The 59,408-nt window shown below is 41.0% G+C and overlaps 1 protein-coding gene across 2 annotated transcripts; it reads left to right on the top strand.

Moving 5' to 3' along the window:
- Positions 1 to 333: 333 nt before the first annotated feature.
- LOC124867496 (tryptophan 5-hydroxylase 1-like) lies at positions 334 to 36,431 on the top strand. Of its 2 annotated transcripts, XM_047363969.1 has the most exons (11): positions 334 to 4,634; positions 18,053 to 18,199; positions 18,337 to 18,520; positions 18,608 to 18,708; positions 18,826 to 18,893; positions 19,117 to 19,313; positions 22,949 to 23,084; positions 23,181 to 23,307; positions 24,892 to 24,987; positions 26,210 to 26,343; positions 34,807 to 36,431. In XM_047363969.1, exons 1-11 carry the CDS (start codon positions 4,533 to 4,535, stop codon positions 34,979 to 34,981), a joined length of 1,467 nt encoding a protein of 488 aa, XP_047219925.1. In that variant the 5' UTR covers positions 334 to 4,532; the 3' UTR covers positions 34,982 to 36,431. The 2 variants fall into 2 exon arrangements, with proteins under 2 accessions (XP_047219925.1, XP_047219926.1); XM_047363970.1 differs by lacking the exon at positions 26,210 to 26,343 and having other exon boundaries at positions 34,807 to 34,960.
- The last annotated feature ends 22,977 nt before the right edge of the window (positions 36,432 to 59,408 follow it).

Below are 59,408 nucleotides of genomic sequence, written 5' to 3'. Positions count from 1 at the left end.
TTAGGGAAACCTTTTGGTTTATTCCATGGTCCACATTACTTACCCAATTTCCCTCTGTTCCCTTGAAATATTGTTGCAAACAATCAAATCACCTCTGCAAGAACTGTACTTTAATTCTCATTGGCTTTTATGATCGCTTCTCAGAAGGGTCTACAAGTCTGGCACACCGTTAACATCTGTGTTCGCCCTCTGCTCCAGATCTGCTTGTGCCGCGCCGCAGATCATGCCCACCAATGGCGCCCAGAATAAGTGCTCCTCAAATCATCCTCACCCTCCCCAGAGCCAAAACCCTTCCACACACCTGCAAGAAAACAAAGATCTCACCCTGATTTATATTTGCCTCTTGCACAGTGAAACACACATGAGGATTAACACACATTTGTCTTACTTGAACAGCATGTTTTCTGGGCTTTATCGTTGAGTATTTAACCCCGAGCCCCTGAAATGTCCCCTCTTTTCCCAATAGTGCACTACTGATCAGGCTCGCTGAAATTGGGGGGACAAACGGGTTTGTTGATCCGAGCCCAGGATAGAGGAGAGGGCCCAGGATTGGGGAGGGGCCTCCGTCTGTGGGAGCGGCTGTGAGAGACACATTCAGGCTTGCAGAATAATTTAACTGAGTTACAAACTCTGGCATGGCTCCCCCCGGCTTCAGATGGCTGTCCCGGGCCCCAGCAAACCTGTTGACGGGCCTGCTACTGCTGACCAGCATTTCTTTTTCTTACTTGTTGAAATGTAATGAAATGCAGCAACAACAGAAAAAGATGAACTAAGCCTGCATATTTAACCTATTTTGTCAACTCTAAGTAATAAATATGCTCCAAGTTATATCAACATGCAAGGTAGTGAGTAAAGAATAGATAGAAAAAAAGAGGGAATAAGTAGATGTTTCAAAATCAGTGTAAGAGAAATTGCCCCAAGGATAGCAGAAATCATCGAATTCCACATTAACTCTGGTCCACCATGTGGCCACCTAAAGAGGGTTTCCTTTTCACCCAATACCCCAAAGCAGTGCATATTTTTGTAAAAACTGTTTTGCCTAAGAGAACTCTAAAACTCAGATACCAACTTCAGCATCTTTTACCTCCAGCGTGTACAACCATATTTTGTTACAGTGCTTATACTTTAACAGAATAGGCTATGACCCACACCAGAGAGACAAGATGTGCAAGTAACCAACAGAAACGTTGTTCAGGACTCAAAAGATATAAATTTGCCCCCCGTTTTTATGTGCTCATGCCAACCTGTAATGGAATGGTGCTTTGGGTAATGACCCATATCACTCATACCCAGAGCATTTACTGAGCCCAACTAAAAAAAGTAAAGAATAGATTAAAAAAAACTTTGTTGTTCGGGGTGTAAACAATTGTAGTTCCAGTGGTTTTGTGGAAAACACTTATTTCATAATGTGGGTCTTTCCTACTGCATCAATATACACAAGTTGGACATCGTTTCCCAGTCAATGATCTCGGAGCACTCTGTATTACTTGTTTTAGATCTGCCCCTGTATCAACCTATATATCACAGGAGAATTATTTTATTTAAGAACTTCTGATCAACTTCTATAAATGTTCGGAAATGATCCATCAATTTAAATAGGGTCTGTTGAAGCAACCAAAATATACAGGCCAGTGAATTCCAAGAAACACTGTTGGGAATCTCTGAATTGTGCCTCTTAACCCTTTGATCATTTGATAGAATGTTGTTTTAGGGGAAGAACAGTAAAGGAATACCTGATTTTGGTTTTTGGACCAATTTGAGGCATTTATTAAGTTAACATACTTTTTCACTACTTTCATCCGCTGAGTCAGTACCCATGTAGTCTGTGATGTAGGTCTAAAGTATAAAGCTAAATTTTGTGGCTTTATGTTCAGATGAAAGTTAGTAATAAATGTGAATTTGTGCCACATCACCATCATCCTTATAAATTAGATTGATAATAGGTTTTATAAGTTTTTCAAATATATGTCATGTGAAGTCTGTTATTGAAGTGCATTTTGGGCTGAAAATCTAATGAGTTATATACAGCCTATGAGTTCTCTAAATTGATAGTTATCATCTTATTAAATGTTGAAATATGTCCGACTCCCTTGATGCCAGGGTAACTCAGAATTCAGCCAAGCTGAGTGAAACTTCAACAGTGCAGATAGAGCACTTGTATAGTGTGGTATTGTGTCTTGTAAATCACAAATGGTCATCGTGCTGCGCTATATGGTAAATGGCACAGTGACAGAAAGGTTTTGAGAATTTATTGAGGCGAAAGACCAAACGGCTGCTGGTTTATCAAATGCCATATTTTCATCTCCTGAGCCTCTGAACGTGACTGACAAGCTCATAGGTGTGCGCCGAGTACAGACTCTTATGAAGGTGCGATATCCAAATGCCCGTTTTGTACACTGTTATGCACTTCAACAAATCTGCTCAGCAAGGATTTCTGAATTAAAAGTGTTTTTTGCTGGATCTGTCAGCTTTCGCCACCTTTTTCTCTTGTTCACCCAAGAGAACAGCTGCTCTTGCCAAAACATCAGATAGGTGCATCCCCAGACCACCAGAAAGCACAACTGTTAATGCTGTGTGGGAATGCCACGAAGAGATTAAGAAGTGTTTGGACCACATTCGCACAACAGAGGGATGGGACAGGTGACCATCAGCGAGGCCTATGGTCTGTCTATGCACCTGCAGGAACCAAAGTTCCTTCACTTCTTGCAGTTCTTTTCCGAGCTCATGCCAGAAGTGGACATATTATTTTACAGTGTACTGCAAAAACGGGACATTGATGCAGCTGGCATCAACCACGCGATGAAATCCTTCAACAAAAATGTAGGACGTCTTACGGAATGAGCTGATGTGACACAGGCCTGCGACACTGTGATGAGTCAAGTGGAGGAGAGGTTCACTAAGAGTGACCATTTGATGGCAGCAAAACTCATTGATTGCACTCTTTTCTCCAAGTTTGTGCGGTCATTTCCAGAGGCTGAACTGGAATGTGCCATTAAACTATGGCCAATAACAAATAAGGCAAAGCTGAAAACCAAGTTGATGTCCCTACACCAGCACAGTGAACTCAGCACAGGCAACACCGCACTTTCTTTATTGAAGTCCATTCATGAAAACAACCTCCAAGAAGCCTTATCTGAAACCGTGACACTTCTCCAAATCATCATCACAACACCAATGACAAGTACTGAATCTGAGAGAAACTTCTCCACTCTAAAAAGGATAAAGACATTTACACGGAATACAATGGGACAGCAAAGACTGAATGCCCTGGCAATGCTGTCCATTGAAAATGACCTTATCCACGGACTGTTTGACTTTAACAGCAAGGTCATAGAGAAGTTTGCACACATGAAGGACCGCCGAGCTTCCTTCCTCTTCAAGAAGTGAACCTCACTGGTGAGTCTTATATATTGTTATGCTTAATCATCAACTGTTGACTGCTGCAGGGGTTAAAGCGATTTTTCAGGATATATGATGTTTTTTCTATTAGGTTCCTAATGTATCTTTAAAATATATATTACTTTGTTGCTGCAGGGTTTATTGTTTAATTCAATTAATCAAATCTTCCAAATGATGCAGGTGATTCGTTCAGTTTCCGTCAGCACCATGGACAGCAGTATTGTTTGTTGTGTGTGCCGTCAGCGTTCATACAACTACTTCATATGATTCTGATTGAACAATCTGCTTGCAGTTGTTAGTTAGTAAAAAAGGTTGATTCTTAAACACTTTGGTACTGTTAATAGAATAAATGATGTCACGTCTTCATTATTGTGTGATTAAGCACTTGTGCACAGCAAGTTGTATTTGTATTGAGGGTAAGGTTCAGTGTTATATGTTTATGTTTGGATTATATTATCAAATTTTCTGGTATGAGTAGTCTGTGGCCCCATCAGAGTTTCCATACCAAAATCTCCACTGCACAGCCTTCAAGCAAACTTTTATGTAAATAACCAAAGAAAGCAAATTTAAATTAAAAAATAGCATTCACCCAAACCACTATCATATTTTTTAGATTAAACTTGTTTTAAAATAGCAAAAATCTAAATCTAAATCTTGTCGTTTTGCCCAATTCAAACTAACAAGGAGATTTATGTTTAAAGATAAACTTATCTGTATGTATACAAACTGTAAGAATGCTACACACTGCAGGTAGGATACTAACAGCTTATAACCTTAAAAAAAATGTAACTTCAGAAAAATCCCATCTGAAGAAACGTTACTGAAGCAGGTGCTGTAGTATTGAGCTGTGATGTTTGGGCCATGCCCATCCTGACTTGTTCTAATTTCCCTCTTGTTCAAAGTGAAACTCTCTCTCTCTCTCTCTGTGTGTGTGTGTTCTAAACCCTCCCCACCCTGCAGCTTCATAAATACAACCCGCATTTTGTTCTTTCTGGGAAGCTGCTAGCTCAGAGTATAGATGATCTAAAGGGGCTGCATGCACAGACAGTTCCCCGAATCAACGTCGAGTCATTGGTGTTGGCTGTCTGGCTTAGCTAAAAGAACTTTACTGAGCTTTCCTAATACACATTAATATGTCTGCTGATCTAAATGTGGCAATAAAAGACAAGAAGTCAACAGAACTGGGGCCAAATAGAGGAAGTTCAAATGACCCTGAGAAGAAGGCTGACAAAAGGGTGAGTATCCCCAAATTATGAATATACAGTGCATCTGTTTTTGCTTCTTGAAAAGAGCTCACCCTAGATAAGAAAGTAGAGGTTTATTGTAACTTGTTTTGAAATGGTTTTTCCTTCTTACCACTTTAGCAGATTTCTTTTTGTGTAAGCTTTAAACACATCAGAATCAGTTTGACTACGTTTTGTGTACAGAATGCAGGAACCTTAAAGTTTAAGAAACGTTTTCCTCAAAGGTTCATGTTTTTTTTAGTTTGGACCTCAAATAGACCTAAAATGTTGGACCTAAAATGATCTGTTTTGCCAATATTTCCTATTTTAAAGGCTCAAATGTAAAAGTCAGGCATCTATAGTGCAAAATTTTATTTAGTTAAGACATGAGGCATTTAACATGGATTTCTGATGGATTGATTCATGGAAATTGAGTATATTTTTTACCAAAGAAAAAAACAAGGTGCAAGAAAGTGAGCCATTAAAAATTAGTTCAAGTATTTCTTTGATGACAACAGACATGTTTAAGATATTGCTTGTTTATTTCTTTGATGGGGTCAGAATAAAGAAAGAACTGAAGTCATCTCAACATGGACAAAAGTACTTCCTGGAATAATAAAAAAAGGTCTAAAGTCTATTCCAGAGTACGGATGGCTATGCTAGGAAGCAAACATGAACCCCTCTAATTATTAGTGTCACAAAGAAGGTTCTTTTTAGCAACTTGTTGTCAGTTTTGTTTCAATTTAATTCAATTCAAATTCAAAAATACTTTATTAATCCCAAAGGGAAATTAAATGTTGTTATAGCTCATATTATTATGAAGGTTGCCCTGACATTTTGGACTTATATATAACATTCTAATTATTTTCTGGATGTCATCCCAGATAAAACATGAAATAAAAAACTCCATCACATTTTTAAGTCAGGTAAAATAGCAAGCAGTGATCAAATGTTGGAATTTCTTTGCCTAGTTTAACTGCGGAATAATGTTTTTCTATTGATATCTTTTCAGCATGAAATTTATAAAAGGTTCGGTGTATGATTTAGTTTTACCATGTTTTCGTTTAGGTAATCCTTCAATAATTGAATGACATTGGTCATTACAGGCAAAATATAAAATCAAAAACTGCAGGTCAGGATACTAGTGTTGTATTCCTTCAGGCCAGTATGTTGGTTACCGTGGTGACGCTTCCACACTGGAATTCAAAATAAAAACCATAGCTAGATAACAGGTGTTAAATATTACCACATATGCATACTGAAAAATCATATTTATTTATTTTTACTAACACATGTTTGTCGACTTAGTTTGTTTTGTAATAATAATGTTATTAACATAGAGCATCCAGACAAACAAATCATTATCTGCTTGTTTTTGAATGATTACATTTTGACACTGATATTCTGTTTGCAAATTCTGATCATAGTGACAGAATTCCAGTGATGTCACACCATCAAAGGATTGTACTGCTATGACATCATAAAGTGCTACCCACTATGACATCTTTTGTATCTGTGTCTAAGCTTTCTCTCCAACAGAGTTTTTAACTAGAGTCAACGGCTTGTGTCAAGAAGGAGTTGTTATTTTCTGGGTTGTATTTAAGATGGCTTCCACCATTCCTTGTATACCAAAGAGCTTGGTGGAGTGCGTTTCACGGGCAGCAATGCTTGCACAACCAACCAATGTTAAAGAGTTTGTAAGTGAGTATTTTTTACAGTTAGCTGAATTTAGGAAAACTATGCCTGGCCTTGACCAAGCAGAACTTGCGTTCCACTTTGAAGAGCAGTGGGAGATCAATTTTTTGACATGTACTTGCAATAAAAAGGTTCCTTCAGCTGCTCCTCCTCTGTCTTCCACTACCCATGAGCCAAAGCCACCTACAAACAACGCTGGGAAGAAAACCTATCGACATGTCAGAATTGCTGAGGGAACATCTGACTTTAGAACATGCCAAGTTGGGGCTGTGAAAACAAACAATAGATCCCAAAAATCAGGGAAGCAAATACCTGAAAAAGAGGTTACATCAAGACAAGTTTTGAACCCAAAGGCAAAGCAGACAAGAGAACTGTTGAACTCTGCAAAGGCTCAATTAAACCATGCTCCAAGGCAAGAAAACCTAAGAAAACCACACCAACAGGAGGCTCAAACTTCCTTAAAGGCTCAAATAAAAGCTAAAGCATCTATCAGAGTAAGACCAAAGACTCTTCAGAAAAAAGATGGAGCAAAGGATTCTGAATCAAAGAAAAAAACCCAGCATAACCAGAAGACTGAGGAGATCAAGCAAGCAGCAGAAAGCAGAGTCCAGTGGATGCAGTGCAAGACAGTAAGACCAATTATGAGGAATAGAGATATGTACCCTCTTCCTCTTGAAGTGTATGTCCGTGATCCAGACCAGCCGACCTATCTCATACACTATAGGCGGCAATGGACTACAACCCAATATATAGGCTCTTGTTATTATTAGGAATTGGGGTAAAAGAGACATTTATATAAAGATCTACGAAGATCAGATCCAGTGTCCCGATTTCCATAATAATGGACAAGGATATTTATCTATCCTTGTCACCTATCCCAGCACAATAACAACACTTTTTAATGCTAGACTAGATGTATTTCAATTGAATTAACTTTGCCTAAATGTGCAAATTCACAAAGTTAAATGAAACACACCATTAAAATAAGTTGCACTATGTTTTGTATTTTTCAAAAGAATTGCTTAATAATTTTTTTAATTCAGGATTCTCTCCGGGCGCTCCGGGTTCCTGCCAAAGTCAATCAACATGTATTGTAGTAGCTTGCCTTGTGTTGAAGGGACACTTTTTAGAGGTTGAAATACATAATCACAGAAAAACAAAACAAAAAATTAAATGACAAAAATTAAAGCAAATAAAATGCTAATTAATACATAATATAAATTATAAATATATATCTGTGGCTTTCATGGATAAGACGCAGGAAACAACCCTAATTTAAAAAAGCCAGCAGATTTAGCACTATCCCATCTCTGGTGTACACAGCCTCTTCACCACTGATACATGGATTACCTTATGAACATTATTATTATAATTATTATTACATAATTTTCAATTATTACTCCATTATGTGTATTATTAATATTACAGCCACTGTCATTAATATTATCAACATCATTACATAAAAACTATTAGTAGAAAAGTGTTAGCTGTAGACCTATTATTGATATTATTATTACGAACAGTAATAGAATGACCAGAGGCCCCATAAATCAGGGCTGTACAATACCAAACTGCAGGACGACCCTTGCAAAGACAGCTTTTACTGTTAAGAGTTGTATACTCTGGAACTCACTATTATCTGACATTAAGACCTCATCTGACGTTAAAATGTTCACTTCCAGGCTTAAGATTTGGCCAAAGACAAACCAGAAATGTGCTTTTGAAGACATTTATATCACTTTCTGGATTTTTATTACATTCACTGTTAAGTTTCGCTTTCCATTTAATTGAATTGTTAAAGACCCTTCTAGGAACGTGTGTTCATTACCTTCAACCAATCCATCAGAGTGGTTGAAGGTAATCTAAGTAGCTCTGGAACAAAGTTTTAGCGTAGCCTAGACGGGTGATTTTATTTTATTTATTTTTCTTTGTTCATCAACAATCACCAGGATAACCAGGATCATCAGGATCACCGTGAAAGCTAAAAACACACATATGAACACATCACTTACATAAACAAACAAGGGTTTTATACAACAAATGGAAAGGAAAAAAAAAACAATAACTCACTGCTTTCACCAGAGGGATGCGATTTCATGAAAACCTGATGTCATAAGACAGACGTCACAGATCATAAAATAAAGCCGGGAGTAGTTCATTTCAACTAGGCCCACCCCTTTTGGCTATGACATCACGAGGCACAAAAACCACAGCCACAAATTAAATCAAGGCACACAGATAAATAATCTGCACAATCTAAATGCATTCCGACTGATTCAACGAACCTCAAATTTAAAATTATTATTATTATTATTATTATTTCAAATTTTATTAGATTAATTTTATTTTCCCATTGTTTGTATTATCAATATTAAAATTGTCAATTTTATCACCATTATTAGTATAGATAAAGCAATAACTGCATAAGTGTTAATTGTAGATTTATTATTATTATTATTATACAATGATTGCTGGCAGGTGATTAGTGAAATGGAAACCATGTAAGACTAATCAACACTATGCAGTTGAGTAGGGATCTAAACAGAGGAGCTTGGAGAAAATAGCAATTATTCGACAAACTAAATGCAATTTTTCCTTAACACAACCAAATTCATGCAAAAGTAAATGGACTGAAATAATATAGTATTTTCTAGTCATACTGACCACTAAGTGCTTTACACTTGAGCCACATTCATCCAGTCATATTTACAAACATTCAACAACGGTACAGGACATGACTGAAGAACCGATTTCTTGACTCACGGTAAACTACTTCAAATCGCTCTTTTCTGAAATTTAATTATTAGGCCTACATTTTCCAATAAGCATTTCCTAAGCAGTTCTTAATGACTTTGGCTGAATGTTTGGATTCGCTCACTTAGCATTTTGTAAATTGATAAAAATAAACAATCATCATTTATATTTCTGAAAGCATTCTTTGTTTACAGCCTATTTCACACCTGACCTAAACTTTTGCATAGCACTGTAGGTGAAATCACACAATTACAGATAAGGAGCACTTAGCAGTATTATTACTATTATTCTCTTTATAATTTGGATTATGTTTTAAATAATTGTGATTTTTTTAATGCTTTTATTCTTACCATTGTTAATATTTATATTGTAGCTTTTAATATTTTTGTTGTTTTGTTAGTCATCATTGTTCTCCTTATTCAACCCTCTGCCACTTCTGTTTTTTTTCCTGTCGCTACTTGTCTGGAGGGGTGTGATCAGAACACCTCCCCGATCTGAATCCGAGCGGTGTTTTGATATAATAATGTTCATAACAAGCACCACGTTAGAGCTCAAGGTGGTTCATAAGTTTACTTGGTAACAGGCCACCTTAAGCCAAAGGTCAATGATAGATTGACCTTTGGCTTAAGGTGACATGACATTCCCAGACCCCTGGGAATGTCTGGAGGAGGAACCTGTTTAGGTAGTCCTTAACTCACACCTTCTCATGTTCTGAGAGAGGTTGGGGACATTGAATCAGACTGGTCCAAATTCAGGACCTTCACAGCAGTGGCAACTTTCAATAGCTATGACCTGTTATTGGTACCTGTCATGGCAGCACCTAGAAGACATACATTGTGATGAAAGCTGTCAGGCTGATGAAAGAGGCCTTTAGGGTTTGATTGTCCTTATTCACTTCTTAAGCAGCTGATAGGTATTATTTAATCAACTCAGAGGTAAGGAAAGACACCGAGTCAGTTTTACTTGCAAGGGTAGCTGTACACTATAGACTACGAAGTATTAGCCCCCTCTCTCTTTATTTATACATGCTTGGTCACACACAGTTCAAACATCATTCAGAGTGGGTGTGTGTGTGTGGGGTCAGAAAGGTTAGGGTTCATGTGTCTTGATTTTAGAGAAAGGAGTGAGGATTGGTGCCAGTCCCTAGATGTTGCTGATAATAGCATAACTCACCCTTCTCTCTTATCTCTTTGTCTATGACATGTGGGGGAAGAAAGCACTTAGAGCAGACACAAGTGATAAACAATATAAAAAGTCTTAAAACCCTAACAGTTCCCCCCTGTTTTATCACGAATAAGTCATGAGTAAATACATGTAAAATGAAACACTCTGTGTAAGCACAAACCCACAGGACGAAAAACAGATTATTTTGTGGGAAACACTTACACGGTTCCTCCGCCAGGCGACCACCAATAATGGCAGAGTAAAACAATAATAAAGCAAAGAAACAAAATGTAAGAATAAAAAGTAAAAGAATTAAAACAAGCCTTGTTCATATCATCATTGCACTTTTTCTCACTTCACTTAAACAGCAACGTTTTTCAATTTTCTGCTATAAGGTCATTTTATGAAGTACAATTATGAATACACTCAGGCATGGAAGATATATTCATTTACAACATGTCATCATAATCATCTGCTTTTGGGTTTAGTGTGGTGTCAACATTTACACACAGTATTTAAAGAGTATATAGGTGTTATCACCACTTAAAAGAGTTTGTGCTTTATGACCCTAGACCGTTCTCGGGTTCAGAGGTGAGAAGATTACCTAGGAACAACATCTGCTCTTCCAAAGACATCACCCTAACAAATGGCCTTAACCATTAAACTTCTGATAATGGCTTTTACAGCTTCCACCACTAAAAGATGTTCAGGGGAGTGAGGTAACCCAAAGGTCATACACTTTGGAACACTTAATAAAACAATTTCCATTACAACTCCTTCCTTCTGATACTGAAAGCAAACAGTTTTTTCCTCAAAGAAAACAAATTATAACAACGGCGGAAATGAACACATTTCGAATTTGTGCCATAATGATAGATATCAAGCAATAAACATGAAAGTTAGATAAAAGCATCCAAGATTTCCTCCTCAGAGTCAGTTTCGCTGTCAAAGTGGGAGAAAAGAATTTGGCTGACCCTCGCCGTCCAGGCAAAGGAGCACCTAGTAGCCACCAAATATTAAGAAATTAAGGAAAATAAGCATCATGGTGCATGTTTGACTGTCTCTCTGTTGCAGACGTCGCCAGTCCATCATCCAGATAAAGGTTATGTGCAAATGTGTAGAGGTCTTCCCTGTATGTTTCCTATGTGTCTCTCACTGTGGTGTGTGTGCAGTGAGGCAAAGGACCTTATGATTTCTAACTTTCAGGCAATGCGATGGCCTTAAGTAGATTCTGAAATAACGTTGCACTGCCCAAGGGATTATTGTGCCCTTGTAAGAACAGTGTTCTTCAACCACCTCTTCAATCACTCGCCAGTGATCAGCTTACAGTTCTTTGTCTTGTGGTGGTCCGCTGTCCTCAAACCTTTCAAGCCGTGGATGATCCAGTTAGAAGATGACTTGTCCTGGAAGCCAGATGAAGCTGGAGGACTGGAGGGTGGAAGTGGCTGTTTCTGGTAATGCAGCCGTCACCGTCTGTGAAACTTGAGAAAACACAGTGGACAGGTTTTGACAGTAACAACATCCTACCTTCACACAAAGATGTGGAAAAAAAATTGATCTTGGAAATATCTCCATGTTACTTTATTCTGACATTCCCCCCTGGTGGCGCAGGGTCCAACCCCTGCGCCAATCCAGCAAAAGGTTTAAACAAGAATGTTCTAGTAACCAAAATCACATTAGATAGAACCAAATAAATTAATTCTGACATAACTACGTGCCACTATGAATTTAACAAAAGCAGCATAAAGAAAATCCAGATGTTTTTAACTAATTCAGTTCCATTAACAACAAAACACAAACTTTAGTCGTCGTACAATATTTCACTTAGAAATTAGTCACATATCATCCTGATTTATCTTGTATGAAGAAAAGTTTTAGATTAATGGACATCTAATGTAATTCAGATGCATAAACCCTACAAATTCGAATCTAATAAATAATTCCAACCAAGTATGAAATCATAACTCTGATTCTTTATCAGAAATATATTCCTTACTTTTGGCATATCTTGAACTGTCAGCTAGCTTAATGGCACGAGGGAAAACTTTCAATCTAATAAATCACCAATGATTCTGCATGCAAAACTAATTCTTCAAAGTAGTTTAAACTATTTCATTAACCTTTTAATAGCAAAACACATAAATCTAAAAGTCATGCTACATCCAAAAAAACATGTTATTAAGGCAACAATCACTACAAGCATTTTGATTCTATTGTCTCTTAAACAGTGTTAAAACTCAGGAAGGGAGGTGCTGAGCGTTTCCATGACAACAAAGGAATGAACCAACCTGGTAGGTGGGCGGAGTCAGGCAGAACTAACCTTTGATTGGCAGCCTATGGGCGGACCCACAGTTTCTTCATCCCAACCCATATTAGTGTAACTTAAACTACAAAAGTGTTAACATGCACCTACCTCAGAAACAAGCTGCTTCTTAACTCTCCTGAAAACTCAAAGTTTTAATCAATCTGGGATTTAGAAACATTATTCTAAACATGGATTATTGTTTCATGCAACATATAACCAAACATTCATTTCAACAAAACAAAGACAAAACATCAAAGACAGACAAATGGCCAAATTTGAAGCTTCTGGAATTAAAATAAATTTTTAACAATCTCTTTTCAGAATATGTTTTCTCAGCCATATCTTTTAATACTATAATTGATCAATTTTGTTATGACAATCTTCAGGATCCTTTTTAAGATGAGTGCACAAACTATTTAGAAGCACAGCAACAGTTTTCTCTTAAATGAATCCAAATTTACTGATGCTGAAACCTTTTGATAATTCTTTGTACTGTAACTCTATAATAATAACTACAATCCTGAGAGTTATTGTCATAGTTCTCTTTTTGTTTGACTCAATTTGATCACAGCCATATTGCAGAATTTCAGGTTAAATGCAAAGAAGTATTTTAATTCAATTCAATTCAAATTCAAAGATACTTTATTGATCCCCGAGGGGAAATTAGAAAAGTCGGCGTTGACATTTTTATGGTATACCCAAACTAAACAAAACTGCAGTGTTTGACTTAATCAGAAATTAAGATAAGAAGCTTGTCTCCAAACTGGACTTTTCCCCACATAATGTTTCAAAAAGAACAACCATCATTTTCTTTAATTCGGGCTATTTAAATTTTGAGGGTTGGGGAAAACTTATTACTAGAACCCCTCTTTAATAATCCACATGCTGATAAATGTCCCAATATTTTATTTCTTAGTAATCTGAAATCACCTTGTGTACCTTTCTACTCCTAGGTATTCTTTTAATCTTTAAACCCTAAGAAATCAAACAAGGAGACTTGAGTTTGAGCCGACCATCCTCTTACTGTTAAGAGAGCCTTTATTTCTTTTCTTTTCCTAAAATGAAGGATTTTACTTGTCTGGATTCTGTTATAAAAATCCTAACCTTGGTTCCAAAACTAAACTCTTCAACCCCAATCTGTGTTCCCCAGAGTAGAAATTTTGAGTATTATTGCATTTCAAAGCCACCAAATGACTGGAACTCATCATTGGCTTAGATCTATTTTAATAGGTAATCGGTCTACCTTTAATTAAATATTATAATTTTATGGACCCAAAATCTATGGCTCATGGGCTTCAGGAGTCCAGGAACCACAAGTTGAGTACTACTGCATTAAACAATGGTGTTAACTTTTTGCAGAGATTGAAAGATTGGCTAAATATATTATTCCTGCTTGGACAATAATCAGATTTAAAATTATGAGTTCACAGCTCCTAATTTCCCTCAGATCATATTTGCTTCTATCCCAGTTCATAAGAAGCTTCAGACAAACATTATGCTAAAAAGCCAAAAACAAAACAAAAACCAGATCTGTTTTAAAATAAAGAAAAAGCATGCTTAAAAAACTGTGTACTGTGGTGGAAAATAACTCCACGGTTCTGAAGGCCTTTTCATGCAGAGTCTTTTAGGAAACATGAGATTAGTTTAATTTGTTTTTGTGTGGTACCACTGTCCAATCAGAATCTTTCTAAATAATCCAATTTTTCATTCTCATTTTAAAGGTTTGTTTTACCAAGGGAAATGTGTTTAACAAAACCAATTACTCTCAAAAGTTTTAAAAGTTTTTAGCTGGTGATATCTTAGAAAACAACAAGTGTTTTAATATTTCTGTGCAGCACAGAACTGATTAGGTTTCCTTTCCTTCCCCAAAAGGAGAAAAAAGAACCTGCAGAACCAAACCTTTCATAGTTTTTGTCAGGACCTGATATAAGGTACAGTGTAAATCAACACGCTGCATGAATCAGAAGAGGGAAGAAAAAGCTAATATAACCTCATCCCAGCAGCTGCTGTGAAAAACAATGAATTTGTACTTTCCATAAGCGTCAGTTAACACTTGCGGACAAAAACTGCACCAAATTGTAAATACTGTGTCGGAGACTGTATGAAGACCATCTGCAGTAGAACTAAGCCTGCTTTAATGAGGTCTCTACCCATTAGATTTATGGGATACAAACTCTGACAACAGAAAATAATATCTGAAGGAGAAACTTATCAGGTGTTACACATGCGCTGGGTTTTAAAAATGCTCCTTCATGAGATCTGTCCTGAGAATAACATAGAAACACTTGGTTACTGCTGAGTTTTGGAGATGTTGTAACTTCCTCTGCTTTTTAATAACTTTTAATAACTAGAATAATTGACCCTGAATATTCCACGACAAAAGAGAACTTGTTTCTCTAAAAGAATTAACCGGAAAGTATCAAATGAGTTAAGTTATCACCCTTTTAAAGATACTTTTCTAACTCTAAAATAATATTTTAACCCGCTATATCTGTCAACGTCAAGCAAGCGTCACATGAGCAGCGGTTAATAAGCGTTCTTCATTGCAGAAAATAGGAAAAGATTTATGCAAATGTGTGTGTGTTTGTACGTTACCCCCATCAGTTTCTAAATCGCTCCACAGTCAGACTGTCACACAGTCCTCTATCAGTCCAAAAAACAACCCAGGCCCTTCCCAGGTCTGTTGGTGAGACATTGAATCATTCTTTGTCCACTTTAACTTCTCCAGGAGGGAGAAAGAAGAAACTTTGCTCCGGTTTCTCTTCTGCCCGCATAAGATGCTTTCAATATAAATCCAGTGTATCACTCTACTGGCTCTGCAGCAGCATGGATCGTTGTCCATCTCAGTGGGTTCGGCCCAGACTTCTTCTGAGTTTCGTTTTTGGTGGAAACTCACACTCCGATTTGCAACAAGCAGGCAGACAGGAAGGCAGATCTCTCTCTTTCAGGCCGTGCTGGAGAAGCGTCTCTGGCGGAGTAGCCATGGAGAAGGGCAGGTTTCTAAAATCCAGACTCAAAAACGCAGATGTTGAACTCAAATCCCATATATGTGTGTATTTGTGTGTGAGAGAGGCAGAAGAAAAAGTTTAGTATAGGTTCAGATTTTGCACAAAGAAATATTATCAGTCAGTCAGTCAGTCGTTCCCCATAACATGAACTATACTCCTTTCTAAAACAACTTTCTTTTTGACTCTCTAATGTCACTTTTCACTTTTTTACCTTCTTTTCCGACTGATCGCAATATTTAAGACAAACGAAACTTCCTTCAGGAAAATTTTAACTTTTTTTTTTTACTCATTTACACTTAAACTTCCACACTGTGAAAAACCAATGTTATCTTCCAAATTAAAGCACATTTAACACAATCATCCCCACTTTGATGTTTAGGAGATGATGGTTAATGTGTAATAAAAATAGGAAGAACAATAATGTAGCACTCACACAGTTAGTATTTTAACATATTTATGTCCCTTCAGCAATATGTATGGTCGACCTAGCTCAGTTTATGAGATCTCTTTATTATTTAACACTTAATTTCATTCCCTTCCGGCGGAATGTTACCAACCAAATTATCCAGTTCACTTTACGACGCCTAGTCGTCTCTGATCTCCTTGCGGCAAAATTCTACCTAAATTTATCACTATTTCCTTGCGGCAAAATAAAACCTTTCCAATGCAGTGTCCTTACGGTGACACACTACCAAACGACTTTTAAGTACTTTTCTTCTTTCATTTCTATAGCGCTCACGCTTATCTCATGTACTGTATTTTAAAACTGTCTCACCTCTGAGTTGACTTTCAGGTGACTTTGTCGGATCTCCCGGACCCGCCCGGCATCGAGCAAGACAATAATCCACCGGCCAGATGCGAACGTCACACACCGGGACTTTCAGCCACCAGGCCTAGATGCGGCTGTGCGGCAGCGCTTAACTCGACGTCAGGCTGTTCCCGGAGATCCGCCAGTCACTGCAAAGAAAGATAAAATCAGTTTAGTTCTTATAATCTCCGGCTCGAAGGACCAAATTAATGATAGGTATTATTTAGTCAACTCAGAGGTAAGGAAAGACACAGAGTCAGTTTTACTTGCAAGGGTAGCTGTACACTACAGACTACGAAGTATTAGCCCCCTCTCTCTTTATTTATACATGCTTGGTCACACACAGTTCAAACATCATTCAGAGTGGGTGTGTGTGTGTGGGGTCAGAAAGGTTAGGGTTCATGTGTCTTGATTTTAGAGAAAGGAGTGAGGATTGGTGCCAGTCCCTAGATGTTGCTGATAATAGCATAACTCACCCTTCTCTCTTATCTCTTTGTCTATGACATGTGGGGGAAGAAAGCACTTAGAGCAGACACAAGTGATAAACAATATAAAAAGTCTTAAAACCCTAACAGCAGCTTACAGGTACCAAGTGGCCGAAAGGACAGTGGTTGCAGAAGCAAAAACTCGGAAATATAGAGGCAATGGAAAGAGACCTTCAGTTTAACTTCAAAGAAGTCCTGGAAAACCATTCAGTGACTCAGAAAGAGGAAACAGGGACCATTCCCTGCTATGTATGCTTTGTGGGGGAGATTGTGGAGTCAGACTGATGATATAGTTGAGCAATGCAAGTAGCTGTTTAAGGATCTTCTCAGTCTGGTCGCGATGTTACCCGTGGAGAAGACAGAGTCTAAAGAATCAAGTGCATTACTGTGGCATAAGTTGCTGTGGTAGAGAAAAGTTGCTGCTGGGAAATTTGGGTATCTGGGTGACTTTTTAAGGGCTATCTGATCCTTGTATGCCCAAAGCAAGAGCTCTGTACTGTACTCTCCATGACTGTACTCAGTCGTGGAGAAAATGGTGTCTGGTTTGGGAGTCTCATTTCTGCTTTTCTGAAATGCTTTGGTTCTTTTGGCTTCTTTAGGTCCTGACTTTCAGTGTGCACTGGAGTGGTTCACAGTTGTGTGTAAAGCGGCTGGGATTATAGTTAGCTCTTCTACGTCTGAGGCCATGGTTCTCAACCAGAAAAATGTTAGGTTAGGGTTCAGTCTCTGCCTCAAATGGAGAAATTGAAATGTCTAGGCGTCTGGTAAACAAATGATGGTAGGATGAAGCGGGAGATAGACGGATAAATTGGGGCTTTATCTGCAGTAAAGCAGGGGCTGCTTTATCTTGTTGCGGTGAAAAAGCTTAGCTAATCAGCATGGCTCTCAAATTACCACTCTGTCTATGTTCCGAACAAAACAGAGATCTGCAATACAAAAGCCCAAATGAGCTTCTTGCACAGGGTGGCCAGACTGGGCTTTAGAGATAGGGTGAAGAGGCCTATCATCTGGGGGAACTCAAAGTAGAGCCGCTACTAAATCTGATCAGGATGCCTTCTGGGTGCTAGCTAAAATTAATCTGTCAGTGAATATAGTTCTTGATTAATACATCTAATAAAACAAAACTAGATTATATTTACAGGTTATTAAACTAGCAGAAAATCACTGAAGCTAACAATATGCTTAAATGTATATCCACATCAAAAAATAAGGTAACAATCAATGGAACTGATGAACACCAGGACAACCATGGCCTCACAACTGGACAGCCAAGCAACTCCAGAAACAGAGCTGCAACTATTATATTCACACTGAAAAATGAAGTGGGGGGTCTTATCGAGGCTCTGAAACATTTCAAGGTAGGCGGTTTGTTTAAAGTTTTACAAGCGTAGCTTTAAATGAAGATAATATTGTTCCTTTCTTGTTGAAACAATAACTGTTGTCTAATTAGATTCTCTCGCACAACTTTCCGTGTCCTTCGACTATGTTGTTGCAGGAAAAACATGTCCATCTGGTTCATATTGAGTCTCGCAAGTCCAAACGGAGAGACTCAGACTTTGAAATCTTCATAGATTGTGATTCAGAGCATGAACAACTAAAGGAGCTGACTGAGCTGCTGAGGACACATACTGATATTGTAGAAATTGCTCCCTTTGACAGCTTTTCTGTAATTGATGATGGTAATACATACTTGACATCAAATGTAATTTTTTTTTTTAAATCAAGATGACTGTGAAAAACATATTGTAAATTTACATTTTTTTCAGGTCTGGATTGTGTTCCCTGGTTTCCTAAAAAGATTTCTGATTTGGATCTGTGCTCCGACAGAGTTTTAATGTATGGCTCTGAACTTGATGCAGACCATCCGGTATACATGCTTCTTAAATTTCTGTTTCTTGTCTAAAACTTAAAGACAGCTAAATGGTTGTTTTTGAAAAAATTTAGACAAAATACAAATGTCTTTTTAACAATATTGTTATTACAGGGATTTAAAGACCAAATATACCGTAAAAGAAGAAAGTATTTTGCTGATTTGGCCCTGAACTTCAAACAGTAAGTGCTCATTTCTTTCACTTTTCTTTTGCTTTTATTTTCAAAATAAAACAGACATTTTAGAAAATTGAGCCCTCCTGGATCATTAAATTGTGCAGTGAATGAAAACAAATGATACACATATTGCAAAATTTTCAATATGTTGATAATTTATACTTCAGTATTCCTGTGTGTTTTTTAATCTTTCATGTATTGTCTTTATACTGTTGAATATATATCACAGCGGTGATCCAATTCCTCGTATAGACTACACTGCAGAGGAGGTGCGTACCTGGGGTGTGGTGTTTAGGGAGCTTAATAAGCTGTATCCCAGCCATGCGTGCAAGGAGTATCTGAAGAACCTTCCTTTGCTCACCAAATACTGTAAATACAGTGAAAACAACATTCCTCAGTTGGAGGATGTGTCACGCTTCCTCATGGGTGAGTTTTAAACCTGTGACAGGGCTGCAAAAACAAGGCACAAACAGAATAAAATGATTTCTCCTACCAAAGTGTTTACAGTGCCACAAAAATACTGGAGCTGAGTCCTAACCACCTCTAAAAACTGCAAAGAGTTTTGGTTTTCCAATATTAAAGAGCCATGTTGAACCCATGTCATTACCTCACCGAAAGTATCTCTTCCAGATAATGTTTGATCCTCCCTCTGTAGATCCCAACTTTGATTTGCTATCAATGCAAAAATGAAGTCTTATTGTCACCAGTTAAATTGATAAACAGTTGTTAAAACAACAGTCTGAGTAATTAGTGATAAACAACAATACAAATGAGAGTTACATGTGCCTTTTGAGCATAGTTAACAAGCAATGGCTCTTGACATTAAAAAGATCTTTCAGTGCTTATAAGATGAGCCATAAATGGTGTTTATAAATGCAGTTGAAATTATAATTAGAGTTCTGTGCAGTGTACTAACCAAAATGGGCACTGGTCATTTTGCCCCTTCCATTTGCATACCTTGCAATGGTACAATGTTGGTGCAATACAAAAGCATTAAATATACTATTGAATTGAATCATGGATTAGATTTGAATTTTTTTCTCACCAGTTATGTCCAATATTCACAAAAATACTATATGGAAATAAAATGGCAACATGCAGCTTTAAAATACGGGTACGAATTGACAACAGGACGAACTGTCATTAGTGACAGAAAGAAGGTAAAAGGCAATAGGCTTAAGCATCAGAAAAAAACACTGATCCAACTTTTTATGATTGTGTGTGAACATGTTGACCACATTTTAGTCTCTGTTAAGGGTATATTTTCTCACCCTCAGCCCTTCACCAAGGCAGGTCTTAGCTGTGGCCCAAGAAGTTGGAGCTAAAATAACATAGTGTGTTCAGCAATGGAACTGGTACTGGTGCTGAGCAAGGTCTGGTCCTGGTTTAGGATATACAGTGCCTTGCGAAAGTAATTAGCCCCCTTGAACTTTTCAACCTTTGGCCACATTTCAGGCTTCAAACATAAAGATATAAAATTCTAATTTTTTGTGAAGAATCAACAACAAGTGGGACACAATCGTGAAGTGGAATGAAATTTATTGGATGTGTCAAACTTTTTTAACAAATAAAAAACTGAAAAGTGGGGCGTGCAATATTATTTGGCCTCTTTACTTTCAGTGCAGCAAACTCACTCCAGAAGTTCAGTGAGGATCTCTGAATGATCCAATGTTGTCCCAAATGACTGATGATGATAAATAGAATCCACCTGTGTGTAAGTAATCAAGTCTCCGTATAAATGCACCTGCTCTGTGATAGTCTCAGGGTTCTGTTCAAAGCACAGAGAGCATCATGAAGACCAAGGAACACACCAGGCAGGTCTGAGATACTGTTGTGGAGAAGTTTAAAGCCGGATTTGGATACAAAAAGATTTCCCAAGCTTTAAACATCCCAAGGAGCACTGTGCAAGCAATCATATTGAAATGGAAGTATCAGACCACTGCAAATCTACCAAGACCCGGCCGTCCCTCTAAACTTTCATCTCGAACAAGGAGAAGACTGATCAGAGATGCAGCCAAGAGGCCCATGATCACTCTGGATGAACTGCAGAGATCTACAGCTGAGGTGGGAGAGTCTGTCCATAGGACAACAATCAGCCGTCCCCTGCACAAATCTGGCCTTTATGGAAGAGTGGCAAGAAGAAAGCCATTTCTCAAAGATATCCATAAAAAGTCTTGTTTAAACTTTGCCACAAGCCACCTGGGAGACACACCAAACATGTGGAAGAAGGTGCTCTGGTCAGATGAAACCAAAATCAAACTGTTTGGCCACAATGCAAAACGATATGTTTGGCGTAAAAGCAACACAGCTCATCACCCTGAACACACCATCCCCACTGTCAAACATGGTGGTGGCAGCATCATGGTTTGAGCCTGCTTTTCGTCAGCAGGGACAGGGAAGATGGTCAAAATTGATCGGAAGATGGATGGGGCCAAATACAGGACCATTCTGGAAGAAAATCTGTTGGAGTCTGCAAGAGATCTGAGACTGGGAGGGAGATTTATCTTCCAACAAGACAATGATCTAAAACATAAAGCCAAATCTACAATGGAATGGTTCACAAATAAACGTATCCAGGTGTTGGAATGGCCAAGTCAAAGTCCAGACCTGAATCCAATCGAGAATCTGTGGAAACAGCTGGAGACTGCTGTTCACAAACGCTCTCCATCCAACCTCACTGAACTCCAGCTGTTTTGCAAGGAAGAATGGGCAAGAATTTCAGTCTCTCGATGTGCAAAACTGATAGAGACAAACCCCAAGGGACTTGCAGCTGTAATTGCAGCAAAGGGTGGAGCTACAAAGTATTAACGCAAGGGGGCCGAATAATATTGCACACCCCACTTTTCAGTTTTTTATTTGTTAAAAAAGTTTGACACATCCAATAAATTTCATTCCACTTCACGATTGTGTCCCAATTGTTGATTTTTCACAAAAATATAGAATTTTATATCTTTATGTTTGAAGCCTGAAATGTGGCAAGAGGTTGAAAAGTTCAAGGGGGCTGAGTACTTTTGCAAGGCACTGTAGGGCTTAGAACAGTGAAGGAGGACATTGGTCCATGATCCTTGTCTTGTGTCATGATGTCTGTTTGGATGGGTTTTACTGGAATTCTAATTTCCCCTCGGGGATCAATAAAGTATCTTTGAATTGAATAAATGTTTATTATGGGAAAACAGTGAAAAATAGTCTAAAGTTCCATTCACAAAACCATGGGACAAATCCCGTTTTTATGGATCATTTCCTAGGGCTGAAAGATGCATGCAATATGGTAATGATACCAAAAATTGGAGGATCTTCTTTAGAATGGAGATCTGTGTTATGTTGTGTGATTTAAAATGTCAGCAGTCATAGATTCCAGGATTACAAGGTGTTCATTCATTGGATTCAAAGTTTTTGGGAGTGTTGTGAAAAAAATAAGATTATCCAAGCGTGGTTATAATAAGAATCACATAATGAGGTTTATTCAAATATCTTGTAAAATATCAAATATCTTGTACATGAGAGAGCATGGTAGCCTCCAGATTGCTCCTTCAGAGAGTTGCTCTGACTCATAGAGTAGGTACATATATTTTATACTCAAGGACAGGAAGGGTGTGAAAATATTAATGAGACTGACAGTAAGAACTAGTAAGACTGTGAGAACAGACTTTTCTTATCTTTCTCCTCTACAGCTGCCTGGCAGAGCAGAGAAACCAGCCTCAACTGGAGTCTCATAAGTCTCATATAAAATAAATACAAAACATAACCTATAAGTTCACAGTCATAAGATTATGGAAAGCAAAGTTCAACCCAGTGAAATAGCAAGCTTCAAATCTTCCCATCGCAGGAGTTAATGAAGAAATTTTAAATAATCCTGTTGGTGATTTCATTGTCTGTATTTTTTGCCACATTTTCAATTTGTTCTTTGCATGCTGTCTTTTCCCTCCAATTGCACCTCTGATATTAACAGTATAATTTATAGTTGTGCTTGTACAATTTCAGGCTATTTCTTTCTCTGCTCTATGATATTGTTTTTAGTATGTCTGTTTCTGTCTGTTTCTGTCTGTGTATAATGTAAACAGAGCGCTCAGGTTTCAGCATTCGGCCAGTAGCAGGGTACCTCTCTCCAAGAGACTTCCTAGCAGGGCTTGCTTTCAGGGTGTTCCACTGCACTCAGTATGTCCGTCATGGATCAGAGCCTTTGTACACACCTGAACCGTGAGTAGACGCACAACGAATTTTTAATTCCCATCTCATCTATTAGGGTTCTAAATTCTTTAATGTTTGTTACGTGATTGTTTGCGTGTCATACAGGGACACATGCCATGAGGTGTTGGGCCATGTTCCTCTGCTGGCAGAACCCAGCTTCGCCCAGTTCTCTCATGAGCTTGGTTTAGCATCGCTTGGAGCCTCAGATGAAGATGTGCAGAAACTTGCAACGGTGAGAAATATACACTATGGCTGTTTCCAGGCGCTCTGCAATGACTTTAAGGATGGGAAGGACATGCTACACATTTTAGTACAATATTACAGGTGACTGTGGATATGTGGGAAGAGTACCTGTCATGCAACCAGAAAGTTGTTGGTTAAATTCCAGCCTCCCTCCCAACACGTCACTTTCAATCTCTGTATCGTTGTATGAATGTGTGAACTGTATGTGCTTTGACTGGTCCATATGACCGGAAAAGCCCAATATATGTTCACTGAATGTACAATTATATATGATACTCAGTTGTGTTGAGCACCCATGTTTTGTATTAATCAATGATATATATTTCCAGTCTAAAAATTTTACTTATTACAGACAAGAAGATGTTAGTTTGGGTGTTTAATAATTTATTTAAATCTTCATTTTTTCTTGGTGGGATGATTGTATAACACACAACCTTTTTAATAACAAAAAGTAAGTGAACACCTTTCAAATTATTGTGGTTCTAAAGGAAACCACAAATACACATACAGATTCCTGTATATTCAATTCAGTTTATTTATATAGTTCCAATTCACAACACATGTCGTCTCAAGGCACTTCACAAAGTCAGGTACATACATTCCAATTAATCCTAACCATTGAACAGTGCAGTCAGATTCATATATACATACATTGACCCACTTACATTGTTCAAGTGTTGCTAAGGGTTCTGAATGTAGAAGTACTCAGGACAATTACCCAAATACTTTTACAAAACATCCTTTATTACAAACCTTAAAATTTTGCAGCATTTGACAGGGCAGAAATGTTTTACGGAGCACAGCAGAGTTAATCACTTGAATGTCTCCTGGTTAACGTAGGTGGCATGAAAATATATTACAGTATAAACATAAACACCAAGGACGGGTTAATAACCTTAATTACCTGGTCACTGGTGCCGGCAGGAGAACCAGAGGAAGATATGTTAAATAGAGCTGTGTGGTCAGATACTCCCCCTGGAGTCTGGCGGTTCCCCTGCTCCACTGTCACATCAGGGGAAATGTACAACACTGACTGATAGTGCTTTACAAATTTGTCAATATAATAATTTTTCATTTGCGTTGAGTGACATTTGATCTTATGTGGGATATAAACAGCTTTCATCACTGAATCTGAAAAATAGTTTTGAACTTTTTTGTTACATTTTATATATATATATATTTTAGTTTTTTCTTTTTCTTTTTCAGTTTCAGTTATTTTTTTCAGTTTAACTTTTTTCAGTTTAATTTTTGGGTTAGGGTTAGGGTTTAATTTTTTGGTTCAATTTCAAAAAATATTATTGGAACAAACTTTCTGGCCCCAATTTAGCTCCAAACATGTATTTGGGCATGCATTTGCTATTTTGTCATAATGTACACAATAGAAAATTTAAACATGAACCCCAGCCTGTTAAAATTCATTTAGACTGTAGGATCTGTCCCTCCTGGAAAAAGGCAGATTTTAATAAATTATAAAATACCCTGAATAATCATAAAATGTATGCCTATGACAAGGGTTTGTAAATTTCTCCGTGGAAGTATGAATGACGCCATGTTTTTAACCTTGGTGTTGTAGTGTTATTTCTTCACAGTGGAGTTTGGCCTGTGTAAACAGGATGGAGGACTGAGAGCCTATGGAGCTGGACTTCTTTCCTCCATTAGTGAACTCAAGGTGACATTTTTCTTACGAGTAACAAAATCACCCACTGCACATGTTGTCAAAACATTTACACCTGAACTTTACTCTATGTCCCTGATCTTCAAAACGTTTCTACATTCAAGATCACGTGCAAACTAGGTTTCCTGCGCAAAGCTGATCTAGAAACCAGGTATAATCACGTGTGTAAAATCAGGTGAACAGTGGGCGCAAAGCTTAAAATTTAGCGTGTTTGGTTCATAAATACGCAAAACACAGGATAATGACCCAAACGCGCACATTTATGGGAGGAGGATATGCAAATGTGATTCATTTCTACCCACAATGCGATTTATCAAACCTCAAACGGATTGCAGGTGCTGTTTTTGCGTCTATATGTAGCACATTTGAAATGCAGGTGCAAACTGGCACACAAAACTGTAGATTAACAGCCACCAGAGACCGGGAAACCATCACAGAGCCAAAGGAACATGAAGAAAAAACAAATGATTAAAAAAAACTCTCCTGATTGATTAATTTTCTTTGCTCCCTCAATGTTCCGTTAGGGCTCTGAACAAAGCACATTCGTATTGTAGTAAATTATTAGGCACCTACCTTGGTTTGCAATGTTTGGGTCAAGCGAGTCATATCCATCAATTCATGTTACTTGTCACAGAAAAAAAGCTGAAAGCTCTCACAGAGTGGGGAGTGGGTAGGTGGGCGGTTTGCAGACGGAGATGTTGGATCAAGTGCCAGGGAGTCGGGGGGGTTGTGAATGAGTTGGCGGAAGTAAATACAGCTGTTTAGAGCTGTTTGCGATAGAAGTTTGACAGTGGCTGTCAGCTTTTCCAGGTTTTATAATTAATATTTTAATTATAATTATTTTATATTGTAGCTTTTAGTATGTTATAAATGTTTTCTGTAGCACTTTGAGATACCTAAATAAATGCATTTTATTGTTATTGTTATTATTATTATACCTTTATTATTATAACCCTCAACTCCATGACTTCAAACTTCTTCCACTCTGCTCTCCGAAACGCTCCATGGTTACAGGCAGTAGCACAAGCAATTGCCTCATTTAAATAGGGCGGTTTGCACCACTTTTGCATCTGTTATCCATTGCACATGCAATCTTTGTAGATTGTGCACAAGCAATTTAGAGCTCCTTATTTGGAATGTTTAAAAACCAGGCCCTATGTGTTTTTCTAACCTACTTTAAAATTTCTAACCTGAAAATGAATTTCTCTTCTGTCAGCATGCTCTGTCTGGCAAGGCCAACATCCTCCCGTTTGATCCAGAGGTAACCTGCAACCAGGAGTGCATGATAACCACTTTCCAAGATGTTTACTTTGTTGCAGAAAGTTTTGAAGAAGCCAAAAACAAAATGAGGCAAGTGAAGGAATACTCACATAACTGTAAAGTGAAAGAAAAACAACATATTTCTTTTTGTTTTACAAATAAACATCTGAAAAGGGTGCCTTGTGTTTTATATTCAGCTGCAATTACAACAGCTTTTGTTGTTTGTCTCTACCAATTTAGGCCCATTTTTCCTTCAAAATATTTAAAGCTCATTCCAATTGCTCAGTGTTAGTTTTCCTCCACACTAGTATTTAACATCAAGGCCAAAAAGTTGGTGTAATCTGACCAAGAGCACCTTCTTTCACACTTATTTGCTTTGTCTGCCACATAGCTTATGGCAACTGCAAACAAGATGTCCTATTGATTTCTTTCAAAAATGGTTTTCTTCTTGCCATTCTTCCATAAAAGCCAAACAGTTGACCTGTTCCCAGATTCTTCCACCTGAGCTGTGGGTCTCTGCAGCTCCTCCAGAATTACCATGGGCCTTTTGGCCGCACCTCTGATTAATTCAATTCAATTCAATTTCAATTCAGTTTATTTATATAGCGCCAATTCACATGTTGTCACAAAGCACTTCACAAAAGTCAGGTACATACATTCCAGTTAATCTTAACCATTGAACAGTGCAGTCAGATTCAGTTATTTATTCAAATTGGATAAAAAGTTTTTCTATCTAAGGAAACCCAGCAGATTGCATCGAGTCAGAGACTTGCAGCATTCCGTCCTCCCGGATGAGCATGTAGAGACAGTGGACAGTCACTGCCATTGACTTTGCAGCAATCCCTCATACTGAGCATGCATGTAGCGACAGTGGAGAGGAAAAACTCCCTTTTAACAGGAAGAAACCTCCAGCAGAACCAGGCTCAGTGTGAGCGGCCATCTGCCACGACCGACTGGGGGTTTGAGAGAACAGAGTAAAGACACACAAAGAATACAGAAGCACTGATCCAGGAGTCCTTTCTATAGGAAGGAAAAGTAAATGTTAATGGATGTAGTTCAATCAGATTTGGTATTTCATCAGTCTTCTTTATCAAGCTATTCCACTTTTGACATCCTGAGACCAAGATGACACCTTGATCAAAGGTACCTTACCATTGCGAGGCTTCAAACAGGATGTTCTCAGGCAGAGTTCCCAATGATCTTAGTGTGTCCCAGAGTGTCATTAGCAGGTCACAAAAGAGATATAGAGAGAGACTGGAAGAGTGACAAAAAGTCATAGAAGTGGATATCCTTAGGCCACATCCCACACTGATGACTACTTCATTGTGAACAGTGCCCTGTAGAACCGGATGATGAATGCCGGCACATTTAGGGAGGTGAGAGGCACTCAAGTGTCACATCACACCATTAGAAACAGTTTACATCAGCGTAGTCTGCATGCTAGATGACCTGCGAGGGTACCTGACCACAACACCAGGCCCAGGTATCATCATCTGGCGTGGGCCAGGGGGCATTTATGCTGAACGAGGGACCAGTTGGGCCTCAGAGCTGTTCTCTGATGAAAGCTGATTTACATTGAGGAGAAATGATGGCTGCCAACGATATTGGAGACGTCAAGGAGAGTGCTGTGCATCAGCCACTGTTGTCACCTGACGAGCCTTTGGTGGTGGTGTTACAGTGTGGGCAGGTGTGTCTAGTCAATACAGAACTGCCATACACTGTCAATGGTACAGTGAATATCCCACACTACCTGATTAACATCGTTAATCCAGTCATTGTGCCCCTGCATGAACAACACAGGCCCAATTTCCTCTTCATGGCCGGCAGTGTTCCAGCTCATCGAGTTTGCATCCTTAGGGGACGGCTGCTGTACACTGGGTTACCTCAAATGGCATGCTGTGCTCTCTCTCCAGACCTGAAGCCTATAGCAAATCTATGGGATCAGCCGAGTTGCCATCTAGAGGCTCGTAACTCTGTACCCCAGAACCTCAGTGACTTGAGGATCACCCTTTGAGAAGAGGTGGATGCCATGCCTCAGCAGACAATATCCAACTTGTGAACAGCATGAGATGTTGTCAAGGTGCAATTGATGCTCAGGGGTACATGACGCTTTCTTGAGACATCGAGATTTTTTTGTTGTGGTATACCCACCATTGTTGTTGGCCTTTGTTTCAATAAATAGTTTGAGACAAGGAAATCACCGTTGCATGCTTCTACTTAAATGCCCTGCTTTCATTATTTAATATCACTGTAGCTTTTCCCATAAATTTCACCTTAAATTCCCATGGCTGTAAGATAAAGAAATGTGAAACAAATTAAGGGTTATGTGTACTTTTGCAAGGCACTGTAGATTCAGATGCAAAAACTGACATGCCAAGTTCTATGTCGTTTTGAGAAATTGTTAAGTAATACCCTCACAATGTAAATTAATAAGCTGTAATAAAGAATAGAATTTTACAGCAGTTAATTAGTGTCATTAAAAGTAAAGTGTAACACCAAGTGTTTTACATTTATCTGTAGCTAATCATGGTGTAGGCCTCAATCATCGTAACAGCCATTCATAGCTCAGAATCAGAATCAGAAAAGTTTTATTGCCAAGTACGTTTTTGGACATACAAGGAATTTGTTTTGGCGTAGTCAGTGCAATACAGTACAAATTAAACAGTATAAACATATCTACAATATAATATAAATATATGTGCACAGTTTTAAGTGAGTGAAAGTAAATGTAGAGCAGTATAAGATGCAAGAGCAATACAACAGTGCAGGTGATCATTGTGCAAGTAAAGCAGGAGTCCAAGCTGAGCATTAATGTAACGCATAGAGTTACAGGTTACAGGTGTCCTGTCAGCAAAACAGGGGGGGTGTGGGGGAAAGGGAGAGTGTCAGGGTGGTTTCCGGGCTTTGTTAACAAGGCTGGTGGCAGATGGGAAAAAACTGTTCTTGTGGCGTGAGGTTTTGGTCCGGATGGACCGCAGCCTCCTGCCAGAGGGGAGAGTTTCAAAGAGTCTGTGACCGGGGTGGGAGGGATCAGCCAGAATCTTCCCTGCCCGCTTCAGGGTCCTGGAGGTGTACAGTTCCTGGAGCGACAGTAGACTGCAGCCAATCACCTTCTCAGCAGACCGAATGACACGCTGCAGCCTGCCCTTATCCTTGGCTGTAGCAGCGGCGTACCAGATGGTGATGGAGGAGGTGAGGATGGACTCAATGATGGCTGTGTAGAAGTGCACCATCATAGTCTTTGGCAGGTTGAATTTCTTCAGCTGCCGCAGGAAGAACATCCTCTGCTGGGCTTTCTTGATGAGGGAGCTGATGTTTGGCTCCCACTTGAGGTCCTGGGAGATGATGGTTCCCAGGAAGCGGAAAGATTCCACAGTGTCAATTGTGGAGTCACAGAGGGTGATGGGGGCAGGTGGGGCTGGGTTCTGCCTGAAGTCCACAACCATCTCCACTGTCTTTAGAGCGTTGAGCTCAAGGTTGTTCTGGCTGCACCAGTCCAACAGATGGGCCACCTCCCATCTGTACGCGGACTCGTCACCATCAGAGATGAGTCCAATCAGGGTGGTGTCGTCCGCAAACTTCAGAAGCTTGACAGACTGGTGACTGGAGGTGCAGCTGTTGGTGTACAGGGAGAAGAGCAGAGGAGAGAGAACACAGCCTTGGGGGGAACCGGTGCTGATGGTCAGGGAGTCAGAGACGTGCTTCCCCAGCCTCACGCGCTGCTTCCTGTCAGACAGGAAGTCAGTGATCCACCTGCAGGTGGAGTCGGGCACACTCATCTGGGAGAGCTTCTCCTGTAGCAGAACTAGGACGATGGTGTTGAAGGCAGAGCTGAAATCCACAAACAGGATCCTGGCGTAGGTTCCTGTGGAGTCCAGGTGCCGGAGGATGAAGTGAAGGGCTAGGTTGACTGCATCATCTACAGACCTGTTGGCTCTGTAGACAAACTGCAGGGGGTCAAGGAGGGGGTCGGTGATGTCTTTTAGGTGTGAGAGCACAAGGCGCTCAAAGGACTTCATCACCACAGAGGTCAGGGCGACGGGTCTGAAGTCATTAAGCCCTGTGGTCCTTGGCTTCTTGGGGACATGGACGATGGTGGAGGACTTGAAGCAGGCTGGCACATGACATGTCTCTAGTGAGGTGTTAAAAATGTCTGTGAAGACTGGAGACAGTTGATCAGCGCATTGCTTCAGGCTGGCTGGTGAGACAGAATCCAGACCAGCAGCTTTCCAGGGGTTCTGTCTCCTGAAGAGTTTGTTGACGTCCCTCTCCTGGATGGAAAGAGCCGTCCTCGGCGTGAGTAGGGGGCTGGTGGGGGGGAACTTCAGGGTGGGGGTTGGAGGTGCCAAGGCCCCTCTTGAGGTTGGGGAGGTGGGGGTGGTGGATTGTGGCTGCAGCTGTTGGGGGGCGTCGTGGGGGATGGTTGCAGGACTGTCCCTTTGTCTTTCAAAGCGGCAGTAGAACTCGTTCAGGTCGTTGGCGAGGCGTCGGTCGTTGATGGAGTGGGGGGCTTTCGGCTTGTAGTTGGTGATTTGCTTGAGCCCTTTCCAGACAGACGCAGAGTCGTTGGCTGAGAACTGGTTTTGGAGCTTCTCAGAGTACAGTTGTTTATCCTCTTTCACTGCCTGGCCAAACTTGTACTTTGCCTCTCTGTATATGTCTTTGTCCCCACTCCTGAAGGCCTCTTCCTTATCCAGTCTTAACCTTCTGAGTTTAGCTGTGAACCAGGGTTTGTCGTTGTTGTAACTCACCCTGGTGCATGATGGTACACAGCTGTCCTCACAGAAGCTGATGTAGGAAGTCACAGCCTCTGTGTACTCGTCCAGACTGTTGGTAGTAGTCCTGAACACATCCCAGTCTGTACAGTCTAAACACGCCTGGAGATTCTCCACAGCCTCTCTGCTCCACTTCCTTGTCGTCCTCACAACAGGTTTGCAGAGCTTTAGTTTCTGCCTGTATGCAGGAATCAGGTGGACCATGATGTGGTCGGATTGGCCCAGTGCAGCACGTGGGACGGCGTGATAAGCGTCTCTGATGGTGGTGTAACAGTGATCCAGAATGTTGTCCTCTCTGGTCGGACATTTTATAAACTGTCTATATTTGGGGAGTTCGTGGGTCAGATTACCTTTGTTAAAGTCGCCAGCTACGATTACTAAGGAGTCCAGGTTGGTCCGCTCCACACTCAGTATCTGGTCGGCGAGCATGCGCTGTGCGACCTGCACGTTAGCTTGCGGGGGGATGTAAACACCGACCAGGATGAACGAAGCGAACTCACGGGGGGGAATAGAAAGGCTTACAGTTTATGATGAAGGATTCCAGGTCTGGAGAACAGTGCTGCTGAATCACTGTCACATCGTTGTACCAACCACTGTTGAGGTAAAAACAGATTCCTCCACCTTTTGCTTTGCCGGAGAGTTCCGTGTCTCTGTCCGCTCTGTAGAGCTGGAATCCTGCCAGCTGCAGCGCAGAGTCCGGTATTAATCCACACAGCCACGTCTCCGTGAAGCACAAAACTGCCGATGAATAAAAGTCCCTGTTTTTCCCCAACAGCAGTTGTAATTCCTCCATTTTGTTGGGAAGTGAGCGCACGTTAGAGAGAAATATTCCAGGTAACGGTGTTCGTAGTCCACGCTGGCGAAGACGTACCAGCACCCCAGCCCGTTTCCCTCTCTTCCGGCGTTTCACCGCGTGAACAAAGGTGAGCGCACCTTTGACCAGAATGTCCAAAAATTCCAGAGCAGTAGGCAGAAAAGTTGGAAATAACTCCTCTGGTGTAGTAGCCCTGATGTTCATGAGTTCTTCTCTGGTGAGAGAGCTCCGGGTACCATCACAGAAGACCGTTTTAAAGCAAAAAACAAAACAAAACAATGCGCACCAACACGCCGAGGCGACCATCTGCGGCGCCATCTTGGATATGTTAAGCTCTCTTAACAAAAGGAAAAATCTACCCTATTATTAAAAACTCTTTCTGTCTGCAGTTATGCATGATGGTATTTAAAGTTTAGCATTAATTGATCAGCTAAAAACAACAAACACTCTAATTGTATACATTCACGTTGTTTTAACTACAGCATTTATCTCCATGAGAAATGTTTAGTTAAGTCAGTTACAGCTGTCTGAAAATAGTTCTCATTTCAGAAGCTAAAGGTTTGTTCACTGTTTTTTCCATCCTATCACATTAGTTGTATACAACGTCATTCCTTTTCTCCTTCACCCCAGGGTCCCTCAGAAAAACTTGCTCCTTGAGACTCAAATGGGTTCCTGCAGAAAAAGTTGAACAAAAATCAAATGAAATCAAATTTTTTTTCACTTTAAAATCTTAACTCTTTTAATCATCTCTAATAAAACAATCAAACATGAATTCTATTTTGTAATATTTGATTTATTTTTGCAATAATAACACCCTGTTTTCTACTCTATAACAGAATATATTAATGATAGATGAAGAGTGGAGTGGAATGTTTGCCGTGTTTACGTTGGGATCTATCCAGATTATTTTGTGTTGCCATAATATGTTTTGTTTCAAAACTGCAAAATAGTACGACAATTGGGGTAAATTTAGACCCCCACAGTAGCTCTGCTGCTGGCTAGTTTTAAAAAAAGTTACTTCATTTCGAAAGGCTTGGATTGAAAAGATAGTTACCCTATGGGGTGACGTAAGTATATCCCAAAAGTTGTATTTGTCGATGGGGGTCGATTTGAGCTCATTTGGCATCGATGTAATTAGTGTACATTTAACCATTAAACTGTGATGTTTTGATTACAAGTGATTTGGCAGTTTCTAACCTTTATCTAAATTAACTTTTAGAAAATCTCATGCTATTATCATTAACCCAGCCAAACATTTTCACAATTAATGACAAAAGAGTGCCAAAAGACTCTAACTGGGTGCCAGGAGGGTTAAATCTCTTATAATATTCAGACTCGGAAACATTTATGCAGTCAGCCACTGTAAAAGCATGAATAAAAATTACCAAATTATTACGCTAACCCTCAGTAAACATTTCACCTGAAATACTGAGCTGATAAATATAATCTTTAAATTATAAACCAATATTCTTTTTCTCTGGTTAAACTAACCCTTCTAGCAGGCACAGAGTAATAGATGAGACTAAACAGCATCAACATTTCAGAAATATTTGTACTAAAATATATTTCTGAAATGACAAAGGCCCTTGGTACTGCCTACATTAGCAATATTTGGTCAACCTGATTTTCTGCCGAATCAGATTAAGAGTTTTAATATAACTGTCACAGAAGCCAAGGATTCAGTTTTCATCCATCATCCAAGAATTTCAATTGACACGGGTCATAACTATTCATTTAATGGAAGTGTTTTAAATCGGTTCAGGAGAGTCTTTTCCCAATGTCATTAAACTGCTTTAGATTCTTACTACCTGTAAGCTCCAATGGAGACTTTTCTCACCTATGAATCTAATTAGAACATGAATGTGAGCTTTAATGTTGGCTTAATCTCTGGATAAAATCACACTTTTGTGTTTTACTTGGAACTCAGACACATTGGACAAAGACGAAATAACAGCCATCTTAAAGTTGTTAATCTCTGCTATAGTCTCCTGTTTGTTGGACTGTGTTGTACCCTGTTGTAAGCTACCTTATCATACAATGATGATGAGACAAGTTTGCAAGCTGGCTGTGAAAACTGTGTTGTATGTCAAGGTTGTGTTTTGACACTGTTTCAACAAGCACACCCTTGTCAAGACCACCAGGTGGCGCTCGTTTAGCTGTACTTAAAACCACCAGAGAAAACATACAGGTATCCACTGAACCTGGATAACATTACAACATTATTGAAATGAGGCTTGTCTGTGGTAAATATTGATGTTTGTAAATTATGGTCTGTGGATTATAACTTTGCATTATTGATAAATATTTTATGGCAAGGCTTTCATGTTGCTTCATCATTTTTTTAATAGCCTGAAAGGTGTGTTGCTTAAGTAACTTAAATAAATGATCTGTAGAGCTCAACTGGGGGAGACTGGTTTCTTTGGGCTACCAGCAATGCACAGGGTTGTTTGTTGGTGAAGAGAAACACATAAAAACTTTGCGATGAAAACATGTATGATGAATTCTTTGGCTAACATCTTATCAGGTCTCTCTGTAAAGTCATTTCTGGCTTGCTATAGCCATGACCAGGGGGAGGTCATTGTTAAACACCGTGGACCAACTTGGTCTTAGGTGTAAAAACCAAACAGACTTCCATTATAAGAAATGTGTAATCCAAATAATGGTCGATGTTTAAAGGTATGTGAAATAACATTTTCATGAACTGCTATGAGTTCTCTGAGACTGGAGCAATGTAAGAATGATGAAAATGCGCTTTGTTCTCAGCCCCATTCTGACTAACATACAAAAAGTTAAAAATCAACTTAAATTGATTAGATATTAAATAAATAATACAATTCAAGACTAGATGTGGATCTTGAAATCTTTTTCTGTTTTGGATGATATAACAAAAAAATATTTTCTTCCTTTTTATTGGATTGAATCTTAACCTGGCTAACAACGTAAATAACTGTACTTTGCCTGCAGAGAGTTTGCCAAGACCCTTAAGCGTCCATTCACAGTGAACTACAACCCCTATACTCAGAGTGTGGACGTTCTGAGGGACACCTCCAACATCAACAACATGGTGAAAGACATTCGGCATGAGCTGGACATTGTTGAAGATGCCTTGCATCGTCTTAGCAAACTCCAGAGAGACTAAAGATTAAAAATGGCCTCATGGAAGTCTGTAGAACTGTTTTAATTTAATTAATGATTGTTCTGGCTCTCTTTTATTGCACATAGACATGATGCTTCATATGTTAAAATAATCCTTTTGGTGTTTTGCTAAAATCTATTATGAGATGTGCCAGGTGAAAATCTCTGTAGTCGGATGCTGAAGGGGTTCAATTGTTGAGTTGGACACACGGCAGTTAAACAGATGCCTTTACAAGGACCACTATAAGGACCAACATTTTAAAACACTAGTACAACAGGACTTGGAATCAGTTTGTTGTCATAAAATCTGTTATGTTCTTATCCATGCTTGCGACTGATTAGTTGAAAGGCACTTTGTAATCATCCATTCCTTTTTTTTTCTTCAAATTTTAAGAAGGAAGAATTTACGAAACGGGCCAGTGGCATTAGAATTCTAGTCAGAAAGTTGGAAAGTCCAAATTCCAGTATGGCTGCTTTGAATACAAGACTTAGAGAGCTGCTATTAAAAACAGCTTATCTCTATTTCTAATTGTTTCTTTATATTAAAATCTCTATTTCACACACAGTACTATACAACCATCTTTAGCGAACATGTTGCTGGAGTTTTTAAGAGAATAAAATAGAAGGAAATTCATTGTTAGCCACTTGCATTGCTACTAGTAGGGGATTCCAACTTGGAAGTGAAACCCAGTTAAGTTGGGTTTGGTGTCATTCTCAGACTAAAGCTCCGATTTGAAGGATGTATAACTAGCCACCAGCACTTGTTCCTAGTTAACTGATGTACCACTGTGTGTAGTTTATTTGTAGTCAGTTGCTGTATCTTTTGTCCTTTTTGTTGCAGTTTGGTTAAGATTATGAAATTTACATCACATACTTCCATTCTGGCATGTATACCACAGTTATCTTAGCTACTGAAGTCTATTTGGTGGCAGTAAAAATATAGTAGGGAAAACATGTCATGACTTACCCAAGAAGGCCTTTTCGGATCTCCTTTTCTTCCCCTTTTGGGGTAATAGAAGATGGGCTTTTAGCTTTCTCACTGTTTTCTTAAGAGTTTGCCAAACAGCTTGGTTGTGATTCATTTACAATCAAAACAACTGCAACAATTTGATAAAGATTTCAAGAAATTCCTTTAAAACTCGAACTGATGGAACCACAAAACAGCATCCTTATGCTCAAATATCCACAAACAGTGCTTGTCACAATATTTAAAACATTGTAGCATTAGTTCAGCATGTACTGGGCCAGCAAACATGACACAGCATTATTACTTCAGAAAACATTCATTAGGAAATAGAACTATATGGACTGAATTGATGCATGTTAATGTATACCGTGAGTAAAAAGAGCAAATAGAATCTAAATGTTATGCATTTCTGTTTATTTTGTGTGATCGAAATTAAAGTTAAATATTATAATACATTGACTTGGATAATAAATATTGGAGTGCTGGTTATTGTCTATTGCTGCTGATTTCCATCCTTCCATCCATCCGTCCGTCCGCTCATCGATCAAATATATTCAGCTCTGAATCCAGGTTATTGAATTGTTTCCTAAACATTTTTCATGCATCAGATTTATTAAATTAGCATTAAATTAAGACTCTATTAACATATTGTAAAATGAATCAATATTTGTTTTGTATGTATACATCTGCCTCAGGCCTTTAGGACCCACTTGTTTGGCTTATGTCTGTAGCGACAAAGATTGTTTACGAGAGGAAATCACTGACGGTGAGCTCAGGGAGATTCAAAAAGAGCTTCACGACAGACTCCACCGGCCTCAGTTGGTATCTTTAACTCCTTAGCTGGTATATTGCGGTTAATATTACAGATGTCTACATCCAGAAGCATAATAAAACACAGGTTTTGCCTGAGCCACATCAGCTTTCTGTTTCACAAAGGCTGTTTTATAAAAAATATTTTAGCTAAAATACCAGAGCAAGGCTTATAAATGTAAAATTAATTTTGCTCTTATTTCATTTTATTGGGAGCATTATTTTAATAATAAAAGCAATGTAGTTACAACGAGAGGTAGTGCAGTTGCAGTTCTAGTCAAAGGTTTACTCATCATGTCCCAGAAGGGTTTCTGAAGTGGTTTATTTACTTATAACAGGAGCACATATCTGTCAGGACAAGTTGTTGTGTGTATGACCTAGCCAATAGAAAGTGAACACTGAAAGAGCTCAGATTACCACCTATCCATGAAAACATGGGCATGTTTGGAATTGCACAAACTACAAGCATTAAGATTAATGCGCAACTCATACTTATACAAACACAAATATTAGCAATTATGTTTTTCTTGTTGGACGTTATTCAGCCCCATAATTAGTAGGTGTTTCACTGAGGAAAAATAAATTTAAAAAAACTGTGTAAGTCTACCTGGTTTCACAGATAACTTTCTAAATGTATGTGTCATATTTGGATATTTTGTCGTGATCCTACGGTATGAGGTTATGGTTTTCATTTGTGTTTATGTTTTTCAGCATTTTGCTTTTTTTTAATTATGTTCTAATCGGTCTTGCTACAATTTGCTGTTATTTTTGCGATCTGGGATTTGCCATAAAAGTTAATTTCCCTGTGTCCATTATGGTTAGGCGTTTCTCTCAGTTTATTTTTGTTTTACCTCCCATTTTACTACAGTGTTTGTGTGCATTTTTGTGTTGTTAGTCAGCTAGATGTTTTTTCTGTGTTTCTCTCTTTCCGCTCCTGCTTATTTACTCTTCTCCCTCAGCTCTCTCTCACCTTTATTGGTCTCAGCTGTTCCTCATCTCATCCTCATTACACTCACCTGTTTTACTAGGCCTTTTCTCCACTCTTTCTTCTCTCCCAGAATTTGTAAACAGAAGTTATGGTGTAACTATGGTTCTGTGAATTCCTGGATAACTGCCAGTGGCAGTAAACAAAGTGGATATGTCTCCTCGCCCTCCGCGCAGGTCGAGATTAAATGTAAACAAAATCATGCACGTGACACGTAGCCCACCTGGGCATGCGTCTATAAGTAGCACGTGGAAGGCTACGTTCGGTCTCTGGGATCTTCTCGCCAGGGGAGAAGTTCCAAGTGACTAGTGTGACTGGCAGTCATCCAGGAATTCACAGAACCATAGTTACAGCGTAACTTCCGTTCTGTTTCATTCCTTCCTGATTGCCAGTGGCAGTAAACAAAGTGGATGACTTATGCCAGCAATATCACAAGGAATGCAGTACTCACCCACCTCTCAGTTAGTAGAAGAGGCCAGAGGCAGGATTGCCGAGGCCAGTGCGGACTCATGTGCCACATTGAGGCAGTAGTAGCGTGCAAACGTGCATGGTGTTGCTCATGAAGCCGCCGCGCAGATATACCCCAGCGGCACGCCCCTCAGTGCCGCCCAGGACGTAGACACACTACTGGTGGAATGGCACACAATACCAGAAGGGGCAGCTGCCCCCACAGACTCATAAGGCAGCGCAATAGCATCTACGACCCAATGCGACAGCCTGTGCTTTGAAAGGGCTGGTCCCCTGTGGCACACAAACAGCTGGTCCGACTGGCGAATAGCGCCTGTAGCCACCATGTACAGCTGCAATGCCTGGACCGGGCACAGCGTGATAGCCAGCCTCTGTTCCTCGGACTGAAATGGGGGAGGGCAGTATGCCCCCAGTTCAACGGCTGTATTCATGTAGCCTGGGGGCAGAACCTTAGGGAGAAAGGCTATGTTCGGCCACAGCATTACTTCGGACCCGCCTGCCTTCTAACGCAGGCAGGTAGGGGTGATGGCGGGTCCGTGGAGCTCACTGACCCACTTGGCTGTAGTTACCGCCAACAAAAAAGCAGTCTTAACAGACACCAGTTTCAGTGGGGCAGCACACATAGGCTCATAAGGTGGCCCACTCAGGGCCTTCAACACCAGTGGGAGGTCCCATGCTGCCGCCGGTCTCCATAACGGGGGGCGCAGCCTCCTTGCAACCTGGAGAAACTGTGACAATAGTGTGTCCCCGCTCGTCTGCCATCCACTACGTCATGGCTGGCTGAAATGGCAGCCAGTTGCACCTTCAGGGTTGATGCTGCCCGTCTAGCATCCAATAGACCCTGCAGGTACCTCAAAATATTATGCAGGGAACACGAAACTGGGTCAACTCCTCTGCATCTGCACCACTCCGCAAAACGGTGCCAGCAACGGGCATAAGTCCTCAATGTGGAAGGAGCTCTGGCATTTTGCAGTGTCCGCTGAATGGAGGGCTCCAGATCCGTCAGGGGCTGCCAGCACCCCTGAGCGCCACACCATGAGGAGAAGATGGCCCGGAGACGGATGCCAAACCTTCCCCTCCAACTGAAACAACAGGTCTGCCCTGACCGGGAGCCGCCATAGCTTGCCGTTCAACAGACTGAGGAGCAGTGGGAATCAGACCCTCATGGGCCACTCAGGGGCCAACAACAGAACCTTCAGGGTCGACAACCTCACTCGGTGGAGAGTGGGCAGATGCAACGGAAACGGGGGAAAGGCATACAGCAGGCCGGCTGGCCATGCATTCGATAGGGCATCCATCCCCAGTGGGGAGCTGGCCTCCGCCAGGGAAAACCACCAGGGGCAATGTGTACTGCTCCTTGAGGCAAAAAGGTCGACCTGGGCCCTGCCGAACCGATTCCATATCTGCCGTACGACCTGAGGATGCAGCCTCCAATCCCCGAGGGGGAGACTCTGTCAGGACAGATAATTGGCCACAGAGTTCCTCGTCCCCGGTAGGTGCATTGCCCTGATGGAGGCGAAGCGAGGGAATGCCCAGGTCCACAGCCTCCGGGCCTCCCTCAGGCACTGCAGTGATCTGGTCCCACCCTGGTGGTTGACTTGGAACACTGCTGAGGTGCTGTCTGTCCTGAGGAGCACGTGCTTGCCCTCAAGAGAGGGCGAGAAGTGCCATAGCGCCAAATAAATTGTCCTGAGCTCCAGGACATTGATGTGCAGACTTCCCTCCTGAGACCCCCACAGCCCCTGGACAGACCTGCACTGCCACACTGCTCCCCATCCGAGAGGTGATGCGTCCGTAGTCACCACCTCCCATCTTGCAGGGACCATATCAAGGGGGACCCCACGCTGCAGATATGCTCTGTCCCACCAGCGACAGAGGAGCACTGCGCAGCCGGGTGTAACCCACACCTTGACCTGCCGGTGTAACCTGAGATCCATGTGGAGGCTGTTGAACCACCTCTGCAAGGGCCATAGATAAAGCAACCCCAGAGGAGTCAGAGCCGAGGCCGCCACCAGCATCCCCAACAGTCTCAGCCACAGTTTGACTGGGGGTGCCGCACCCACTCGAAAAGACTGGAGCAGGGACTGAATCCTGTCCACCCTGTCCGAGGTCGGCTGAGCCAGCATGGCCACTGAATCCAAGGCCATGCCGATAAAGACCACCTGCTGGGCCAGGATGAGAGAACTCTTCTGATGGTTCACTGCTATCCCCAGTGCTCTGACATGGGCCAGGGCCTTTGACATCACCCGATCCGCCCCGCCGGAGGAGGGGGCACAGATGAGCCAGTCGTCCAAATATGGCAGGATCTTTAATCCTGACAGGCACAGACGGCTTAGGATCGCCTTCGTGCACCTCGTGAAAATCCGAGGGGCTAAAGAAAAGCCGAACGGCAGGACCGAAAACTCATAAGCCACACCGTGGAAGGCAAATCGCAGATACTTCCTGTGTCCTGGGTGGATCGGAACATGGAAGTACGCGTCCTTCAGGTCTACGGATGTAAACCACTCGCCTAGACAGATTACCCGAAGGACGTCGCAGGTGCGCAGCATCCGAAATGGTAGCACCTTCAAAAAGTGGTTTAGCCCCCTGAGGTCCAACACTGGCTGAAGGGAACTGAACTTCTTTGGAATCAGGAAATAAGTTGAGTAAAACCCATCAGACTGCGAATGTGGCGGGACCACCACTATGGCCTCTTTGTCCACCAGAGTCTTTATTTCCTGCAGCAAGATCGCAGTTTGTGCAGGATCTGTGACGGGGGTCACCCTGACCCAAGCTCCCGCCACAGCCCGCCACAGCCCGCCTTCGCTGCGCAAACTGTGCGGAAGTGACCATCCGAAACGCCGCAGGTCCCGTACGTCACCTATCCTGGGTTGCGGAGCAGGGGATCCCATGGCCCCGCTGCCACCACCCCAAGCTTCAGGGGCCTGGCTGGACTGCCGACGGCGCTCCAGTGCCCTCTCGGCCTCCGGTCCAAACAGCTGGCCCGGTACCACCGGCGGCCTCCGCAAGGTCTGCCTACAGTCATCCGAGATCGGGGCCTGTGCCAACCAGACCTGGCGTCGGGTGACCACCAGAGTGGACAAAAGGCGACCGAGTTCCCTGGACATGAGTCCAAAGGCCTGGAGGGCCGCGTCATTTGTGTCGCCCAGTGCTGCTCCCACCAGGCCCGGCTGCAGCATCTGGGACTGTGGCAACAGGAGGACAGAGAGGGAATTGCCAATGCGTGCCATATGAGCTGCAATGTCGGCAAAATGCTGCAGTTCATGCATGGGTCTGTCAGAGCCTCCCTGAGATGACCCACGTCCAAGCATTTGGGGCACAGATCATGTCCATCCTCTACCTGGAGGGGGACCCCACACGAAGTGCATGCCAGCATCCCGATCACAGACGTGGGAAATGCAGGCACCAGGCAAACTGAGTGAGGACTTCAATAAAACTGAAGAATGCGATCAGACGCCTCTATTTAATCCACTGCTTCCAATACAGACACGAGCCAGGCAATCCGAGTGAGAACTGTGCAGCACAGAACACGGTCAGAACATCCAGCTTCCACTCGCATGAAAACTGTAGCTGTCCGCTCCTCCCCACCCGGTCTCAAAAGGGGAAAAGAAGCACCAGCACCAAGCTTCCGGCTACTAGAATGAACAAAGAAACAGAGACACGTCAACCACAGCCTTAGAGGGCTACAAAGAGCACTCTGACGAAAAAGTCACAGGCAGGATGACGCCGTATCACACCAACCGTGTGCTTACCTCTCTTAGACCTGCAATACCCAATAAGTGCCGAAACACGGACTTATAGGAGCGACCAACCTGCGAAACATAGGACGGTTGACAGCAAGAAGATCAAAGAGACCGAACGTAGCCTTCCACGTGTTACTTATAGACGCACACCCAGGTGGGCCACGTGTCACGTGCGTGACTTTGTTTACATTCAATGTCGACCTGCACGGAGCGCGAGGAGACATATCTACTTTGTTTACTGCCACTGGCAGTCAGGAAGGAATGAAACAGAACTGTTTTTTTGTCATTGTTTCTTTGCTGGAATCTTCCTTTGACTGAGAACTTGACCAGGTTTCAGTAAAGCTCATGGCCAACGCAATTAAAGCAATATGCCCTGGCCCTTTGACTGCAAAACAAGCCCAAATCATCAATTCTTCATCTGATTGATCATCTGATCAATCCTTCAGCCTGATTGTTGGTATGAGGTCTTTGTTCTGATATGAAGAGTTTGATGTTCACCAAAATGATGATGTACATCATAACTGATCATCTCTGCTTTGGTCCCATCTGTCTAAATGTTATTGTTCCGGAATACCTGTAGTTCTTGCAGATACAATTTTGTAAACCTAAGTCATCTTCTCAAATTCTAGCCCTTTGAAATAATAAGGCAGAGTTGTTCATTCTTTGTGCAATAGTACAACCAACAAATACTGTATATAAGATCCTAAGAGTGAATAAATGCATCTAATGCTAATCTTAGTAAGTCCCAAACCAATAAAATCTACAGGTCCTTCTCAAAAAATTAGCATATTGTGATAAAGTTCATTATTTTCCATAATGTAATGATGAAAATTTAACATTCATATATTTTAGATTCATTGCACACTAACTGAAATATTTCAGGTCTTTTATTGTCTTAATACAGATGATTTTGGCATACAGCTCATGAAAACCCAAAATTCCTATCTCACAAAATTAGCATATTTCATCCGACCAATAAAAGAAAAGTGTTTTTAATACAAAAAACGTCAACCTTCAAATAATCATGTACAGTTATGCACTCAATACTTGGTCGGGAATCCTTTTGCAGAAATGACTGCTTCAATGCAGCGTGGCATGGAGGCAATCAGCCTGTGGCACTGCTGAGGTCTTATGGAGGCCCAGGATGCTTCGATAGCGGCCTTTAGCTCATCCAGAGTGTTGGGTCTTGAGTCTCTCAACGTTCTCTTCACAATATCCCACAGATTCTCTATGGGGTTCAGGTCAGGAGAGTTGGCAGGCCAATTGAGCACAGTGATACCATGGTCAGTAAACCATTTACCAGTGGTTTTGGCACTGTGAGCAGGTGCCAGGTCGTGCTGAAAAATGAAATCTTCATCTCCATAAAGCTTTTCAGCAGATGGAAGCATGAAGTGCTCCAAAATCTCCTGATAGCTAGCTGCATTGACCCTGCCCTTGATAAAACACAGTGGACTAACACTAGCAGCTGACACGGCTCCCCAGACCATCACTGACTGTGGGTACTTGACACTGGACTTCTGGCATTTCCTTCTGCCCAGTCTTCCTCCAGACTCTGGCCCCTTGATTTCCGAATGACATGCAGAATTTGCTTTCATCCGAAAAAAGTACTTTGGACCACTGAGCAACAGTCCAGTGCCGCTTCTCTGTAGCCCAGGTCAGGCGCTTCTGCTGCTGTTTCTGGTTCAAAAGTGGCTTGACCTGGGGAATGCGGCACCTGTAGCCCATTTCCTGCACACGCCTGTGCACGGTGGCTCTGGATGTTTCTACTCCAGACTCAGTCCACTGCTTCCGCAGGTCCCCCAAGGTCTGGAATTGGCCCTTCTCCACAATCTTCCTCAGGGTCCGGTCTCCTCTTCTCGTTGTGCAGCGTTTTCTGCAACACTTTTTCCTTCCCACAGAACACACATAAAGGACACCCTTCAATCAAACGAGGTGTGAAAATTTTGACAGGTGGGCGGGACTTCCGGTGGCTGGGACATCCTAGGGCGGGACTTCCGGTGGCTGGGGCTTCCTGTGACGTAACCGGATATCATCATTAATCGGATGTTGTCATTAGCCGGATATCATCATTAATCGGATGTTGTCATTAACCGGAAGTTGTCATTACAAGGAAGCGAATCTTTCTAATTGTATGTTTTTTAGATGTTTTTTTTTTACATCTAAAAACAAAACATGTAGTTTCTCCACTTTAAAAGGTCACTTAATTTAATGCAGGCACATCACACGAAATTCTGATAAGAAGAGAGAACCTGACAGATTGTAAATTCATTTTGTTTTAACACAGGGGGTTATTTAGATGCTATTTAGAAAAGAAGGATGAATTGGCTTCTGTTGTAGAGATGATCTAAAACGGAGAAACCAATGAACTGAAAAAAAAATGTTATGAGTGCTCAGCATCCTGTTTCCAAATTAGAAATGGATTCTACAGCTAAAAGACTTTGTTTGGAATCATGAGAGACTCCATTTGGTAAAATGGATGATAATTTTACTTACCTTAAGCTTTTCTTTTTTTCATCTTAGAGATCTTGATGATTTAGAGAAAACAGTTTTCTCCTCATTCCACGTGGGAGCCAGAGGTTGTAACCAGTATGTCTATGTAAAACGATGGCACTTTCCTGGCTATAAGTCTGGAGCATTGTCTGACAATACACATCCACTGTTTAATGAATAGATGGGCAGACCTCTAAACATCCACAGGTGTGCATTGTCTCAGACAGTCTTCACACCAACTGTACTCACAAAGTAATTAAGAGGAAAATGGCACTTTCCTGGCTATAAGTCTGGAGCATTGTCTGACAATACACATCCACTGTTTAATGAATTAACGCGTCTGCGCTGTTGCTGAGGTGTCTCGGGGGGGGGGGGTGTTATGGCCAAGGAGCGTAACTAAGCGCGCTGAAGGTGGAGCAGTCAGTCATCCCTGGTTCTATCGAGAGATACAGCGCAATCTTTACTGGGAGATCGGCTTCAAATCTGGTAGTTAAAAGTTTATTTTTAAGCAGTTACACTGAAATATTTTTAGAACACTTGTAAGGAGAAGCTGAAAAACAAATGTCGGAAAATATTTCAGGAAACGAAGAAGGTGAACATTCTGCTTCTATCGAAAGATACAACGCAATCTTCAGTAGTAAGTATTCATCTTTAAGAATTCTTTAAGTGCTTGTGAATGCTCGTTGGATAATAATAATGTTTAACTTATATTCTTTAGAACCCACGAGTGATGAGTTGGATGGTATCGTTTTTACACAGTCCAGCTATGGTAATTATTAACTGCAACAACAACATCTAGTTTAGTCAATTGGTGAATGCTATTTTGTGATTTAAAAAATAAATGAGATAAATTCTACTTACAGATTTAACAAGAGAGGTCAGCGTTTGTAACCGTCTGCCTCCGAAAAAATCAAAGTTGAGACGGAAACTTGTCTTTAAAAAAGACAATCCGATCCCAGCTAAACATGAAATAGAGGGCGAAGCCATTCATGCACCACAGTCCCCTGACCCTGCGCCGGAAAAATTAACAGCTCCGGAAGAGGAGAGTAAGTAAAAAAAAAAAAATATATATATATATATATATATTTTTTTTTTTAAGCATATGTTTTCACAAGTCTATGCGATATTGCAGACTTGTTTTAACCCCTGATAAAATATTTTACAGATATATCGAATGATTTAATCCAGAACCCAAGCCTGGATAACATTCAGCAGAACTGTAGCAGTTCAGTGCAGGAAGAGTTGGAACCGCCCGGAACCGTTCAAATACCCCGTGAACGGAGTAAGTTATAGTTATATTCAAATCTTCACAGAAACAAGATTTTTTTTTTCAAAAGACCTGCATTGTAAGGTAACTTTATTTTGTTTCACAGAATATCTTAAATTGAGGAAAAGACGGCGACTCTGTGCTTTGTATACCAGGGCAAGGCTTGTTAGAGGTTTATTGAATGGTAAGTTTAATTCTTCTTATACTCATTTACCTACTGAATTAATTCGCATATTTCATTAATTTATTTTTTTCTTTATTTTTCCAGAGGCAACGTTGATGGTGGAGCAGATTTCATCGAGACCTGGACAGCAACAGCGCAGACAGAGAGTTCCCCTATCCTTACGTGACCGTTGTAATAAAGCATAATGTTTAACACTTCTGGCAGCATGTCAGACATTGTTACTGAAACATTGCGCTGATATCAAGGTAATTTAAACTGATCCCTGGGTCTTCTTCTTCTTCTTCTGATGTTAATATGGAAAGCCAGATCACACATGCGCTGAATGAGATAAGGAATGTTGTTGCTCATCTTAATGAAATTCCTGTTAATGCTGATGTGGCAGATAACATCGGGTTAAATGCATCTCCTGCTAACAGTGAAAATGTAATAAATCAACATCTGTACGGTGACTTTTTAAGCTCATTAGAACAGGCTGTTGAAGATTTAAATAGAACACCATCTCCAACCAGCATTCAGCAAAATGAATCAGCTGACTTACAAATTCCTTCAACGTCACACGCCGCTGATCATACTGGGCAACATGGCGGCAATTTAAATCCAGAGGTTGCAGTCAACCCTGATCAGATTGAGGGAGATCATCCTGCGACTGTTGAACGTGAACGTTTTAATAACATTGAAATAAGGAGACCTTTCACCATCCCGCCTCCCTGCCCTGGTCATGTTCCTGATCTTGCTACAATCTATATAAACATCATGCGTATTATCACTGAATTAGCCGATACTGCAAGATCTTTAGCCAGACGTAACGATGTTGTGCAGCTAGAATTAGTCGGGGAAAATCTGAACCGTAACGTCACATTTACCATTAACGATGATGGGAATATGATTCTGCCTGCTTTTGAGGATTTTCTGGATGAGTTAGTACAGTCCAACGCTGAAATGCCTGCAGATAATAACCTGGAATTTGTTCTACAGGTAGTTAATGACCCTGCAGGAGGGTCAAAACGTAAGGTTAAAGGAACGTTAGACTGTGAACTGATTAATAAGAAAAAGCGTCACCTGTATATTGTAGATAATACCGGTAATCAGTTATGCTTTGCCATAAGTCTTGCACACGTCTCTGACTCTAACCTTACTGATAATCAGGCTTTAGAGCTGGGGAGGGAGTGGCAACACAGGGCTGGTTTGATGATCAGACAGCAGTAACTTTCAGCGACATTGGTAAATTTGAAAACATTCTAAAGAGAAAAATTGTAGTGTTTCACAGAACCGTTACAGACTGCAGCTCTGTGTAAATTTGAGACCAGTTTCCCTGATCGATCAAACCCTCTCTTTCTGCTGTTATTTCAAGGTCACTACTATGGGATAAAAAATCTCAAGGGTTTTATAGGATCGAGATACATCTGTGCATATTGTTACGGGAGCTATGAAAAGCCAGACACAGACCATTGTGAAGGCTATTGTCCAGTGTGTCACTCATACCAGTGTATGCGTGAAATTAACGAACCTGTCGCCTGTGCAGGTTGTCACAGAATCTGTCGTAACTCTTCTTGTTTCAGTAGACACAGGGAACCTCGCAAAAGACCTAGTGCTGACAGGCCCATGAGTGACTGTGAGTTGGTAAAACTGTGCAAGGTGTGCAAAAGGATATACATTATTCCAATCAGCAAGCAGGATAAACCACACGTGTGTAAAATGCCGTATTTGTGGTGAGAATATACCTCCTGATTTAGATGTGACGTGCGATGGTCATCTGTGTTACATTCAAACCGCCCAAGCCTGTAATCAGTTAGATGATAAACTGGTTTTTTATGATTTTGAATGCTTCATCGACGAGAACGGTGTGCACATCCCCTTTCTGGTCTGTGTTAAAACGCTGAAAGGTGAGGAATGGCATGCTTATGGATTGAATTGCACCCAAAAATTACTTCTCCATTTCAGGAGACCGATGTACAGAGGCTTTACCTTAATAGCTCATAACGCACGTGGGTATGATAGCTACCTGATTCTCACAGCTATGCTGCAGTTAGGCATTAAACCTCATCTCATCATGCAGGGAAGTAAAGTTCTCTGTTTAACCGACCCTGATTACAGGTTAAAATACATTGATAGTCTGTCCTTCATGTGTATGAAGCTTAGTGCGATGCCGAAAGCATTAGGTTTTAGTGATAAGACCAAAGGTTTTTTCCCCCACCTATTCTCGTCTGAGCAACATCTCCAGTATGTGGGGTCTTTTCCTCCTCCATCCTCCTACGCTGTAGAACGCATGAGCCTTCAAGAACAACAGGTGTTTAACAGCTGGTACAGAGAAGCGAGCAAAGGGGTCTTTGACTTTGAGAAGGAAGCTCTTCGTTATTGTAAAAATGATGTGGACATTCTTTATCAAGGTTGTGTTAAATTCAGGGATGGGTTCTTTAAGGAGACAAGTGTGGATCCGCTTAAATGCGTCACGATAGCCTCAGCCTGCATGAAGGTTTTTGTAACCAATTTCCTTCCTCCTAAAACCTTGGCCATCCCCTCACCTCTGGACTACAGGCGTGGTAGTAAGACGTTTTCCAGCACGTCCATTCAATGGCTTGGCTGGATTTCAGACAGCAGAAAAATTGACATCAAACATGCATTAAACATGGGGGAAAGGAAAATTGGTCCATATTCTGTGGATGGGTATGCAGAGATTAACGGTGTCAAAGTTGCGTTTGAATTTTACGTCTGTTTTTACCACTGCTGTAAAAAGTGTTACATGCCTCATGACAAGTGTCCGTTGAGAGGGGTCGCATTTGAACAGTTTTACGCAGCCACTGTTGAGAGAAGCTAGGTACTCCAAACTGTGTACGGTCTTCGTCTCGAGGTTATCTGGGAGCATGAGTGGACTGAAATGAAAAAATCAGACCCAGGGGTGATCAGCTTTCTTGAGAAAGTTAATGCACCCGAACCGCTATCACCCCGAGATGCTCTGTATGGTGGACGCACCTGTCCTATGAGGTTGAGGTACACAGCGGGGGCAGGTGAAACTGTACACTATGTGGATTACACATCTCTGTACCCCTATGTAAATGCTAGCTGCGTCTTTCCCCTCGGGCACCCCACCATCATTTACAAAGATTTTGATGACCCCAGCAGCTACTTTGGCCTCATCAGAGCTGTGGTCTACCCCCCACGAGGGCTCTTTTTCCCTGTTTTGCCTTACAGAACATCCCAAGGTAAACTGGTGTTTACTCTCTGCCGCACATGTGCTGAAATAAATAACCAGTCAGGTCCCTGCAGGCATAATGATGAGGACAGAGCTCTGACAGGTGTGTGGGTGAGTGTAGAGTTTTGTAAAGCGTTACAGTGTGGTTATAGCCTAGCTAAAATCACTGAAGTTTGGCATTTTGAGAAGACCAGCGACACAATCTTTAAAGGTTACATTCACTGCTTTTTAAAGGGTAAGCAGGAGGCTTCAGGCTACCCATCTGAAGCGGTGGATGAGGAGAGCAGGTCAAAGTATGTAGCAGACTACAAACTCCACCAGGGTATCCAATTAGACGCAGGCAAAATCGAGGTGAACCCTGCCAAAAGACAGGTAGCGAAACTGTGCTTAAACAGCTTTTGGGGAAAGTTTGCGCAGCGAAGTGATCTGTCTCAGACCACAGTCATCACTAACCCTGATGAGTTTTTCAGCTTCATGTTCTCGAGTAAATACAGGGTTAACTACTTCCATTTCTTCAACCCTGAAATGTGTGTAGTGCAGTGGAACTACAGCAAACGTGTCATCTCTCCCCCAAGCAAGGTAAACAATGTCTTTATTGCTGCATTCACCACCGCTTATGCGCGTTTAAAACTTCTCAGCAGCATGGAGCAATTGCAGGACAGATTGATTTATATTGACACAGACAGTTTGATTTATGTGACAAAAAGTGGTGAAACTCCTCTGGAGTTGGGGAATTATCTGGGTGATCTTACTGACGAGCTCGCAGGAGACAGCATTTTGGAGTTTGCATCAACAGGACCCAAGAGTTATGCATATCAAACCAAAAACCAGAAAAAGCTAGAGATACGTGCTAAGGGTATCACTCAGACGCATGAATGCAGCGAGAGGGTCAATTTGGACAGCATCAAAGGGCTGGTCCAGGGCTACTTACAGGGGTCAACTGAGGGTGTCATTGAAATCCCTCAGCACACGATCAGGAGGGATAAAAAGAGATTCCTCTTAAGAAATGCTGCATTTGTTAAAAGGTTTCGGTTGGTGTATGACAAGAGATGCCTTTTTTCTGACGGGACAACTCTGCCTTTCGGTTATTAGAGCATAAGAAGAAGAAGAAGAAAGATAAAATAAAAATGTTGCAATCTGCCAATTTACAGGAGGTTGATTTTGATCCTAGATTTAGAGCGCCTTTCTCATGTATGATAATAGGGCCCAGTGGTTGTGGAAAAACCTTTTTTGTAAAAAGTGTTTTGCAGAACTGTAACCATGTCATGGATGTTGTTCCAGAAAATATTGTGTGGATTTACACTTCTTTTCAACCCATGTATGCTGAATTGCAGAAGATGAATAAAAATATTACCTTTGTGGAAGGATTGCCTCATTCTTTTGAAGATGAAAACCTGTTTCCTCCTGATCAGAATCATCTGATTATTCTAGACGATGTTATCGCTCAAGCCTCATATAATGAAAACGTGATGAAGGTCTTTACCCAGTTTCGTCACCATCGTAATATGAGTGTTATGATGTTGACTCAGAATGTTTTTCATCAGGGAAAGTTCAGTCGCACTATTAGTTTGAACTGTAATTATATGGTGTTGTTTAAGAACCCGAGAGATAAGCTGCAGCTGAATATACTGGCCCGTCAAATGTTTCCATCTCAAAAGGGTCTCTTCTTGGAGAGTTTTGAAGATGCGACGAGAGAAGCTCATGGATATTTAATCATCGATTTTACGCCTACCTGCTCAGAACATTTCAGATTGAGAACAGGCATACTTCCTCACCAGTGGCCTGCTGTGTATGTGCCCAGAACAAAGTAAGTCATCATGTCTGCACGTATAAAAAGGAATGTACCATTATTCAGAGCCTTGTTTGAGGCCACCCCGCAGAAGCGCGAAGATATTCTTGCACACTGCTCTCCCAACTTTCTTCAGGCTCTGTGCGAGATTGCTCTGAATATCCTAAAAGGTAACATTAAACTATCTCCATCTCAACACCGGAAATTGAAGAAGCAAAGAAAAATCATCAGATTGTTGGGTGATAAAAAAAACGGAATAAAAACTAAACAGCTGGCTCTCAAAAGGCAACGAGGTGGTTTTATTCTCCCCATCTTAACGGCTCTTGCACCCTTGATCGGTGATCTAGTGGGTGGTATAATCAGGAGATAATGTCTCTCAGAACATCGCAGAAGATGTTTCTCATTTCCCCTCATCAATTCAAGCGTCTGACCCAGTCAGACACGTCCATCAGACAGACGGCGGAGGAGAATTTGGATGCTGAAATGAGAGCGATAATAAACGAGCCCGTTTTGACTTCTTATGAAAAAATCAAGAAATATGATGCACTTTTCCAGAGGTATCTGACTCTACTCAAGCAAGGTGTGAAAGAAGAACAGCGGGTAAGTTTAACGCTGCAGCGTGACACAGAGGTTCCTGAACATGAGCAGTCCCAAGAAAAACAAGGCCCAGGGCAGGACGAGGCCCCTAAGGATCAGGTTGTTACGGATGTACTGAAAAGCCTACCGAAGCATAACCGTAAAAATGCTGAGTACATTTTGATGAAATTATCCGAAAGAAGTGAGAGTTGGACTTCGCGAGGTGAATTTGTATATAAAGGGAATGTTGTAAAGGGGTCCCACATGATTGACTTGTTGAAAAATCTCATCCTTCCGTTTAAAAAATCTGGAGCATGGCTACCCCAAGGATGGTCAGACTTTCTACATAACTTGTCAGAGGTAAACATCCCCGTATCTTCAGTCATTAACCCTTATGCTCGTGAAGAATATAGACAGTTCAAAACAGGGGGTACATCTATTGAAAATGGGGGTACACCCCCAGCATTAGGCAGAGAAGAACAAGAAGAAGAAGGCAGATAACTCATTCTCCCCATTGGTCGAGATCCGAGCTGGAAGATCCAAAAAATGCTGATGGGAAGTCAAAAAAGTATCTTCGTAAGACGACACTACCACCCCGATGGATTACATTTTCACCATAAACCATTATAAGAAAATGAAACATGTAGCCTATTTCTTTTATTCAATAAAATATTTATTATATTATATTTTCAAGTCTAGCTTCGTTCTCTACTTCACACACTAACATATGATGTCATTACACAAATATTATATCATAAGAAAAAACAAACAATGGAAAAAAAAAAAAAAGACAATTTAAATTCCATAACAATCCAGAAACATATCCAAAGAGCATGTTCCGTGAGTATAAAATGTACAACTTTGATTAATGACACATTTCTGATATTTGTTCACAAAGTTAGATACCATTAAATCATTCTTAATCACATCTCCGGTGTATTTTGACAACACTTGCTGCAGTGATAATCCGCACGCTCTATGACATAGATAAAAAATGCAATGGTGACCGCACACAGTGGACATAGTGTTTTGAAGCTGATTATTATGATACAATATTTTTGAGGATATGTCTTCTAAAAATGTTACGATGCTTGACGGGTAGAACTCGAAATCCGGAGAGAATCCATAAGAGTCAAAAAAGCTGGATTGACCATTCTCATCCAAAGTCAGAGCTAACCAGTGTTCGCCAGGCATGTGTGAAGGATGTGTGTTCACAATAAAGTAGGCCGGCCCTGGGAATTTGTCAGCTAGCAGCGGGAGCTGGTCGCACGGCCACACACCGCAAAACAAATCTCCCAGCAGATGATGCAGTATGTTCTCAATTTCATGATTATTCATGTCTGATTAGATTAATAATAATCCACCAGCACACGCCTCTTTGAATCAATCTCTAAAATAGAGTCATAACAAGCGTAGATGATCAGCGTGGTGGTATGAGGCAACGGGTTTCTGAAACGCATTTCCAGTCTTAAATTCCCACTGGAAACTGGAGATAGAGCATCTGTGTCCTCACCCGGGTTAAGATTAAATGCGAATAGAGAGTATCCTTGATTAAATTCCTGACGTGTTATACTCAGCGGAAGATCTTTTAGATGTCGTCCTGTAGCCGTAAACAAGTTGTAATACTCTCTCACTGAATTACCTTGGTTAAAATTGGGCTGGAAGGCCTTAGCTGGAATTTGTCTGCCATCCTTACACAAAGCTAAATATTCCATATCAAAATGATTAAAGTCAAATGGATTGAGATTGCGTGTTCCTGTAAAAGCGTCATGATCCAGTAATGCAATCACCACATACTTGGGAAAGACGCCTAAGAAAAGATTCTCTTGGTTGCATACCCTTGAATTTTCAGGGATGGAATATGTTTTTACATTCACACGTGAAAGTGGATACAGAGCATTTGCTTTCATTAAAGCTGTAGTTTGACCCAGTCGTACAGCTGGAGAGACAGTAACTTTTTTGATAAAAAGAGATGCTCCTAATACCCTGAGTTTGAAAGTAGAGTCTCTTGTGGCCATGAGATAAAAGGCATCGTTGGCTCTTGTAAGTTTAATTTTGAGGTCAACAGAGTTTAAAAGAAGTCTTTCACAGAAAAATATGTCTGCATGCAAGGGGCCTAGGAGATGTACCTCCCTGGAATTTTCCGTAAAGCCTGCTCTGCTGTTAAGACCTTGGTTAGGGCCGTTAGTTGTAACAATAGAGTTCAGAGCCCCTGCAGTGTCTTTATAAAAAAGACCAGAGCTAAACTGGCTTTTTAAAGAATCCTCAGAAAAGTTTAACAATGTCTCAATCATGGCTCTATATGGATGTGTAGCGCTGGATTGTGAAATCAATCGATCTCCGAGAGTGACGTCACACTGACTGAAGATGGTGTTTAACGGGTAGTTGATGAGCCCTACAGGTGCATCATCCGGCAGGTTTGTTCCATCCTCGTTAGTAATTTTCACTCTGAGATGCAACAGTGTATCGTTGAGATCTAGATACTTTTCTCCATCTCCCGGAATGAAAAACTCGATCGGGCCTCCATCGGTGATTGCTGATAAAGGCTGGATCTCGTTGTAAATTTTATCTTCAATCGATAGCTGCGTCATCGGGGCAGAAAATAAGTCCAACTCTGCCAGCGTGCACTCTGATGATTTGTTATGTAAAAGAGCCATTATTTAAATATATCAAAACATGCGGATGACTTCCTTCCTCTTCGTTTGTCAGCTCCAACTGATCTCCTTTTTCGCGTTTGTCATTGTTTTTTAACTGTCCTTAAACGATCACCAGGGGGTCTTGTTCTGGGTCTTTTGGATAAAACCATAATTCCTGAACCTTCTTGACCTTCGGTGTGTGTAGAACCACTCATTTTACTCACGGCTCTACCGATGACATCCGAAGATGATTTGATGCAACCGTTTTAAGATGGGGTTTTGCAATAGCAAATCCTTTTTTAACCAGAGGGGATACGAAGCGGAATAATTTTGAAAATAATGATCCGATTCCGCGTCCATACATGACCGGGGCCCCATAAAACCCTGGCAGATTACCTACCGCCTGATTGACTTACATAGTAATTTACAAAGCAATTTGGATCACGTCTCAGACTTAGATGTGCCATGTTCTCTCTTGCCTGCTTGATGCAGTGTTGTAGGACCAGGGTAATATGAATGATAATCAATCAGTCTTAGAGGTTATATATATCTCTGTTTATACAAATAAAATTTATCTCAGGCTACGTTGTGATATTACCGGTTTGAAGTGTAGTCTTATGATGGTCTTACCATAGACGAAATTTACAGGAACATTTTGGTCCGATTTAATTTCTATATGGATATTTTCAATATGTCTTCTGGAAACTGGAAGGTAGTGGGCAGGGTTAAACGTCAGAGTAACCATATCACTGAAGTCGCCTTGTACTTTGACAGTCCGCAGTAAAGGCGCAAAAGTGTCGCCTACTATTTGCGGGCTGACCACGTCGCTGTAACAGTATAGGTGATAGAAACCAGCCTTTATATCTGCCGGAAAAGGAGCCAGTTTTGGTTCAGATACATGAATCCATTCCCCTGGTTTCACGCCCATCATATAAGCCAGAGTGTTGAAGAAGCGTATTTCATACGGACCGCTTGCTTGAAATGCAAATCTCTTTTGAACTTTGCTGAATTTAATGCGGATACCCGAGTTCATTATTTTGAAAAACAGTTCCATCTCTGTCTCGAGTTGAATAGCGCTGTTATAGTAGCCACTTCTGATCCTTTGCGTATTGATCTCCACATCGCCAACCTTCCTCCATTCAAAGTAGGCATCATAATCCGGTAAATTATGCCATGTATGAGGGTATGAAATCTCTACTAATGCAACCATCCATTGGCCTTCTAAATCAATATGTTGAGCTAAATTTACACGGAAACTCGAACTGGTATTATTTTTAAACACTTCCATGCTAGCATTAGAGGGAAGGGTAATGTAAAAACCGTCATCCTCTGCCTTGCGTTCCATGATGCTGTATGAATCATTAGGTTTTAGTACACACCTATTTTATACGTTTCGTAGTTCATCAAACTTGATCCAACTGTTGAATTTCTCAGGCCAATTTTTCCAGCGTACAAAAACCTGTTTGACACCCTTGACGGTGCGTTGATTTAATATTTTCTCCACTTGATACATCTTGTCCTTAAATATTTTTACTTTTTGAAGTTCCTCAGCGTAAAAAGAACCCTCAATAGGTTCTCCATCCAAATCTTTGAGTTTGTATACAGGAGGAGATCGGGGTATCCGCTCATACACTGTAAACACTTCATCCGTAAAACTCTGTTTGTATTTTTTGTCAAACACTCCACGTACCTTGGATATTCTGACAAGATCCCCCTGTTTAAACGTTGTCACTTGCAATATCTGTTGGAGGTAACATCGTACAGATTCTGAAACACTTGAAAGGCATTTTCTGAGGTCACTTCCATTGGGCTCATCTTAATGCTGGTGTGGTAGCTGTGGTTGTAGCTTCTAGTTAAATTTTGCAGGACGTCAATGTACCGCCGGGTGTTGTTGGCAGTAAAATATCTCCACATCCTTGTTTTTAACGTACGGTTAAACCTCTCAACCACAGAGGCTTTTACTTCACTTGCTGTGGCAAAATGTTCAATACCGTGCTTCTCCATTAGAAGCTTAAATTTCTTGTTAAAAAATTCTTTCCCTGCATCAGTCTGAAGTTTTTTTGGGACCTGACTTTCTTTAAAAACTGATTCAAAAGCCTTTAGCACCTCTGCAGCAGTTTTCCTCTTCAAAACACGTACATACGCCCTCTTTGAAAAGATGTCAATGACTGTTAATAAATAATTGTAACCGTCATTTTCCTTGGCCAGAGCTTGCATGTCACAGAGATCGGCTTGGAACTGTCTCAATGGTCTGGTGACAAAAACTCTGTTTCTCGGGAACTTTATTCTTGCAGGTTTATGTAGAGTATAGGTATCTTCTCCCGATAAAAAATCTTTAACTTTTTCAACCGCTACCTTCTTCCCCGTTTCATCTTGTATAACCCTCCTCAACCTTTCTAAACCCCCTAAACTTCCAGGATTTGATGGGTTGTAATATACATTTTTCATGATCCTTCTTTCAGACATCCCAGTTTTATGCTCACTCTGACGACTACTTGTTAAATAATGAATAAAACAAACACCTGAGGGTATATTTATACTTCTTTTTTTTTTTATTTTATACCCGTATTTAATAGAGAAACAGGAAAAAAAAAAAACACATTCAGATAATAAAGATCAATTCAAACATTGCAATCTTTAAAATAAAAAAAACCAAAACTGTTATATATGTATACCAGTAGAAAGTTGAGAGAGAATACAGAAAAGACAAAACAAGTCATCAATCATCTGAGATCGGATCGTAGCACTCTGAGACAGAGTTAAGCTGCTTGAGACAATCATTACCGCTCATCTTATCGTACATATCAGTGATTGCACTATGGAAGCCTTGTACCGATTTCAGTTCATATAAAACCGTCTCAGCAATCGTTTTCACTCTGAAGTCATCTGCTTGTATGCGTCGAAGTGTCAGAAGTTTCCGAATAGCAGGAAGGAGCTTGGGGTTTACGAGTCGTCGCACGATGCGTTGAAAGTTGACTTGGTAATACTCCTCCTCCAATATCTCCAGGCACTGATGCTGTCGTTGGCTCGGGTGGTTCGTAATGCACCCATAACAGGTTTTTTTGACATAGTTCAAACAGGTTATGTTGAATAAATGAAGTATTGCTGTTTTCACCGTATTGATGAGAGCGCTTGAGATCCAGCCGTCAATTTCATCACCCTGATTACTCTCCTCCTCCTCTGGTGAAGGCTGAGGGGCAGGTATCGGGTCTGGAGTTGGTGGGGAGGGTGAGTAGCTGATGGTTGCCTTGTCCTCCACGATCACCCTCTTGTCTTCACGTTGGATATCTGTGTGTACAGACTCAAACACGCATAGTGGTGAATAGAGGCCGGGTGAAGGCGGATGATACGATCTGAGGTTGTATCCTGTCGGTGTCCCTCAACTGAATAGGGACTCAATGAGCTGCGACGATGAGGCGACTGGTGAGTAGAGGTCTGGAGAAGGTGGATGATATGGCCCGGTGTTGAAGCTTTTATCATCATGATCAGGAGAGAAGACGGTCTCTTCTTGCTGGCTGTAGAGGTCCCAGTATGGTGTTTTCCCGTACGCTCCATACATTCTCAAGGTCTGCCGCCCGCCGTTATGAAGAAGAAGAGTCTGTGAGCTCGCAGTTAGACCCTGATATATAGCGCAGGAAGGTGGGAGGGTCCTCAAGAAGGGGAGTGGGTCCTCAAAAGAGGGTGGGTCCTCAAAAGAGGGTGGGCTTTAGATCCACAACAGGGAACGTCAGGATTCTTTTCACTGACATAACATCAATCCAGCAGCGTGAGTTTTTGAAAAGGTTGGAAAGACGCTGTCCAATTTCATTCATCTTCTCAACCCAAGCATCATACGGTAGAGCCAGCACAGTCTTGAATACACCGCAGTTCTGATTGAATGCCTCCAACACCAACAGATCTGAGGGTGTCGTCTGGTTATTCTTGCGTTTGCTTGCCTGAAAAGACCAGCGGCCATTTGCTGTGGTTTTTGACCCCCACACTGCACTAAAGAGAGATTCTCTCGCAGCTATTTCGACATCAGAAGGACACATTCTCATCCTTTTTGCTGGTCGAGGAGAGCTTTCATCTTCATCCTCCCTTTCGTACACTGAGACTGATTCAGGGTTATCGTTAAGGTGTGGGATTGCCAGCCGTAACACAGCCCAGTCGTTGTGGGTGAGAGTACACAGAGCCAATGATCCATTAAATACCTCGTCTTGATCCAATTGATACAGGCAGAGCTCTCCTATTTCGTACATGAAAATATACCCCTAGCTACCGCTCAGTCCATATGGTTCCAAAGACCACTCTTCCTGCAGAGTGTCGAACGGAGGCCTTTGTACCTTGCATAGGTAATATGTTGATTTCTTCGGGGCATCCATTTCACGGCGCGTATGCCTGTAGACGGTTACTGGGGTTTCACACAGAAGAGATGTACGTCTTAGCTGACCTGAGGCCTGTTTTTCATCCATTGTTTGTTGGTGAAGTTGAATCATCATCTGCAGAGTATGTTACGATAGGAATTCCGATAGGTATCTCAGACGAGGAAATAGATGATGTAGATGGTTGTTCATCATCTTGGCACATCTTGCTTTTCTCCCCGGTTTGGTGAAAAACTCTCTTAACTCTAACCATTGTTCACCTAGCGTTCTTTTCCAGCGAATGCTGCAGGTAAATTGTTGCGTTTTCCGCTAGTATTTAAAACAATCAATGAAGAACGCGCTTCTGGTTTTTAATTTGTTGATTCTAGATTCGCCCCCTAATGACAAAATCCTATTAGCGCGCTTAGTTACGCCCCTTGGCCATAACCCCCCCCCGAGACACCTCAGCAACAGCGCAGACGCGTTAATTCATTAAACAGTGGATGTGTATTGTCAGACAATGCTCCAGACTTATAGCCAGGAAAATGTCATTTTCCTCTTGATTACTTTTGACTACAGTTGGTGTGAAGACTGTCTGAGACAAGTTGTCTGCTTTAATTCAATAAACAGTGACATGTCTGAGGATTTTATAACCTTTATTTTTTATTTTTTCAGTTTCTTGTTACGTTTTACATAGACATACTGGTTACAACCTCTGGCTCCCACGTGGAATGAGGAGAAAACTGTTTTCTCTAAATCATCAAGATCTCTAAGATGAAAAAAAGAAAAGCTTAAGGTAAGTAAAATTATCATCCATTTTACCAAATGGAGTCTCTCATGATTCCAAACAAAGTCTTTTAGCTGTAGAATCCATTTCTAATTTGGAAACAGGATGCTGAGCACTCATAACATTTTTTTTTTTCAGTTCATTGGTTTCTCTGTTTTAGATCATCTCTACAACAGAAGCCAATTCATCCTTCTTTTCT

The sequence above is a fragment of the Girardinichthys multiradiatus genome, chromosome 4, assembly GCF_021462225.1.
Source record: "Girardinichthys multiradiatus isolate DD_20200921_A chromosome 4, DD_fGirMul_XY1, whole genome shotgun sequence".
Classification (NCBI taxonomy): domain Eukaryota; kingdom Metazoa; phylum Chordata; class Actinopteri; order Cyprinodontiformes; family Goodeidae; genus Girardinichthys; species Girardinichthys multiradiatus.
The sequence above is the reverse complement of the archived record's forward strand: the minus strand, read 5'-3'. Positions and strand labels throughout refer to the sequence as shown.

Excerpts from the sequence above, each read along its gene's own strand:
- LOC124867496 (XM_047363969.1), top strand. The coding sequence starts at position 4,533 with ATGTCTGCTGATCTAAATGTGGCAATAAAAGACAAGAAGTCAACAGAA. Across the intron at positions 18,894-19,116 it reads TTGGCCCTGAACTTCAAACA|CGGTGATCCAATTCCTCGTA; the intron begins GTAAGTGCTCAT and ends TATATATCACAG. Across the intron at positions 24,988-26,209 it reads CCTCCATTAGTGAACTCAAG|CATGCTCTGTCTGGCAAGGC; the intron begins GTGACATTTTTC and ends CTCTTCTGTCAG.